The sequence below is a fragment of the Ascaphus truei genome, chromosome 3 (genome assembly GCF_040206685.1).
Source record: "Ascaphus truei isolate aAscTru1 chromosome 3, aAscTru1.hap1, whole genome shotgun sequence".
Taxonomy (NCBI): Eukaryota; Metazoa; Chordata; class Amphibia; order Anura; family Ascaphidae; genus Ascaphus; species Ascaphus truei.
The window spans coordinates 53,103,381-53,173,367 of NC_134485.1; the positions used below are offsets into that span (position 1 = coordinate 53,103,381).

The window sequence follows — 69,987 nt, forward strand, 5'->3', positions numbered from 1 at the left end:
TAGCAGCACCTGTCTGCTACTTAGCATCTTAATTCCTATGGAAGCAGTAAGGGTGTACAGTACTTACTTTTTCACACACAGCTTCTCCATTTTGGCTTTATTTTTGTTAAATAAATCATGATGGTTTAATATGTCATGTGTTGTTGTTCATCTGAGGTTGTATTTACCTAATTTTTAGACCTGCTAAGGAACAGATGATTGTTATTATGTGCTGATATGTAAAACCATAGATTTCAAAGAGGGTGTACTTTCTTTTTCACACAACTGTATGTTTGTTTGCTGCATTGTCTGTCTGTGCTCCACCTTTTTTTAATGTTATGGTTAATGGATCAAGCTTTACATTGACTTCACAGTGGCTCATTCCGTGATGTCTAGTCTCTGCAGACTCTTCATACTGTATACACTATTAAATGACATCCCCAAACCCCAACCCCCATCGCCATTCAGCCAAACCCCCCCCCATACCTGAAAGAACAGAATGCTTTTGAACACAACACACTTCGCACGCACGCATGCGCACTATAACTGCCATCCCGCTTCCTGCCCCCATCTCCAAGACAGGATTAGCTGCTGAAACAAGATAACAAATCAAAAATAATACAAAAAGTGTTCCCCACACGCCAAATAAATACAAAAGAATCAATGATACTTGAAATGCTGATATGTACAGCTGCAGCGGCCTCTATTATAAAATTTACCCGGGTACATTTTCGTGATCCCGCATGGTCGACCCAAGATGGACCCGAGATGTTCAGTTGCAGGCTACGAGACGCACCGGAGTAACACCGCAGGGCTCTCTGCAGTGTGAATGCTACCATAGTCTGCCTTTCTGTAATAGACTGAATCAGTCACTCTAACTGTGTGCCTCTCACAAGCGATCGCGGGGATTTTATTAACATTCTAACATTACACTAATGTAGCAGGGGGTCTCCGGAGCTGAACCGCATTGATTTAAGGTCTGGGGACCCCCTACTTCCCAAGTTACAAGCCCTGTTATGAGCTGCCGGTATCCCCATGTTAAAATCCTGTGGGTCACGTGACTGTGGGATCTAAACAATGCAAAAGGATACCGGCAACCCATAACGGGGCCTGTATCTCGGGAAGTAAGGGGTCCCCGAGGCTGAAATCAGCTTAGTTCAGCTCAAGAGACCCCCTGCTCCTGCACACTAATATCAAACCCCACCCCTCCAAACAAAAAAAATCATTACCTTAGCGGGTAGCTGCTAAGGTAATGAAGCTGCTTACATTTTATTTTTATTCATAGTGTGCATGAGCAGGGGGTCTCCTGAGCTCAACAAAGTTGATTTCAGCTTCGGGGACCCCCTACTTCCCGAGTTACAGACTCTGGTATGGGGTGCCAGTATCCCCATATTAAAATCCACATGGGATGTAAACAAAGGAGAGGGATACCGGCCCCCCAAAACGGGGCCTGTATCTCGGGAAGTAGGGGGTTCCCGAGGCTGAACTTTATTTAGCTCAGGAGACCCCTGTGACAGGGTGAATAAACATCACCAGCCCTATTTCTGGCAGACCTATGTTTAGCCAATCACTTGCAACTGCTTATTGAGCAGTTTGTGGCAGGCCAGCCCCTCCTCTTCTAGGTATATAATCTCCTAGCAAGGTCCCCTTATTTCACTTCACTTACATGTGAGTATCTGTACTGGTATATATACTAGTTTTTAATTGCACTAGGTTATATAAGTGTAGCCCCCTGTAAGTAAGAGCGGGCTACTTATCCTTCTCCTACTGGAGTAAGCCCTGGTAAGGGCAGGCGCCAGTAGTGACCATGGGTTTTCCCCCTTCAAGCCCTGCCTGGAATGATAGAGGAGGGGCCCCCTGACTCTGTGCAGGCCTAGACAGAGGGGAGGCCCTGCTGACATCATGAGGGGCAGGGCTGAACTCTATTTAGTGGGCTGTCCTGTGTGTGTCTGTGTCAGTTGGTTCTGTGAGTTCTGAAAGCTGCCTGGTTGGAGTGGAGTGTCTGGCTGGAGAGTCAGAGTCTGGAGAGCAGTGTGTCTGTTTTCTGCAGTGAAAGAACCGTCAGCCTGAGAGTGCTGAGAAAGAGAGAGAGAGATGACCCTGTGAAGGTTGAGCGTTCAGCCTGTCAGTCTGTGGAGTTATATCCTGCGAGCTGAGGAGTGACATGCTGGTCTGAAGCGGAGTAGGACCCAGCAGAGCTAATGAATGAACTGAGAGACCACGTGTAGAGTGAGAACGGTGCTTGGAGGAGATACTCAGAGCCCCTCTGAGTAGAGCGGACCAAACTATAGAGGTGGACCAATGCCCCTCACCCTGTTCAGGGGGTGAGGGGAAAGTCATCTAGCCTCACCCAGAGGGCCTACCCTGAGGGTATTGGAGGCAGGGGTATTGAGGCCCCATCCAGACCATCCTGCAGGGATACAGTATGGAGGAGAAGGAGAGGAGGGATTACATTTGGGAGCACTGCTTTAGTGGAACTGCTGAAGTGTATGAACTGCATTCCCAAAGGACCTAGCAAGGTCCCCTTATTTCACTTCACTTACATGCGAGTATCTGTACTGGTATATACCAGTTTTTAATTGCACTAGGTTATATAAGCATATGCTTTGATATTTTAACCCCTTCTGGGCTTATTTCACATAACACTAGTATGCATTTAGCGTAGGGACCTGCTAATGAGACTTACCTTGATGTGGTTAGCAGGCTTGGCATTATTTGATCAAAGGATGTATACCAAAAGTCTCCTTTTTTCTTATAGGTATTTACACCATACATATATTTATATTCCCCATTGATTGCTATCCCAAAGGGAGAAGCGCAGGGATTCACTTTCTGTTTTAGACCTATGTTTAGGTCTGCAGTGCAGAAGTGACCAGGTTAACATTCAGCTGGGAAGGTCTTGTCAATTAGTCTGGTCCCAGCTGCCTCATCAAGGAGCTTTAAAAAAACCCAGGCTGCACACACATGCAGCCTGTCTGACTCAGTGAGAGATACTGAAATGCTGAGGGAGAATTACTGCTATATGGTCTGTCTTCACTATACTATTTTGCTATACTGATACTCTGGACTCTGTTGGGAAAAGGGCAAAGCCCTGCTCAGGACTTATTTTCTAATTATTTAATATGCTGAAAAGAAGCTGTTTTATTTTGTATGCCATATTTTTGAGGCTCAATAAATAAGATATATCAAAAACCAATGTGTGGTTGCATGTACCCTGCAACAACCCCCTGCTCACGCACACAATAAATAAAAATAAAAATGTATGCAGCTTCATTACACAAAGCACCTACCCCCTGTGTCCCCCCCATAAAACCATGATTTATTATTTTACACACAGGATTAATACCCCAGGCTGACGGGACTCCCCGGTGGTCCCGGCAGGTGTCCGCATGCCCCACAGTGCACCAGTACCCCAGGGTCTGGAGGCCTCTGGGTGGTTCCCGCCAGGCGCTGTGGGCCTCCAGGTGGTCCCTGTGGGTCACTGTGGGCCCCAAATGGGGTCCACGTGTGGGCCCGCGGGTGTCTGGGGGTCCCCGGGTCATCCCCACAGATGTCTGAGGCCATCAGGTGATTCCCACAGGGTCTGGGGGCCCTCGGGTGGTCCCTGCAGGTCCGCGGGGCCCCCACAGCTATGGAGCCCCCGGTTCTTCCCCGCAGTTTTCCTCCGTGGGTCCGCAAGGTTGGACCTGTGGGCGTCCGTGGGTCCTCAGGTGGCCTCCAGAGGTCTCGCAGACCTAAGCTACCAACCCTGTATGTAAAATAATAAATATGTCATATACATTTAAATAAATCAATACCTTTCCCCCCACTCCCGCCACCAAACACCTACAGTACAGTAATGGGCAAAATGACTATTATCCAGATATGGATAATAGATTATTTCCCCATTATTAAACACAACATTAGCAAGCATAAATAAAGTAAATAAATACAGTTCTACTTACCCCAGCAATATGCAGTGCTTCCTCCTCTGATACAGCAGGTCACTCTGTCCTCTGTTGCCATAAAGCATACTGTGCATACATAATAAATACAATCTAATGTCGCCTAACCCCTGAATCACCTTAGCGGTTAATAACCGCTACAGTAATTAAGGGGTTAACCAACCCTGGCCCGCTACCCACCCTGTACCCATTGAGTATTATAGTGGTACATCATACCCATATAATAATATGGCCATGATAAGCCACTATAGCACACAATGGGCACCTAATCTAAACACATTAGTGCACAAAACACACAATAATAAAACATTCCAAAACACCAATCAAAGCAATTCATTAATGCAACAGCTATGAATTAATAAAGCCAGTAACCAATCAAAGCAATTAATTAATACAGCCTCTTTCTGCGCGTCTTTTACAGGCAGGCTGAGTACGGTAGCATTCAAAGCAGGGAGCCCTACGGTGTTACTCCGGGCGTCTCATTAGTCTGCCGCAAAACATTAGTGAGGATCACGAGGTATATACCGCAATTCCATTTCGTAATTTTTTATAATAACGGCCGCTGCAGCTGTATTAATGAGCAAAAGGGAAGAACATAAATTAATGTGCACAAAAACTCAAATCACACAAAATGAACAGGAGGGGGAGGGATGGTGAGGGAAGGGGAAAATGTGATATCACTAAAAAGTGAGGGATATGATAAAGGAATCCCTAACAGGGAAGGAAGTGGGTGCGGTGAGACGCGGGGGGCAAGGTTTTGGCACATTCTACAGGCCCATTTCCATAGTCACCACAAAGTGGAACTACGGTACTTCCTGACTCCCTCACAGCAAAATCCTCCTAGTGTTAAAACAAATGCAAAAAAAAGTGTCCAGGCAGATGCAAGCAGTATTAAATTCAATGAGTTATGTCATCTGAATGTAAGGGGGATAGTGAGACGGGGGTTGCTGTGTGAGAGGGAGGGGAGGGAGAGAGAGGGAGTAGATGGATAGAGAGGGAGGGGAAGAAGAGATAGCGAGAGAGATAGTGCTGTGTAAAGATGGACAAAAGGTTGTCCTTATCAGGTGCTGTGTTAGAGAGAGGTTGCTGTGTGGGAGAGAGGGTGCGTTGTGAAAGAAAGAAAGAAAGAAAGAAAGAAAGAAAGAGGGTGAGAGAGGTGGATGCTGTAAGAGAAAGAGAGGATACTTTGAGAGAGAGAGGCGAGTTGAGAGAGTAACAGGGGTACTGTGTGAAAGAGAGAGGGTGGGAGACAGGGTATGAGAGAGAGCGCGGTGTGAAAGAAAGGAGGAAGACAGGTGAGAGATTGAGGGGGTGAGAGGAAAAAGGAAGGGCCGAGAGAGGGAGAAGGTGGGGGAGAGAGAGGGGTGTGAAAAAGAGAAGTGAGCAAAAAAGAGAGGGGGTGAAAGAAAGAGGGAGGAACAGAGAGAGAGTGGGAGAAAGACAGAGCTGAGGATAGAGAGGGGATAGAGAAAGTTGTATGAGGGAGGAGAGATAGAGGGGGGTGACAGGAAGAGAGAAAGGGATGGAGAAAGAGAAAGGAGAAGGAGAGGGAAAGAGAACAGATGTTCACTATTATCAGTACCTGGCCAAATGTTTCATAGGCTGCACTGATAATGGTGAGTGTAGAAGAAGAAACGATGCACTCATGTGATTCCCCTCAGTCCCATGGACTTACTGTTATCAGAATGCTATAAGGTGTTCATCCAAGTATGATACAATAAAACAGCACTCCAGAGGTGCAGGCTTTTCTACAGTATGATATATGTAATAAAGAAGGTTTAAAACTTCAGAAAAGTTGAGTTTTAGTCGATTTTGATGTGCGTTTTCCCCCCGTGTATGGGACACATACTATTAGTCACCCAAAAATATCTTTATAATAGTAATTATACTGTTCAAATAATAATTAGACATAATGAATTACTTTCTTAGAATATACTCAGGATTGGATATAACAAAAACTGAATATTGCAACTTGAATAATGGAAATTACTTAGATTGGCATGATTCTTAGTATTTAGATGGTAAACCAAATTCTCACAAAAGATGGAGAAATAATTAGATATTTCATTAATTTAATGTTATTCAGAGATTACAAACCATGTGAAAGTACCAATTCCTCACATTAACCTTATTCTGATTAGATGTCATTAAATCTTTCGGTAAATCCCATTCTTTCTAATATTTTTCCATAATTGCTGTGATTTTTACATTAAGCACTTTCAAATCTTCATCATAACAAATCAGATTTTGATACCAGGTTGTATCAGCTTCTTAGATTAGCTATGCTTGTATTGCCCTTTTCACAGGGAGCTACTGTGGGACCGGAATCTAGTGATTGAGACAGGCAAGCAGGGAGTTAGCGAGGGTACGTGGATAGGTTGAAGACAGCTAACGTGACAGAGAATCAGAGTCGGTATCATAAGGGAATTTACAGGCAGGCGTCAAGTAGGAACGGTGGTCAGAAACAAGCAGAGGTTTCCTGTCTAAGGCACTGACCAGTCATGTAGCACGTAAATAATTCTCTGGCTCCCGGGACCACTCTCTGGAATGTAATCCACCCACTGGACCAGATACTGCTGCCTTTCTTGATGCAACCCAGAGTCCAGGATTTTCTCAATGATGAACTCCTCCTTGTCATCCATCAGGGCAGGGGCAGGGCAAATATTTTGGGCAGATTGTGATCCTCCATGGATCAGCCGGTTCCTTTGGTCCGCGGATTTCCGTGGATCAACTTCAAAACGGGCGATTCACCTGTTCCGGATGTTTTTTTTTTATCATTGACAATCCAATGCATGAATTCTGCAAACCAGTGGTGGCTTCTATAAATCCACCGGCCGACTGTAGAATCCACAGATTTAATTAGTATAATCCACCAGCGGATTGAATCCAATGGCAGTTTTTGATTAGTCCACATGGATTGAATCTGGAACAATCTTCTGACGGATTTTACACCGCAGGAGGGATTTTGAAAAGAAAGTTCGGGAAATTCCGCGGAACAGATTTTGACTGTTACGCCCATCTAAAGTCGAGGGAAGTTGAATGGGACATTTGGTCATAGCCATTTCATCGCAACCAAATGACAACTGACGTTCGGCCACTGATGGACCCCCCACCTAAGTCAATCTACCTGTGGAACCTCTGCCATGGGCTGCTTAGGGGGTTTAACTTTAGTGTCTAGTGTAGGGTGTTTACTTTATGGGTTTTAGTGGTTAGAGTAGGGGTTACATTTAAGGGGTTTTGTGGTTAGGGTAGGGCTTAACTCTAGGGGTTTTAGGGTAAGGGGTTAAGGTTTTTAGGGTAGAGGGTACTTAGTATTATGGTTAACATAAGGGGGTTTTAGGGTAAGGGTTAATGTTAGGTAATTACCTTAGTGGTGAAGCCGTGACAGGTCCCAGTGGCAAAGTGAGTTGCGGCCAAGGGCCGGCGGTAATTTGATCATGGCGAAAAAGCTGCAAAAATGTTTTTGACTGCAGGGAAGGGACTCTCCAGGAATAGCTTCTTTTTTTTTTTTTGCTTAACTTCTTGTTTTCTGCGTACTGGCACCAGTAATTCTAACCTTCGGATGACCCGCTATGGGGGGGAAAGGTGGTGACCTCTTGCTATTCCTTATCTGGGTCTACGTAACACATCACAGTCTATCATTTTTGGCGTAGGTCCGTGTATCGGACTTTTCGGGTCTTCTCTGTTGTAGCAGGATTTGCATAGACCTAAGATTTCTGGGGTGCCTTTGGATTTCCTCTATGTGGGGTGGCTCTTCTGCCCACTTCTTTCCAGACGGGTCTGACGGGAGGTGGTCTGCGTTCTTCTCTGGTCATGGAGTCTGGTGGTTGCAATCCCAATCTTTCTAGGAAGTCCACTCCCTCCTCTGGATCCCTCAGGTATGCTTGCATTCCATTTCTGGTGGCGATAAGGCGGAATGGAAACCCCCACTTGTATCGAATTTCGTTGTCTCTCAGGACTTTTGTGATATGTTTCAGGGCCAGCCTCTTAATCAGCGTTGTTGGTGCCATATCATTCTACACGTCTATTGTCACATCTCCCCATTTCAGCCCTCCTTTTTCCCGTGCCAGGGTAAGAATCGCTTCTTTGGTTTTAAAGTAGTGCAGCCTCACCACTACATCTCTTGCTCTATCTCTGGCTTGTGGTCTCGGTCTAAGCACTCTATGCGCCCTATCAAGGATCAGTGTTGCTGGGGGCATTTCCGGGAGGAGGGTCTGTAGCCATTCAGTTGTTGCTCTTTCTAGGTCTGTGACGTCTCTGGGATGTTTTTGAACCTGAGGTTGTTTCTTCTTGCCCTATTTTGTTGATCCTCCTGTTTCTCCTCCACGTCAGCCATTCTGGATCGTAGGGCTAGGAGCTCCGTATCCATAGTTGTCTGATTGTTAATGACTTCATCCACTTTATGTTCCAACTTGTCTGTGCGCTCTCCTATGGAGCTGACCTCTGATCTGAGATCTTTGAGTGCGCTTTGCAGTTCTTGGTGGAGCAAGGTTTTTAGGCTGCGTATAGATTCTCAATGTCTTTTTTAGTTGATGTTTGGTTACATACCTCAGGTTCAGATTCGGGTTCTGCATCTGACTGGGCGGGGGATGTCGCTCTGCTTTCTGATCGGCCCGATTTGCTTTTCTCTTTTGTCTTGGAGAAGTCCTGCAGAGTTGGCTTTTTCGGAGCCATTTTAGAGCGTTCTAGATCCAACGCCCCAATCTATGCGTTTCCTACTGCTATTATTTTGTTAGGTGCTTTTGAATGCCCGCCGCCTCATGGAGCCCGCTTCAGGCAGCCATTGTGGACTGCGCTACGTGCGAGCCCCCGAGGAACATATTCGTGTTAATTACTCTGGTTTTGGAATTTCTCTCTTATGTAGAGTGCACAGGGACGGACTCCGCCAGCTCTAGCAGAGCATGTGGGGTTTAGTTATTAACTTTGGTTTCTTTATCTGCCAAGGTTCGTGACATTGTTTAATAGCCCGGCCGGCTCGTGTGTAAGCTCATGTGTAGGCTCTGTGTAAGCTCTTGCTATGACTGGGGCTGTTCCTTTATTTTTTTTATTTTTTTTTTAAATCTTAAGTGACCATGCATTGGGGAGTTCCAGCATCAGAGAGGGCTTTCCTATACAGTGGCTGAATGATTCAAACAGCAGTTTGATGAGGTAAGGTGTTCTCTCCCCTTCTGCTCCCAACTGCAGCACTCAGTCCCTCTAGCCTGCCTCTCTTGATTTCAGGGATCTAATTTGTTGAAGTATACATTGTAGTGTCTTTTCTAGCCTCTGGGCACAAGATGGCCATCTCCCTTCTCAGCCTGGGCCCCTCGCTTGATTTAGGTAGGCTGAGGTTGGATTCTCCTGTCTTGGGGGTAGGGGGGGAATCCCCAGACACTCTTTCCCTGTCAGCGGACCTCAATTCGGTCGTCCCTGAGGACTCTCCCCTTCGGCGCAGCCGTCGTGTGTTATCTCCCGCGTGCGCGCCCAGCGGCCATCTTAGATGGCGCTCCGTTTCCCCACCGAGCTTAGCTTGGGGCTATGTGCAGCTCCCTGTCCCGTCTCTCCTAGCTGGGGTCTCCGATTTCTTCCTTGGGGTCCCCCCCCCCACACCCCTGGACCCCCCATCAAGCCACTCACCCTCAGGAGGAGGCCGCACACCTCTCGGCTCGCTCCTCCGTGACAGAGTCAAGATGGCTGCTCCTTCTTCCCCCCGTGGCTCCCGCTTGATCCTCCTTTCACTGTACCAGTGCCGGTGAGTCTCTTACCGGACTGTTTCCCACAGCTTTAGCCCTTTCAATCGTGTGTGCAGGGTAGGGGGTCCCCACAGCACCCCTCAGCGCCACGAGCGGACCCTGCTGCTGTCAGTTGCCTCTGTATGAGGAGCGTGGCCTTTACTTGCTTTTTTTTTTGTGTATCTTTGCTTTTGGGAACTAAATATACTCCAGATTTTTGCTTATTTTTTTTTCTCCCCAATGTCCCCCGTCTCCTACTCTCTTCAGGGGCACTCTATTTGGGGTAATTGGGCCAAATAATTGTTCGTTTTTTTATCCGATTGCAGCTTTGTCTGGAGGAGCTCCAAACACAAGCAGCCTTCTCTGTTAGGCTCCCTCCAGGAATAGCTTTAATTGAGATGTTGAACACTGTGTACTTCACATGGAGTCAGGGAGCCACAGACAGAAGGACACCATGTTGACGTATTAGAGGATCTCAAACGGACCCAGGCATTTTTGTCCCTGTTCTTTTAAAAGGGATCTTAAGTCAGAGATTCTTGGCTAAGCGCCTTAACTTGTCTCCCACCTGCAGTAGAGGGGATGCTCTGTGGTGCCGATCAACAGTAACCGTATACCGTGTATGAGCTTCCTGGAGGAAGACCTTGATATGATCATGAATTTCCTTCAAGGCAGAGAGTCTCTCTGATTAGTAGTGAAAAAGTGAATATAAAGGCGCGAACAACTTAAATATAAAATAATAAAGGTGTAGAACTAATATAAATTACCCACAGTGAGCATAATAGTGATTAAAAATAAAATAAAAATGTAAGTCTGATGACCCAGCTCAAACCCTCTGGTGGGACCTCTTTCACGGGTTCCAAAATGTGTGATAATTCTCAAACAATCCAGCGGGAGCATGTAGGGGAAGAAAAGACAAGAGAACACACAATATAAGTGTAGATGTAAGGTAAAAATGTAATAAGGCACGTGATGATTTCTTGGCTCATATGTCTTGCCTACTCACAAGATATCGGTGTATAAAAGGCAGTTTGCAAGAAGGGCTGCTACCCGTATGGAATGTAGGTAGTCAGGATCCCCCCTCAACGGCACAGTCAGCGATGAGATGAATTATGTGAAGGATGAGAAAAGGCTACATAGTGCGATCAGGCTGATATTAAATTCTTTATGTAAAAAAAGGTATAAAATGCGCACTCACAATGTGCAAGTCTGTTGAGAGACTCAATTGAGAGTCTCTCTGAGACAGCAGGAATGGGACAGGAGAACAGCAGGCCCAGAATGAAGGTTGGGTGGAAGCCATCATTACCGTAAAAGGAACTTCACTGGGTAGAGCTGTGCTGGTAATTATTATATGAGATCTCCTCAATGGGCAGAAATTCCATCCAATCATCCTGGAGGTAGCCGAGGTATCCAAGGTAACATCACAATTATTGTCCCAGGGTCTGATTGGTCCTCTTCATTTGACCATTGCACTGTGGATTGAAGGTGGAGGATAGATTAAACCAGATTCCCAAAGAGGTGCAGAAATGCTTCCAGAAATGCTTCAAGAACATGGAGATGAGTTGAAACTGCCTGTCCGATACTACTTCCTCTGGGACTCCATGGAAACGAATTTCCCGGATGACCAGAATGGCCATCTCATCAGCCATAGGGAGGCCGTTGATAGGGACAAAATTGCTCATCTTTGTGAGATGGTCCACTACTAACAGGGTCGTATTATTTCCGCTGAAAGTAGGTAACTCCACAATGAAATCCATGGAGCTTGATTCCCATGGACGTGTATGCATGGGAAGTGGCTGTAGCAAGCCCAGTGGGGAGGCACGAGGGATCTTGTTCCTGGCACGTCTCACAGGATAGCATGGACTTGTGAATATCCTGCTGGAATATGGTCCACCAGAAAGAGCGGGATAACAGTTCTTGTGTCTTATGCACTCTGAGATGATCCGCAGGTTTGAAGTCATGCATAAACTATAGAACCGTTTGCCCAACAGATTATAGGACAAGTGGATATCCCCAAAGGGAAAACCGGATCACAGCAAACCAAATGAATGGTAGAAGCAGGATTAAAAAATAAAAAATGTTTATTAATTTAAAAGCAGGTACATGGATAGGTACACGGCTTTGAAAAAGCCCCCTCTGCGTGAAACGCGTCAGAGTATCTGCCAAGACTATCCATGTACCTGCTTTTAAATTAATAAACATTTTTTTAATTTTGAATCCTGCTTCTACCATTCATTTGGTTTGCTGTGCTCCGGATTTCCCTTTGAGGATATCCACTTATCCTGAGCATGCGCACGGATGCACGCTATACTGGAGGTCATTTGACTGCCTTCAATCTCCTGCTGACGGCGCAGAGAGTTTATTCAGAGGCAAGGTGACACAACATCTATCTGAGTCCCCGGTGGTTCCAGTCACTACGATGTCGGCCACACAAGGCTACAGCTGACGCAGACGGTTCCTAGATCGGAGGGGCTCCCAGACATCTGCCAGCCCTATGTAGAGGGTATCAGCACAGACCAGTTCCCTCTTCAACAGCTCTGAATACAGCTTGGAGCTGCGTCGCTGACACGGCTTCCCCCCTTCTCCTCCCCCCTCCCCCCCCCCCCCAGTACTCACAAGCTGGTAACCGTGAGTACCACGCAGGCAAAACGTTGGTGCTATATGTGATTAGCCAGTTGCCCTTCTGATTCATCTGCAACCTTTATTCTATGGTGGATGTGAGGAGGTGGTTTATTATATTATATTACATTATTGGTATATATACCTAAGATCTCCAGTTACCGAATTTGCTCAACTATATGTACTCATTGAGCTCCGATACTTCTGAGGGTTAACAACAGCCCTGAGTGCTTACTCTAGATTATAGGACAAGCAGGTGGTCTTAAAATCCCCTGACTTGAGTCAGTGAAACGCGGGATTGCTTTTCAAAGTTGCTCTGTTGCGAATAGCAGAGCAGCCGGCTTCATTTCCGAAGCTAGGAAAGCCTGCCCAGCAGAGACTAAGTCAGATGCAAAGTCCAAGTTCTGAGAATAGAATGTAGTGGTCACGGCTAGGGTTTCTAGCTGAAAAGAAGACCAGGAACCTCTGGACTAAGTCCTGGTTTGGGTAAACCTTCTGAAGCAGGCGCCCTGCATATATTTGAGACTAGATTTCACCCCCAGAGCCCCAGTAAGTGTATATTTTACCTGCATCTTTGTACTTCATTGTGTGTACACGGTGTTAGCCGAATAAAACTACATTTTATTCCACTACTTTGTTTTGCCTATTGAATGATCCGGTTAAAAAGTGTTAAAAGTCCTGGTCTCTCATTACACTAGGCTTTAAGCATATATCATTCTGGGGTTAAGATACAGTACATTTTTATTTGAACAAAAAATGTGGATATTTTATTGGGAAAATTATATTTTTTCCCCTTTTATTTCCTTGATAACAAAAATGTGTATTAAAATGGAGATGATGGGTAACTGTCATTCTACAATGAGAAAGCAGCAGGGTTTGACCTTTGTTTTCACATCCATATTTCTCTGGGTTATCAAATGACAATGTGGTTAACTGTAAAGCTGAGAAATTATTACTTGTCTCACTATGTCTTATTTAGTAATAAAAATATATTGATTTATTTTAGCAGCCATTTGATTTTTTTCTCCATCTGTCAAGCTTCCAATCGATTCATTAAGTGCCCATTAGCTCAGAAAGTTTTAACATTGTAAAATTCTAGAATCACTGCTTCCAGTATGAAAGATATTGCATTCCATATCTCTTTTCTTCGTCCCGACACAGGGTTTCTATAATCTGTCTTTCAAGACAAATTTCCAACTGTGTTTTCCATTATTTTTCAGAAAACCTTTATTTCTCTTCAATCTCATTTCTTTAAACAAGGCAGAAGCATGTTCATTCTTGCATGGTCTGGTCAAGTATCAAGAGTGAAAATAAATTATTTAAAAAGGTATTGATTTGGATGCAATGCATCTGGCCATTTAACAGTATATGTCATGATCAGCATGGAATATTAGACTGCTTTTTCAGATTACTAAATATCTATAGTAATATTGTTTAATGCTAAATTCCTCTTTTTTTAGTTATTTGCTTATGCTACATTACATCATTACTGAGTTAACATAATCAATCATTTTTTTAATATAAAATCATGTTAGTATAAACTGCATATTAGGTGCAGCACATCAAACTTGAATGACATTTTACAAATGTTCTGTCACAATGGAGTGAAATTATCAGTGGATTGTCATTAACATAAATAATGGCATTTTGTACTATTATAATTAAACATAAAAATAACTTAAGAACATAATTAATAAGCGCATAGCAGCACTACATGTACTTTCCTTTTATCTCAAATATACTGTTAACTAAATGTTTTCTCTCAGAGCCAGAGCACAAGAGAGCAGAACTGTGAATGAGAGAAAAGGGGAGGAACACTAATGAGAGAACGAAGGAATATATAGTAATAAGCCGTGTTTTTTTGTGACAGTACGGCATAGCACACCGTACCAGTACCTTCTATTTCTTCACCTCCAGTTCCGCACCGGCTGATGTGGCAGCTGCTGACACTGCATTATTTAATGTTACTTACTTTGTAGCACAAATACGTAATAACAAAGCTCATTACAGTTAAAACAAAAAAACACAGAGGGGGCTATGCACTAAGCAGTGATAAGTCGTTTTAAGAGCGCAAAGTGATCTTAGAACGTGAAGTTCCGCCGAGCGCTATTCACTAAGCCGCGCAAACAGGCATTTTGCGCTCCAAAACGGACTTTTTCCTGGAAAGTTTTCAAAGTCCAACTTTGCTCGTACGATGAGCTGTTTGCGCTGAATCCTGCCCTTCTGCGGGATTCAGTAAGCAACGCAAACTTATCGTACGTGAAAGTTGCGCTGAATAAAGCTCACCAGCTAAAGGCTGGTGATAAAAAAAGCTGGACTTAGAAAAAAATCTTTGTTTACCTTTTTGCAGGTGCAAAACCCATACAACAGGCCGGTGGGTGTCCCCGGCTGACCCCGCGGGGGTCCCCGATGGAGGCCGGGGGTCGTGTGGGTGTCCCCGGCTGGCCCCGTGGCCGTCCCGGGGTCCCCGCGGGAATCCCGGGGTACCCGCGGGCCTGCAGTACCAATGTTGTGCCTACAAAAATACTAAACAATATTTCTAACTAAATACACCCCCCTAACACATACAGTACAATAATGTGCAAAATAACTATTATCCAAATATGGATAATAGATTATTTGCCCATTATTAAACACTGCATTAGCATACCTAAATAAAGTAAATAAATACAGTAGCCAGCTAATCCAATGAATACAAGCAGTAACAACATCAACAATGAATTAATTAAACCATTAACCAATGAAACCAATTAATTCCTAAACCAACTCAAAATGAATAGTAACACTAACCAATCAAACCAATGAATTACTACAACATTAATGAATGTAAACATTAAAAGACAAAGAAATACATTCAAACAATATCTGAAATAACCATAAAACGCATTAGTTAACATAATACAACATTAACTACAAACGAACACCAATCGCAAACATTGTATTACATTAAGCATGAAAAAAAAAAAACAATCACATGCACATTATTGTACTGTATGTGTTAAGGCGGAGGGGGGGGGGTCGTGTATTGATGTTTGTTAAATCTTTTTTCAATATACATGTGTTTCATAGTGTACATGAGTAGGGGGTCACCGGAGCTGAACAGCATTGGTTTCAGGTCCGAGGACCCCCTACTTCAGGAGATACAGGCCCCGTTATGGGGTGCCGGTATCCCCTGCACTTTCAAGCGTCCGCGTCACGTGACCGGGACATTGAAATTCTGCAGGGGATACCGGCACCCCATAATGGGGCCTGTATCTCCTGAAGTAGGGGGTCCTCGGACCTGAAACCAATGCTGTTCAGCTCCGGAGACCCCCTGCTCATGTACACTATTATTAAAATGTATTTATTTAGTGTACGATCGCCTGTAACAGCCTTGCATGGAGATGCAGAATCTCCATGCAAATGTCACAGGCGGCTTATTTTTTCTATCAGCTAGCGTACGGGAAGTTTCAGTGCGCTAGCATGGGGAAAAAACATTGCATGCACGATAAGCCAGTTTTGGGCACGTCCGATAGAAAATGGGCTGAGGGCCTTAGTGAATTCGCCGCCGGCTTCATTTTGTATCGGACGTGCTAATTTTTTTCAGGCCAGCGCGAAAGCTCAGAGCTTAGTGCATAGCCCCCAGATTGCGTTAATATATATCATGATATTACTGTATGTATCATCATAGTCATTACTGATTACCTTCAATTAAAATTATATACTTTTATCAATTGAATACGTTTTATCTGTGGAATGAAATCTCAAACTGTCTAATAATGGTATTATACATAATCATAGTTACATTAAAAAGAATAAGATTATTTTCTGTGTATGACCCTACCCAATTATAATTTCACACAAGCTTTGATAGTAGAAAGTAACTTTTTGTTCCTCCAGATAAAGTAGAAATGATCCAACATGATCATGTTTCATTCTAAGACATTTAAAGCACATGATATGTATAGGTATCACCATAAAATATCCTTGTTTGTGTTATTTATTTATAAAATGTTTTATAAGGAAGTAATACATTGAGAGTTATCTCTCGTTTTCAAGTGTTAGTTACTGATAACCAAAGTTATCAGTTCTCATTATCATTTGCCTTTATTAGAAGGCAAGTTGGGGTTAGAGGGGAAGGGGGGAGTTCTTTTTTATCTTTTTGGTCCACGTCTTTGATCTTTTGTAATTTTCTTGTAGCCATCTTGTGCCTTATCCTCTCCTGTGCGGTCTTGAACACCTATTATTGTCACTAGGGTCGGGTTTTGACCCCCTAAATTTCAATGTCTTTTTAAACTATGATTCCCTCAGTCAGAGGAGAACGCATCTATTTCTATAAAAGCATAACTGTGGCACCGTTCACCCATGGAATATCTGTTTGGGCCAGCAATGGTAGCCAATCTTTTAGAAATTTTGCGCCAGGATCATTAACTAAACTGGTTAGTTTTTCCATCTGGCAGACAACCCAAATTCTATTTCGAATTGAAGTAATAGATGGCATTTCATTTTGCTTCCGTAATGCTGTGATCTCGCATCTCGTTGCTGTTGCAAAATGAGCAACTAATTTCTTTTCGACCCTGGTTAAACGATGGAGAACAGCAGGTGCACAAATTTCATCAGGACATGGAAGATATGATAACACCAAATAATGCAATATTGACTAATTCAGCAATAAAGAATCAGTATTGTAGACTCTACAGATTTTGCACACACGTGTTAAACGTGATAATCAGGCAGTGTGGTTGTTAGAAGTAACCGACTTTGATTGTATCCAGACAGGTATTCCGGATCAACACAGGCAATATTCCATAGTAGGGGAGGGAAAATCCATATACAGGAGAAAAGCAAAAAATAGTATAATATTGCTTTATTATTAAAAAACACTTACATAAGTGTCTTTGTGGTAAGCATTCAGACCACTCTGGTTCAATTGGACGGATAGCACTCCAAACAGCAACAGCTTCTGCTCCACGGCCGATACAGCATCCACTGGGGTGAACGATGCAGTCCTCCGGTTTGAATGTCCCCAACAAAGTGTCCATTAGTAGTGCACGACTCCACCCTGTGAGTAGCCATTTTTACTTTGTTTTCAATAAAACCCATTTTTGTTTGATCTGTGATAGGGAACTTGCACTCTCCTCTTTTGTTTTTTAGGTTAATAAGGAGGTGGTTGTATTCAGTGGAGAGCTGCACAGAGTTCCGGCACATCTATTTCTATTTTTGGGATTTTTAATTCGTTTTAGCATTTTTTAGCTCTATTCTTGGCATTTTTTGTTCCCATTGTGTTTTCCTCTGTATTCCCCCCCCCCCTTCCCTTCTCTTTCCGTCCCTGTTTTTTCCCTTTGTGGCTATCCTTGTTTGTCACCCATACCTTGTCCACAGCGCCGTTTTTGCTCCTACATCACCAGTGGTTATTTTCCGTTATTTTATCTTTTAACGTAGCACAGCACCACTCTTATGTGTTTCGTGGAGGTATCCATTTCGCCACTCTCTTACAAAAGCGGAAGTGACAGCTCTAGAAAGCGGTTACCCAAACATCTCTATATGTCCTGAGGCATATCCCACCCACAAGAGGGATGGCAAGGTACTCTATAGGAGGCCCTCAGTAAGGGCCATAGAGTATCACGCCAGATTTGCTCTGTTAGGGTGAAAGGGTGCAAATGCTCATGCAAGAGGGCACTCTGTCAATGGGTCTCAGTGGAGATGGGAACAGGCAGCAGCTAGGCAATGGATTGCCACATGCAGTGACTGCAAAGTGAAATAAATGTGCCTCTTTGGGGGTTGCTGCCTTAGTACCCCAAAGAAGAAGTTTGTATATTGTTCCTATGAATAAAACTAAAGAAAATATCCTAATCCCCTTCTATCATTTGCTTACCATAACAGTCTGCACAAATGCCAGCACCCTGGGAGAAAGGAAACCCAGACACCAAGCACCACCTGAACAGACATTAGACACTCTTCTGTTGGCCAGGGGAAGAGGTGTTTGTTTGTTAATACTTTCACAGACTTCTTTGATATTCTAAGATCTTTCACATATATGTTTGAAGATCAGGGAAAAAAATAGGAGTGAGCGGAGCACAGCAGCAAGAAAACGCAGCCAGACTGGACAAAAAATAAGTGACAAAATAACTTTATTCGGCCACGGCCAAATGTAGAAGAGAACAAAACCTTGGACGCATTGTTTACAGCAGGGAAGCATTCCCTATGTCAAAGAGCTTTAAAGGAAAAGGTATTAAAGGTGACACATTGTGAGGGGCCATATTGTTAGAGCGACTCTCCAATAATATATTCATGGTAAATCCAATATTTGTTCTGTGCCTAGTGTACAGTTCATGTTTTCACTTTTTTGGTTCTGCTCATATTTTGAAATGATAACCATTTTTGCAATTTGTTTATGATAAAACATGTGCATTATCTGCACTTATGAATTTACTTACTGTATGCATTATTAGAAATCTATTTACTTACAGCTAAGTAAGTACCTTTTGTCGGATATGAATGCTTTCCTATTAGCAAATGTCAATCAATTGTTAATCTGAGTGCCGACACACTCAGAATCCAAGGGGTTAATCCAGGAGAAAAGAAATCCAAAAGCAGTGTAACCTAAAGGCTCGTCAGTAATGGACCAGAGCCGGATCTCTCAGTTTAGAACTTTATTTCTGTACTAAAAGAACAGGGATGAAGAGCAGGATAAAAAACTGTTATCAAATAAAAGATCAAAAACAATCCCCTTTATACACTTGATTCATTAATATTCATTACTACATAATTTCAGTCGTATTAATACCAACCATCTATTAAATTGTCACCGTTTTAGAAGTTCATTCTTTAAACACTTGTAGCACTGTTTCTGGACCCCCCCCCCCCCCCTCTGGGAGATTACACATCCTATGCTACAGTACCTAGTGTGTGGTGCAATACCTGTTTGTAGCAGGAGAGCAAAGCTGATCTGTGGTAGTATGGCGATCAGGAGAGGCTTAGGATCTTTCTCTGGTTATTTCTCCTTGGTGTTCAGCGCTTCCAGCCGTAGTGTGTCCCAGGGTATCCAGAAATCAGCCCCCACTATTGCACTTTTTTCCCCTCAGCTAAAGGACTGATACTCAGGGCCTCATGCAGTAAGCGTTGATAAGGGAAATATGGCCATGTTATAGCCAAAATTGGGTTTGAGATTCAGTAAGCGCCGATAAGTGCTTCATATCGCCAGGTTTCGGAGCCGATAATTTGGTTATGGCCAGTCGCCTGCCGATAAGCCTGTTTTCGACACTGATCGCCACTTTTTTAAATCGGCTGGATTCAACAAAAAAAAACAGCTTATCGGGGCTGATCGGCACTACGAAATTGAGATGTTATGGCCGATTTCTCCCGCCAACTAAAGTTGGCATTTTGGACGGGAGAACGATCGCTAAGGCTGCCGGAACGGCACTTAGAAAAAAAAAATCTTCTGTACATCAATGGAAGTCAATGGAGCGGGGACGTATAACAGTATAGTACTGTTTACGTTTCATTGCTCACAATACAAGGGGGATTTGCATTACAGTGTGGGGGCATTCCCTGCATTGTGTCACAGCTGACGTGTCTTATTTGCATAACATTCGACTTTTACATGTTTTCAGCATTTGCGGGTCACATTACTCATCATGTGATGATGTGGCAAGGGAAAATACTATACTACACTCTTAAAGGAGAACCTCACATCATATCACACATTTTACTCAACTCAGCGACAATTATTTACATGATGTCACACATGTCACACATGTCACACATACACAGTATATTCATCTTCCTTTACATTACACAATGCTTGTAATGTGACACGCATCTTTAAACGTTCATGTACATCTGTATTCTCATGTTTACATATACTTTTGGGTCCTCCCTATTTTCATGACGTCACTTATTGGACGCTCAATCACATTGCATGTTTACATTGTAACCGTTGCATTACAAGCACTTCAACCTAACTTATACACACATGTACAGTAATTCATCATTGGGACACCTTGTAAACTCATTCTATACCAACTATCCTCCTTACACAAATGCATGCATATGCACACGACTATTCATTGTTGCCAACATGTCACAATAACATGGATAATTACACATGTTACACAAAACTTTTCCCACGTCAATCTCAGCCTTTTTGTCTCATTACATGACTGACTCTTGCGTTCACAAGTGTTACATGCATTGCACATGCAACTATTTATTTGCAAGCAATCTTTGTACAAAGCTTCACGTCACATCATTGCCAAATATCATCATTCCCTGCAGAATACACACAACAAATACTTAGAACAACAAGTGCACACAGCTTGCCACAGAAGTACTTTATTATGTTAATGTAACACCTTGCATTTTACTATGTCACCTGACATCATCACATACCTATTTAAAGGACGCACATTACCTGCTCATTCACAGCTACTCATTTCAAAATGTTGCGAATGTTTAGGAGACGCAGGAACATTCTTTTCTATGACATGCTTGATGATCAAGAGAATCATATAGGGCAAGGTAGGGACACACCGAGGGACAGTGACAGTGACGCGGATACGACAGGGACAGGGAGAGGGACAGGCCGAGGGACAGGTAGAGGGACAGGAGATCAGAGGAGAAGACAGAGGAGACAAGTTGTGCCTCGTCCGCGTCTGTACAGGGAGAGAACCCTGTTAGATGGGATGAGTGAGGAGGAGATTGTAAGTCGCTATCGTTTGAGTTCAGCAGCAATCTTAGCTCTTTATGAGGAGATAAGGGGGGATTTAGATTTTTTCACAGCCAGAGGTCGTGCAGTCCCTGGGCTTGTTAAAATGCTGTGCTCATTACATTATCTTGCTTCCGCGTCATACCAGACAACTGTGGGCATAGTGGGCGGGGTCTCGCAATCTACATTCTCGCGGGCCTTGACCCAGTTTCTCTATGCACTCAATAGACGCGCTAGGAATTATATTCATTTTCCTACAGAGGCGACAGAGTGGCTGGAAGTCAGGACTGGCTTTTATAATATAGCAGGGATACCATCTGTGCTGGGTGCAATCGATTGCACACATGTTGCTTTGATTGCACCTAGTCAGAGTGAGCATGTGTACCGCAATCGGAAGCACTACCATTCACTCAATGTACAGGTGGTATGTGATGCCACGATGCATGTGGTACCCAAGTTCCCTGGTTCCAGTCACGATTCCTCTATCCTGAGGAACTCTTCAGTCTTCCATGCGTTCGAAGAGGGACATTTTGAACCTGGTTGGCTGCTGGGTGAGTACATATTTACATGTTCTAACACAAAACACATGTTGATTTAGGAATGTTGGCATTGTACAATTTGATCACTAATGTCAGCTTATGTGTGCTCCATTCATTATAGGTGACTCAGGATACGGAATTAGGCCGTGGCTCTTGACTCCGGTGCTAAACCCTCAAACTGAAGCAGAGGACAGGTACAATGCAGCCCATATATCTACAAGATCTGTTATAGAGAGGACATTTGGCCTACTCAAGACCAGGTTTAGGTGTCTGGACAGAACTGGTGGGGCTCTTCTATACAAGCCTCAAAAAGTGTCTGATATTATCCTTGCCTGTTGCATTTTGCACAATGTTGCACTCAGGCACAATGTACAGTCAGACCTAGCTGAGGCTTTGGTAGACGAGCATCCCACCCATGTAGCTGCTGAAAATGAACAAACAGCCAGTGGTGGCCAGACACGACAGAATCTCATCAATTCATTTTTTTCTTGTAAGTACAAACTCATATGTTCCTAGTACTACTTTTATAGTTTAATTATGTTATATTAACAATAATGTTTCTTTATATAACCTTCTGTTAGGACACAGATGAATATGGGTTGCACACCTTTCTTTTCTCTGCTGTGTGCACAAAGGGATGTGGCACCGGTATGTTATTGTTGCACAGGTTATATAATCCCTCTTCAATTGTACTTTAGTTGTGTGTATGTGAATACAACTTGGGTAACAAAGCAATAATATTTTAGCATTGTGTTATTCCTTATGCTAAGACAAAACACATATTATGCCCATAATCATTCATGCTTCTAGTATGCTTACATACAATGTTATTGGTGCAGTGTAACATGTACATCCATATGATGTGTACACCAGGCTGATTTACATTTTGAATGTCATGAAATATACATGGTGTTGTACATTTAACACCAAATACACACTTTGCTGTGTTGTTTACGGTACTGAAGATGGCATGTCAATGTTTGCAATTTATATATTGTTCCTTTGCATTATAGGTATATCTCCAGTATGACTGATCATGGTATGTATATTTGCTGACATCTCTCATAAGATGTGGCTACCTCAATCTTCCTATAATTATTGGAACTAAAAACCCAACATATTGGTTTAAACACAAATGTTACATATATGTACTTTCTGTATCATGTATATGCATTTAGCTACTCTTGAGCTTTCATGTGCATTGTATTACAAAATGATTACTCACATTTCATCACATTTTATGTATGTTTCCTTATAATTTCCATTAATGTAATATAGAGGTGGTTGGAGAAAAGGGGATAACTGTACTTATTTGTTTACTTACGGGAGCACATTCATCACTAGCATAGACACACTTTTTAAGACAACTGTTTGTGTCTCTATCAATTGGTGTAGGATCCATGTATAACACCGACAAATGATAACACCAGCTTTATTATGGTAGCTTATATCATCATATTTACTATACTATGTATTTCTAAACGATTAATAAACACAGTAAACTATAGTTAGTTAGGTTAATGAAATATACACAGAAACGTACTTCATAACATGATGGTGATGTCATATTCAGAACATCATGCATTGGAGGGGACCATAACATCTGGCCAGTAACATTATTTGCTACAGTCCCAAACCATTTTATCTACATACCCATGTAACAAGAGATTTTAAAAATAAATGGCTACTTGGTTGTAAGTGTCCTTTACATTGGGAGAAGGAGTGGCTCAGTGAGTAAAGACACACACTGGCACTGATAGTTTGAAGCAGGGGAGTCTGGTTCAATTCCCGGTGTGGGCTCCTTGTGACCTTGGCCAAGTCACTTTATCTCCCTGTGCCTCATGCGGCAAAAAAACATTTGTACGTTCCACGGGCCAGGGACCTCAGGCTGAAACATGTGTCTGTAAATCGCTGCGTACAACTAGCAGCCCTATACATGAACATGCTCATATTATTATTATTATTGTTACATAGTTTCGACAGTCATACGTTCCATTACATATTATAATACACAAATGTGTTAGCAGAGTGGGAATGGTTGTTATATATAAAACACACCATGTCATAAAATGTTAGTAGTCATTAAAGAACACTCAATAAAAATTCATGAGGCACTCTTTTGCAACATCATTATGTTAATTAAGTGCTTATGCAATATAGGCATAAGGGTATCACATTTTTAATTGTTTGTTAATAAGCGCTGCAAGCAATATAAAATTAGTTCCATATGTAGTATAGTAGTCGGTGGCTCCTCCTCACAATCATCTCATATAAAGGTAGACTCTTCTGAAATCATACATTGATCCGATTGTATCTTCCCCGACATCTCTGAAATACAGCAAACACATGATGGTCAAAGATGGCACCTTACTAGATATGCATCCGTGACAACGCGTTACGCAGCTCTATATGATTGTGTAGATACACACGTCAGTCACTTATATGTTAGAAGTAAAACTGTTCATCAGTATGTAATGTTTCTTTAAATTTGTAGCAGGCATAACTATGTATAAGAAGTGAACGTTGCCTGTATACTGAAAGATGTGCGCGCACATCTTTGTGTGCGCACGCACTTCACGCTTGGCTCCACTAACTGTTAGCGCATGCGCAAAACAAAGCGTACGTTGTGCGTTCAATACATGTTGAAAATACCAGTAAACATAACATCTTTATTTCAAATACAATGAAGACGAAACTACATTCGTTCTAAACGAGTACATCAGTATTCTTTTTAAACAGACGTGTTTGAACAGAAAGCACGGCCGATAACACAATGCGCAAATGCAATACGTGTGACGTCATGTTAAGCCAGCGTGAAACGCACGCTAACACTCCTCCCACTCAATTAACATTCGGCTAACGCCCAGGGTACGCCTACAAACACTGAGCCGCCCGCATCACACACTGCAGTTACCGTTACTATAACAAAACATGACAGCCAATAGGCTTTGAGGCGCGCACGTCGCTTGGGGGCGGGACTTACATCACTAATCCTTTTTAAGGACGCCTTGGCCCATGACAAGGGTCCCACGTCATACGTGGTGGACCCGGTTTTCAATGTTGTAGATGTTGCATGATAACAAAACAGGTATGTGTTAGAGTAATGGTAAAATGTTGCTAATATGTTTAAAGGGATAGGAAAGTACGTATATTTATTCCGTCAGCAATGTGTACTACTCTTTCAGGTCCTACTATATTGTATTAGGAAACAATTTGTTTGTGATCGCTACATGTTATGCAGTCTGCAATGTTACGCTGTATCCACGCATTGAAAGTGAAAATGGTGGTTACAAAAAAAAAAAAAATTTAAACGCAGAGTCAACGCATAACGATTGTTATATTTACCATTCTTCTAGAATTAACTCTTCGCCTGGCTGCAACTGGTCGCTCCAGAAATGCAAGCCATTTTCATCCACGCTTAACCCAACCGCTGAATCCAGTATGGCACATATCTCCTCCAGGATGCGCTCATAGGAATCGCCACTGCTTTCTTCAAATAATTGGTCGGGAGGTAGGTTCATTTCTTCCGGTTCCCATTCCAATGCAATTTCAGCTGAAAGGCTTGGTACATAATCATAGTACTTTTGTTCTTGTACAATGTGGGTTTCAGGAATGGAGGCTGCAGATATTGCAGCACGTATCGATTCAAACGGATCAGTAGTAGCGGATACATTGCTATTGCCATTAGGAATAAATATGCCTTTCACGACAATATAAGTGCCGTCTTTCAGGATAAATTGTTTTTCCGGGGCAATCTTCCAGAAACCATAGGTGTGTTGTAGCTTATCCTGGTCACGTTCAAAAAAGTCATTACTTGATAAAGTGAATCTTATTGAGGAATTAAAATTCCGTGCATGCTTACGGTCTTGGTAATAAGGATATTTTGCTCGAATGAAATCATCGATTTGGCGTGTGCTTGCTTTCTGTCCGCGACTGTTCAAGATGGCTTCACAGATCATGTACTTATACCCTAAAAGGGGATTAATATTGTTAACGAATTCATCAGCCATGTCTGAGTAGCACAAAAGCTGTGTGCAGGTCTGTGTTATTTGCTCATCAAAATGAATGTGCTGAATGGCTAACAAACTCCTGTTTTTCCTTGTCAAGGTCAACAAAAGTAACTACTTTGACTCCTTATTTCAAACGCCAATTGGATTTGTTTGTCTAATTGGGTTAACAGTTGTGGTTCGTGATATGGGACTGTGGGAGAAACATTTCTCCTTCTTTTATCTCGTTTGTGAAAAACATCCCTAGACTGTGAATGCGTTCACATAGTGTTTTTTTGAAAACTAACAAAGACCAGTGTGTGAAAATATTTCTTAGCCAGGCATATCAGTAAAAACACACCTGCAAAAAGAAATGTTTTTTCCCCGCTTACATTTCTGTGTGTATGTGAAAGTCTGGTTAACTCCCTGTCTGCATGAGTTTAAATACGTGTGTATATATATATATATATATATATATATATATATATATATATATATATATATATATATATAAATATATCTCTTATAAAAATATATATATATTTATATGTAATATTTTATTTTTTTTTATATTGCAGGAGTACACACAACATTGATGGCATTAAGTATACCTTGTATGAAACCTATTTAAATGGTGAGAAACATGATTGAATTAAGTAATAAACATTTGTTTAAGCACAATACTGTTAGAGTCTCATACTTAGGATATTTCTCAAACATTAGGCCTGTATTATTAAAATAGTGTTTTCACAAGGAAGCATGAAGTGTATTAGTTTGTGTATACCAGTTTATATAGTACTATATATATATATATATATATATATATATATATATATATATATATATATATATACACATATATACATATATATATACACATATATACATATATATATATACACATATATACATATATATATACACATATATACATATATATATACACATATATACATATATATATACACATATATACATATATATATACACATATACATATATATATATACACACTCTCACACTCACACTCACACTCACTCAGTGTGTGTGTGTGTGTGTGTGTGTGTGTGTGTGTATATATATATTATTATACATTCTGAGATGTTATAGAAACGAACACACAACTGATTAAAGGACAAAATTACAATGGCCAAGCAAGGCAAAGGTAAGTAATAATTTACACATAATCCTGCTGTACACGTACAGTACAAGAAAGATGTTTGCACTTACTTAGGTGTTTTAATAATTGCATGTGACTAATATGCATATGCAATTCTTACATCAATTAACACACCCAAATGCAATGTTTTGCTGCAAAGTCAATGGCAGCTTCTCTAAACTTAGCAACTGGCTCCTGGTGGACCATTACTGAACAGACGATTACAACATAAATATTTATAACACAATTAATTATGAGTGTTAACATTTCCAAAACTTCACGTGTACAAGAACATAGTTGAAAGTTTGGAAACAACACAGTCTTCAGCATACATACAATAGTAATTAGATAATCTGAAGTCAACAAAACAAGGCCAAATACATATTTTCTGAATTATAACATTTATTTTTTTTGTTCCTTTTGCGAGCGAGTAACAGGCCTGCTTGTTGTCTCTTGAATTTTCCTTTTTCTTTTGCCACCAACTTTAGGCACAACAGAGCCACTTTGAGTGGCCTCTGGCACTTCACGGGCAGGGCTTGTGGCCAGTGACTGTTCACCTACGGGGCTTGTGGCCAGTGACTCACCTACAGGGCTTGTGGCCAGTGACTCACCTACAGGGCTTTTGGGCAGTGATTCACCTACAGGGCTTTTGGGCAGTGATTCACCTACAGGGCTTTTGGGCAGCGATTCACCTACAGGGCTTTTGGGCAGCGATTCACCTACAGGGCTTTTGGGCAGCGACTCACCTACAGGGCTTTTGGGTAGTGACTGTTCACGGACAGGGCTTGTGCCCAGTGACACATGTGAGCAAGTTGGTAGACACTGCACAAGTGATGGTTGGTCTGTTTCATGTGTGTCTTGTTTTGTTTTTGTCGCCTCCTTTGTAGGTGTCTGCTGCTGAATTTGTACAGATGGCAGCAGTAGGATGTCATCAGGAACCTGCACAGCAATGTCTGCTACTTGACCGGTAACATTTGGGCCTGGTGAATGAATATCAGATGAATGTGGTGAAAACTGACCTGCATGAACAGATCCTGGCTGGGAGGTGTTGAATTGTGGTACATTAGTCATTCTCCAGTAATTAGCTTGTGTTTGCTGAACAACTAATGCTTCGAATGAGGTGTTGATTTTTTGCAACTGTTTAGGCACTTCAATGAAGACTCTGTGGAGATGTGCCAATTGTGATACTGTTTCTTCCTGCAGTCCAATCATCCTTTCCAGCACTGTCATCATGTCTGAATGGCGACGATTTTCTGCGTCCACTATTTTTCCCTCTGAAGCTACAATTGCATCGTATGTGGAAGTTGATGGACGATTTGGCGGTACAACAGTTTCTATTGGCACCTCTTCATGGTCACATGATTGTATTTCAGTCTCTTCTGTGGCGTCATCCTCATCATACTCATCATCCTCATCACCATGATGTTCTAAAAAGAAATGTACACATTATTAAATGGCATGTTAATGTATGCTGTGTTACTATGTAATTGTACTGTGTCCTAAGTAACACCTAACATGTTAGCATACGTTTTATAACCTCATTAAAAACTACCTTGACTTACGAATAATGTTTGGACTCAGTATGAAATATGAATGAATGAAAAGTTGCTCTAAACTCAGAAGTCCTACATGATAATTAACATCACTAACACAATACATGTTGCCTTACACTTAATTTTCACTGACACTAAGTAATCCTATTTAAAGAAGATGTGCAAAACAAATAATGCACATGACAACATAACATATAGAAGAGCACATATTATATGGCCAGCAAATGATACACTCACCTTCTAGTAGTGTTGAGCTGGCTGACCCAGGTGAAGACACTTGTTCCATCTCAGGTGACACATGTCCTCCAGGGGCAACTATATATAACAATAACATAAGTTTTACATTTACATGTGTAAATATTGAACAAACACTTATTGTATGTTCTGTATTTATGATTAACTAACAACATCAGTTCCTTAACCGAAAATGTGTGTGAAAGTGAACATAAATAGTTGTAATAACACTGTACATGCCTGTGTACTTAGAATTTTTGAGTTCCCTAACATACAACATACTATGTTTCTGCAGTAATGCGTGAGGATAAATAGATTAAATGAGTACATAAAAATCATATGTTGTGTAGTGATATCAGTATCATAATGTACATAACTATCATGAGATGACCATTCACAATGGTTATCATGAAGGTGGTCATATTGCAAAAAGTGTTGTTTTTGGTAGAGGATATGTGTGGTACATTAATCGAAGATGTGGCACACCTGAATGTGGCTGTGACTCAACAAGACAACACATGCAGTGTGTGATAATGTGTCTTTCATAGTAGTTCAACTATAGATATGAGTGAACTAATGTGTGACGTACGCTTTGATAAGTAATGAGTTGTTGGGGCATTTAGTAGCTAGAGTTAAGCTTTCAAATGAGTGTGATTAACTTCAGTTGTGCTATTCATGTTGTAAGAAAGGTATTCCCTTCCCCAAAAAGCCTAATCAGCCACACCTTTCAATGACTTGAAACAGGTGCAAATGGTGTGAACTAAGTTGACCGTGAAATGAGGCTGTAATTAGTGTGTGTGCTGAACCCCACCCCCTCTGTTGAAGTGTATGCTGTGATGAGATATTAATTGCAGCTGCTTTAACACAATGGTAGATGAGCTAAGTAGTCATCTGCAGTGTTTAAGTTATGAAAACAATGACATAACATATGATACGTGTGCCTCATTATGCTGTCTGTATATGACATAAAGCAAAAATGGACCTTTTCATAAGCAACTATAGATGTGTTAGTGCCAGTGATGTTTGTAGGCCGTTACATGCAATTTCTTTGATGCATGCTTAAAATAGGCAGTAATGTCATGTTTGTCGGAGTAAAATCAATAAAATACACAATAATATGATACATATTTCTGTTCTGTACCTGTAGCTACTAATAATTTCTCATGAACATGTGTTACACATGTGTACTACCCTGTTGTTCCCCATCTTCGCCCACCATCAATTGCTTCCACTGCAGCTATGCATTTTGGGAATTCACATGTAAATGAGCACGCAATGGCACGTGCTATATTAGTTACTGCTTTTAGTAGGACTACTACATATATGTCTATTTTGAGATATATATATATACAGAATCAGACATATACATATATAGATGCAGGTATGCTTATATTGTGAAGACAGTATAAAAAGCAGTGTAACTATGCAAAATAACTGTAAGCAACGACACGCCTAGTACAGTAATATTTATCACCTGCTGGAAATTGTGACGGATAAATTCCAATGTCACGGTCACCAGCCAAGCCTTCCACGACGACGGTAAGTAATTTTGGCCGAAGCAGCTCCTCCAATGGAGTCAATATGAGACGTTGTGGTGTGGGCCCACCTCCAGTGCCAGTAGCATGCACGCGTTGGTCTTGTATTTTCTTTTTCAATTTGGACCTAATATCATCAAATCTTTTCCGACAATGATACTTGTCCCTGACACTATTCCCACAGGCATTGACACCAATGACTATTGTGTCCCACATTTCTTTTTTGCTTGCTGCACTTGTCCGCCCTTGAAAAACATATAAAAGATATGAGGTAAATTAATAATAATATAAGCACCAGTTTCCTACACTGCTAGCTGTTCCAAGAGATAGCAAACATGCTGTTTTATGTGTAATATGTGCAGCACATGAGCATTCACTACTAAACCTATACATGTAAGCAAGGTTGCATTCATATTGTATGCAGTTCTGGCAAATTGACCGCCTGTGTTTATTTGTCCTTGTAAGGCATGATAAAAAGCTGTGTTTCCACACTAATGAACATAGAAAGATATTGTGTACCCATATTTGCATATGAACAAAACTCAGATGACCTAGGATCACATGTATTTGAATAATAAATGTAAAGTTACACTTACCTACTAAATGTCCATAGAGACTGTCATAGTGCTCCAGAATGCCAGTGACAAGAGCCCTATTTTCCTGGTCATTGAAGCGAGGATTACATGGCTTCTACACACGTTTTTTCCGAGCAGGTTTAGGGTCAGAGCTTGGCTGGTGCTGACTGGACTCTCCTTCTTCCAATGGAAGAGCCTCCAAAAGCTGGCCACCAGCAAGCACGCCACCACCAGACACCCCATCAGCAACTGCGCCACCAGCAGCACTCCCAGCACCAGCACTCCCACTCCTAGCACCAGCACTCACACTCCTAGCACCAGCACTCACACTCCTAGCACCAGCACTCACACTCCTAGCACCAGCACTCACACTCCTAGCACCAGCACTCCCACTCCCAGCAACAGCACTCCCACTCCCAGCAACAGCACTCCCACTCCCAGCAACAGCACTCCCACTCCCAGCAACAGCACTCCCACTCCCAGCAACACCACTCCCACTCCCAGCAACAGCACTCCCACTCCCAGCAACACCACTCCCACTCCCAGCAACAGCACTCCCACTCCCAGCAACAGCACTCCCACTCCCAGCAACAGCACTCCCACTCCCAGCAACACCACTCGGTGCACCAGCAACATCACTCCCCTGAACAGTACGTTCACTCCGACGCGTACTCCCACGAGTAGCACTCCCACTCCCACCAGCATCACTCTTCCCACGCTTTGCGGGCATACTTCCAGCACTCACAAAAAACAGACAAGAAATGTACAGGCAATCACACGACCCACTTCCACATATAAAACAAGACAAAGATGTAAACAAAACAACAAAGGACAAAGCTCACCCAATACACAACAAGTCTCTCAGTCAATATGCAAATCTTCAATCGTCCAGCTCTGTGCGTCTCTCTCTCTCTCTCACTCCCAACAACACAGAGAATGATTAGCAGTACACGTTGCCTTTAAATATGGCGCGCAATCAAAAACATGCTTGTTTCGCCTGATTCAGCAAGATTTGTGATTGTGCAACCTAACAGCACCCCGCCACGCACGCCGATACACCTGTGTGTGATCGGCTCATCATCGTGAGAGTGGGCGGATTTGTTTTCTGGTTGATTTTGAATGTATTCGGCACTTACTGCATACGGAGAGGGAAAAACGCCAATAACATGACTAATCGATAAGCTTGCCGATTTCACATAATCGTCGCTTACTGCATGAGGCCCTCAGTCTGAGGGATATTTTCACAAGGTCTTTATTGCGTGGCACTCACTGCAGTTCTTCCTCACAGTGGTGCATGGTCTCAGAGGTTCCATTCCTCTAGATGGTGAAGGCCCTGATTTTACAGGCCTCTTGTGGCTGAGCCTGATGTTCCCCCAGCACAGAGCCTGGAGTTGAGCACGCTCATCCTGCCATAGGAGAGACTCACAGCTCTTTCTTCCTCTCTTGACTGGAGCAGGAAACAGACTAACATACTAAATCTGGCATTCCCCTAATTAAGACAGGAGGGACGGGTTCATGGACTACACCTATTCCTAGTCCTGATAGGCTTACACAGGCCATGAGTCACCACCTTACTCTTCTCCCTCATAGAGGAACAAGGGTGGGGCACAACCCCATAGGATTAACCTGTTACTGCCTGCAGATAACAGGACTTACATAACAGGGATAACAGGGGGCAAGAAAGGTATAATAGGACATACCCCGTTACACACTGCTTTATTTTTTATAGCAACTTCACTGCCTAACTTGTTACTTCTCTCTCATCTGCATTTCTTAGTTCTAATAAAATACATTGATATCAGCTAAACCAGGAAACCCACTACAAAGTCTAAGGAGAACAATAGCAGCATAGATATACTAATATGATCTCATTATAACACTCTCCTAGCAATATATGGCAATTTTTTTTCATCATGTGGCAATGAAAGTTTTTCAAGTTATTAATTTTCACACACACATCCCTTATACACTTAAATTTCAATATATTTCAATCACCTAAACAGTGCTCAGCCTCAGTCCTTTGTGTATTAATCTATATGTGCGGTGTTCCATTTCCCTTCTCTCGATTTGCCTTCAAAGTTCCGAGATCGCTGCTAGGGTGATGGAGGTGATGTTCAGAAGCTGATTCCACTCATTGCCATACACAAGTTCTTGCCATGAAAGAATCCAGCTGCCCCTCTAGATGCCTAGGCGAGGGTCCACCATGACCACGGGGCAAGGTTCCTCCTCACCGCTGAGGGTCCCTGGCCGCTCTCCATCCCGCAGGTGCGAGCCAGGTATGACGCAGCCAGGGGGATGGGCAGTGGGAAGGAGGGGATTTAAAGCACAGCCGGGAGCAAGCGTGCTCATTCTGCTCCCGGCTGGCACATTTTCCCACCCACCTGTCCATTGTTAAGGAGAAAGTTTAGCAGGGAATCAGTGTTTGACTACTCGTTCGGTCGACGAGTACAGTTAACAGTCATCAATCTTTGATACTAAGTATATTGCCTGGGAATATTGTTAATTTGTATTGTTATTTTACAGTGTGAAATCGAAGTAGTTTTGCAAAAGAAAACGAAAAGGACTGAAAGTTCCTAAAGGAGGGGTCAGATTGAACAGGTTGCCTCTGTCGCGGCAGCAGTAGGGGGTAAGTGCTTGTCCTTGTCAGACGGGGCTTGGGGCTGATAAAGCCTGGGGGGAGTGGCAAGTGGGTGGGATTACCTGGACGTGACTTCAGGGCGCCCACTCGCGACTGTGGCCGGGTTACTCTGGCAGGGACTGGCTGTTACTCAATTATTTTTTAAACAAAGCTGCTGCCTTTTATACCTCCAGATCGAGTCTGTCATTATTTGTATGTGTTTATGTGGGTACCGGGTAATGAGGGTAGGGGGAGCTCACTCGCAGCCTCCCTGGTCTTTGGAGTTTCTAATTTTGGAGTTGGGAAGTGTCTGTTTATTTACAGATCACACTATTTTTTTATCTTTTTTTTCTTTTTCCTCTGCGCAATAGGGTAATAACTTTCTATTGGGCTATTTTCTTCTGTCTGAGTTATAGAGTAACCTGAGCTGCAGGGAAAGTTAGGATTTCTTTCAGTATTTACTGTCACTTATTTCTCACGTTTAGTCAATTCTGTATTTTTTTTCACTGCAATTCTACACTACAGTAAAGTGTTGATTTGCACATTCACAAATCAGCTTATGATTTACATTTCTGTAAGGAGAAACTACGGTATAATCACTTCATAAGAGTTCCAATTTTTCATTCTTAGCATTTTAACTGCTCTTAATACTTTATGATATATTCATTTCATTAAAAAACTGAATTAAAGTAAATTCATTTATATTATATGCAATTTCTTTCAAAGTATTATTATAGGATGGTCATAAGGAACATACCACTGAAAAAATGTTTGTGAATCGCACAGATGCGTGGATACAATACATAGGTGCGAGGGGGGGGTGGTGCTGCTGTGGGCATATCGGGACAGAGAGCTGTGCTCTGTGATTCAATATAATCGCTCTCTAGTTCAGCATCAACCCAAAATGAATCTCTCTCATCATCACTTTCCTCAAAATCCTTTACACACAAATTCAGTGTGCAAATTGGCAACCTATATCCATGTCTTGATGATTTTTAAGGAACTATGGGCCTCATGCACTAAGCACCGAAAAAGCACTCTCGGCAGGGGTTCAATATCGGCATGATTTTGGCGCTTTGCCCTCGCAGTATTCAGGAAGGGCGGAATCCCTGGTGAATCACTGCGAAAGCAACACGCCGAGTAGCCGGTGGCGAGACAGCCTGTCTGCCGATAACCTGGCGAGACACCGTCCCCTGCCGATATGTGTTTGCAGCAGAGAGAGATCCGTGACTCTCTCTGTGCAAACATTGGCAAAATAAAAAATATTTCAAATCAATTTTTATTCATAGTGTAGATGTGCAGGGGGTCTCCGGAGCTGAACCGTATTGGTTTCAGGTGCGGGGACCCCCTGCTTCCCGAGATACAGGCCCCTTTATGAGGTGCCGGTATCCCTCTGCATTTAAATGTCCCGATCACGTGACCGCGGAATGTAAACAAAGTAGAGGGATACCGGCACCCCATAAAGGGGCCTGTATCTCGAGAAGCAGGGGGTCCCCGGACCTAAAACCAAAGCGGTTCAGCTCCGGAGACCCTCTGCACATCTACACTATGAGTAAAACACACATATAAATAAACAATCATTCCTTACCTTTGTGGCTATCTGCTATGGTAATGAAGCAGCATTAATGTATTTTAATAATAGTGTACGGGGGCAGGATTGATTTGTGGATCAGGGACCCCCTGCTTGCCGAGTTATAGGCCCCGGTATGGGTCATCGGGTGCCAGTGTCGCCGCCATCTTTATAGCATCCCATACGCGACGTGCCCGCTATAAAGATGGCATTTACACTGGCACCGATGACCCATACCGGGGCCTGTAACTTGAGAAGCAGGGGGTCCCTGAGCCACAAATCAATGTGGTTCAGCTCAGGGATCCCCCTGCTCCCGCACAATATTATTAAAATACATTAATGCTGCTTCATTACAATAGCGGATAGCCGCTAAGGCAATGACGCGGTTAAGGCATAATAGCATGTTTATTGGGGACAATTGCCCCCAATAAACATTGCAATAAACAACATACACCCCCTGTGCCCCCAACAACCCCTATGCTCCCATTACATATATCACATTTTTGGGATGCACAGCAATGATACTATAGGCCGGCTGTGGCCCTCGGGTGTTCCCCACAGGACTGCAGTACCAATTCAGTGCACCCCCAAAAAAATAACAACACATAAATACATCACCCTTAACACATACAGTATAGTAATGTGCAAAATTAATATTATCCACATATGGATAATAGTGAATTTGCCCATTTAAAATACATAAAGAACAATAAATACATATAGCACTCACCCATGTCCGGCTGGCACGATGAAGGCCATCCTCATCTTCATCACCATCCATGCCCCCTCTGATGCTGCAAAACATAAACAAGAATAAAAACAGCCAATGTAATGTCCCCTAACCCATTAATCACCATAGCGGTAATTAACCGCTACAGTCATTAAGGGGTTAACCCACCCTCACCCACCACTCGGGAGGCCTAAATACCCTCCCCAACTACCCCCCCACCTCGTGAGGCCTAACCACCCTCACCCAATACCCAGCCGGGAGGCCTACCCACATACCCTTGGAGCCAATACCCCCTTCCCCCATCCCCAGTACCCACAATAAAACAATACACAGCCCCACAATAAACATCATTATATTTATTAAATACATAACCCACCTCCTGTGCTCCCCCATAAATACATGATTTATTATTTTACATACAGGGTTAATACCAAAGGCACACGGGAGTCCCGGTGGGCCTGACGGGTCACCTCACAGACCTCACAGTAGCCCAGCACCATGTTTCAAACAGGGTCTGGAGGCTTACAGGTGGTCCCCACAGGCACCGTGGTCCGCTAAGGTCATGAAGGGGTTATGTCCACCCGCACCCCCCCCCCCCCCCCCGCAAGCCCTAAACAGCCACCAAGGGCCAAATATCCCCTTCACCCAACCCCGCTACCCACAATAAACCTGGCACGGCTAGTTAACCCCTTCATTGCCTTAGCGGTTAGCCGCAAAGGTAATGAAGTGAGCTTTAAGTGCATTTTTCCTGCCTCGGATGCATGCCGGGGGGCTCCGGTGCTGGTATTAATGGGTATCAGCTCCGGAGACACCCGGCATCAATCCCATGCAGGAAAAAGGCCTGATTTTGTCTAAGTGTCGACCTTGCCGATGCTTCTCCCCCAGCAACTTGCCAACTTTAGTTGGCGGGCTGGAGTGCCGTACAAATCTCAATTCTAGAGTGCCGATCAGCAGCGAAAACCTGATCGGGGCTACTAGAATTCAGCGTGTTTCAGAAAGTGTCGATAAGTGGCGAAAAGTGGCTTATCGGCACCCGGCTGCGAAAACGTTTTTTTTGGGGCTAAAAAAAATGTCGATTTTTTTGGAGCTTATTGGCGCTTACTGAATCGGAGAGGCAAAATTGGCGTGAAAATTGCGAAAAACGGCTTATTGGCACTTACTGCATGAGGCCCTATAATACTTATTTTACCTCTTTTAGTACTTTCCAATTTGACATAAGATTTTCTTTGTGGTCTCTCTTCTGAAGAGTTACCACTGCTTTTTGTAAACTCTGAATCTTTAATTCACTCTTATTCATCTTGTCCTGGAAGGTAAATGTTGTATGAGTGTCTCTCTGAGCCAACACTCTATTCTCAACAAGGCTATTCTGTTTCTCAGCCAAGTCTTCAGTTAACTCTTCAAGTCTCCCAACTATTTATTTAACATCTTTGGACTAAATGGTTCCTGCCTGAAACAAAAACATAGATGCCCTTTCCTATGTTTCTTTTATTTCTATTGTGGTCTCCACTAACAGTTGGATACCTCTACCTATCCAGTGTTTCACACCTTTAATAACTTTTACAGTTATAGTCATAGCAGACACCTCATCTGTGGTATCATCATCTACATTACTCCATGCAAATGGCACTCTGACTCAAAACCAGGTCATGTATCGTATTTACAAACTTAATAGAACATCACTCAATTTTATCCAGGTTGGCAGTATCTCTAGGTTGCGATCCTTGATCAACTTCCTTCGAAAATAGTTTCAAAACATTCATATTTACTAATTCTTCATAATCCCGCGATGCAGACAGAAATATCGTTTTCAAGAAATCCTCCACTACTTTGATCAATTACCACCTCTGAACGACCCTTATCATAGCCACACAGCAACTGTAACTCTCTGGCATTCAGGAAAGCTGGCTGGAATCTGGTAGAATCTCTCCTCCTAATCCAGTACATGTTTTTTTCTTTAGCAGCCGCAGGATCAGCCGGAAACTATCCCCCAATATGTCGGAGATTAATGCTTTCCTATTAGCCATAGTCAATCAATTACTAATCTGAGTGCCGACACTCAGGATCCTAGGTGTGAATCCAGCAGAAGAGAAGTCCAAAGCAGTGTACCATATCTAAAAGCTCAGCAGTAACGGACCAGAGCAGGATCTCTCAGTTTAGTACTATATTTTTATACTGAAAGCACCGTTACAGCAGGATGAAGAACTGTTAAACAAATTATCAAAAACAATCCCCTTTATAAAAATTGATTCATATTCCTTACTATGTAATTTGTCATATTAGAACCAACCTTCTTAAACAATATTACATTGTCACCAGTTTATATAAATGTATTCTTTAAGCATTGCTTTGTTTGTTATTATAACGTTACTACCTATGGTATCTTGTCCTTGGGTGTTGTTATTGTAACTTCACTGCCTATCTTGTCCTTGGGTTACTGCTCTCCCATCCGCATTTCATTCTAATGAAATACATTGTTATCAGCTAAACCATGGGACCTACTAAAGTGAAAATCTAAGAACAATAGCAGCATAGATATACTAATATGGTCTTATGTTAACACTCTCCTATCCGCACCTTTGTTTTGTATTAATTTGATTAATCCTCTTTCTTAAAAACAGGGTCTGATTATATTTCTAGTGTACACAAATAGCGTCCAGAAGAGCATTAAAGCTGTTACCAGCTTCTTGTTGGAGTAGTTTTATCTGTTGTTCCCCACCTCAACTCTAATTGCCAAACTTAAAGAAGAACAGTAAAAAAAAGTATTGTTGTTTAACTCCCTTTGTGGAATTGAATGGGCCTGCAGCATTGCTGGATGAATTCATATAAATACATATCAGAAAGCACCTTTCAACCACCAAAGTGGCGCACTTTAAAAAAATCTTTATTGCTGTTAAACTCCTTAAAGCGTAATGATTATGTGGATTAGTGGTGGTATAGAATGTAGAGCTGAATGCAATAGTTCTTGCTGTTCCAACATATACACAACATAAGTGATTGCTTTTATACAGATATAGCATGATTCAACTGCACCCTGCGCATCACTTGGAGCAGGTGGACCATGGCCCAAGTGGAACCATGATCGCGGTCAAGCGCATCACATCCCTGTGAAGGGTGCATTTCCCATAAGGATTAACACAACGGGGAGTCCCTGCTTCTAAATGTGTGTTAATCCTACCGGCCGCCAGCAGTCTGGAAGAGCTGCGCAGAGAGCAGAGAGAAGCAGTCGCTCTCTCTGTGTTTCCCTGCACAGCTCTTACAGACGATTGCGCTGTTTTTATTATTAGTAGTAGTATATAGGATTGAAGCAAGAGGTCTCTGGAGCTGAACCGCATTCATTTCAGGTCCGGGAACAAGCTGCTTCCTGAAGTACAGGCCCCCGTATGAGGTGCCGGTATCTCCTGCAAGTTGAAATGCCCCACGTCACATGACCAAGATGTTTCAATTTTTCGGAAGATACCTCATATTGTGGCCTGCACCTCTGGAAGCAGGGGGTTCCCGGACCTAAAAGTAATGTGCTTCAATCCGGAGACCCCCTGCTTCGATCCTATGTACTAAAAATGAACCCTCCCACTAACTCAAACGCCTCCACCCCGCCCCCCGGGGAGCCTAACCACCATTTCCAGGGGCAAATACTGCCTTCACCCACCCTGTCAACCCCCAGCCGAATAGCACTTTTGCCCATTCAAATATACAGTACAATAAAATACAAATTACATTAATAAATGTTTTACTTACCCCTGCTAGATTGAAGGCCATCATCCATTTCTTCCTCCTCCTCTTCGTCCTGACCGGCACCAACATTCCAGAATGGGCTGATGCCCAACCATTAAAACACCAGTATCCAGTTTATTGGAGTAGAGGCGTGGGTGAAGGGTGTAGTTGCCCCTGGGTGGTTGGTTAGTCCTCCTGGTGTATAACACCTTAATTACCTTAGCGGTAGTACCAGAAGCAGGGGTCCTCGGACCTGAAAGTAATGCGGTTCAGCCCTGGAGACCCCCTGCTTCAATCCTACTGTATTTATTACAAATAAATTTAAATTTTAAGTTTTAAAGAGCTGTGCGGGGAGACACAGAGAGAGGGGCTGCTTCTATCTGCTCTTTATGCATAACTTTTCCAGGCTCTCCAGACTGGTGTGGCCCGGTAGGATTAACGCAGAGGGAGTCGCATTCAGAAGCAGAGATACCCGCTACATTAATCCTTATGTGCAATTAGTGTACTGGGCTTTAAGTGGGGAAGCTGCCATCGGGTCACCGACAGAATCTGCTCAGCTGCAGTTTCTTTCTGCACAAAATAAACGTAAATGATACTCCATTTGCACTTGGGAGGTAACAAAAATAAATTGTTAGTAACTACTCCACAAAATGTAGGTTAAACTTACTTTTCCTCTGAGCAGAGGCCTTCAATGACCTCTTCCTACTGACTTATTTTTTCACATATAGAACAAATGATGTAAATGTTATTGTTTACATGATCATTTAAATGCATGCCAAGTACTTAATATTACATTTGGTATCATACTTTGCTTCTGGAAGGGGGTTGTATCTGCATCTAAAAAGTAAATCAATTTCTTGTAAATGTCTTTTTTCTTTTTTTTAATCTGCTGCCAATTTAGTTAGCACTACCATTCTCAATGTCTTTGCAGTATGCAATAGGAATGTGAAATGTTATAACTGACTAAGTTCATTATATCTACTTCTTAGAAAAGTCACAAGAGGATTTGCTATGAATACAGATGTGTGTAGTATGCGTACATAGAAGTTCCCAGAAGTCCAATTCGTCACAAGAAAAAAAAATCAAAAAAGGATGTAGAAAAAAAGGATATTTTACTTTTCAAATGCATACAAATAAAGATATCTACAGTGAAAAGTGAATACGTCTTATAGACATATATACATACAGTACTGTATACAGTGCAAACACAGGTAAACACTGAGTTTGACAAAAGAAGAAAAAACGGCTATAGTTATCCCCTAATCACAATGATGTGGAATCTACCTGACAGACCATTGTGACTGGTGGATGAGTATTGCCCATTTTGCATCTTTTGACACACCCTGTGATAATATATATATATATATAATCAATATTTAAGGGAGAAGTCGGCGCAACAGCTGACGAAACGGTTTGCGTCATCAATCTCCGATAGCTGACTGTGTGAGGAGTGCCTAATTGCATGTGAGGAGTGAGAGCAACTATTTCAGTTATATTGGCGGAACAAAGTGGAAGGCTGTATTTGTCTATCTGTCTGGCTGAGTCTGAGTCTGACATCAAGCAGAGACACGAGTGAATATTCAATTTGAACGAATACAGCTGTCTTGTGTGAGGGGGTAATCCAGGAAGTGGAAGTGGAACAGCGTCTCCAGTGTTACCCGGATCAGCATCACATGTTCATCTCCAGCGTGATTTCGTTGGTGTGCTGACAGAGGGACGCGAAGACCCCTGTGGTCATCGCGGTTACATCCTTTGGTTGGACCATTCCTTAATCCCTTGCCTATGCTATTTGCTTACCCCCCATCTCCATCTATAGAGGTCAATATCAGCCTGATTTTTCCACATTTGCATCCGCATTCTATCATCTGACGGGTCAATTACCTCTCCCAATGTGTTGGTCCAGTCATTTGCTACCTATCGAGTGACAATTCCTCCCACATCTCACTGCCTCCTACATTTGTGCTATTGGACATTTTTTGGACACATTTCCCTTCTTTTTTATTTTCAAGAGTACTCTTGTTTTTTAGTGTCATATATTGTGTTTATTGTGTCTATTGGCATCATTGTGTTTGTTTTAATCTGTTCAGTCACCTAGCCTTCCTTGCTTAATTAATTGTCATGGGAGACTCCTGTGGCGGGTAGGATCTCGGTGGCCGGAACAGCAGGAAGCGAAGTAGGGGTCACAAGCAGGGGTCCGAGGCAGGCGGCAGGTAGCGAAGTCAGGTAACAAGCAGGTGTCCGAGGCAGGCGGCAGGTAGGGAAGTCTGGTAACAAGCAGAGGTCGGCAACGAGGAGACTGGAACAGGACAGGCGGGGCAGGACAGGTCCAGGAGCAGGGACTGAGAACAAGGAGCAGGGACTGAGACCGGGGAGCAGGGACTGAGACAGGGGAGCAGGGACTGAGACCGAGGAGCAGGGACTGAGAACGGGGAGCAGGGACTGAGACCGGGGAGCAGGGACTGAGACCGGGGAGCAAGGAACAAACAGGGACAAGCCAGATTACTAGCAAGGGCCTTTACTGTGAACAGACTATAATACAGGTACAGGTACATAAACAGATCAGGATCAAAGACAGGCATGTGCATAGGAGTCTGACTAGAAGCAAAGGCAAAAGCAACAGACAGGAAGCAGAGCTATAAAGGACAGAGACAGGAGCAACAAGAAGACAGACAGGCAGACAGAGGAACCCAGAGGAAACAGAAGACAGCAGCACACCAAGTGGACAAAGAAGAACTATGGCTAGGCAGGAGGTCTAGGAGACCCTGACATTACTCCCCCCTCTCAAGAGCGTTCTCCGGACGATCCTCCAGTCTCTTCAGGGAAACCTTGATGGAAGGCCAACTTAATGTGTACGTCAAATTCTGATGGGAAATCTGTGAGAGGTGTATTTATCCTCATCACAAGAGTGTTGGCATCAGCATCAAGAACATTAGGCATAGCAAGGAACTTCACCCGGGATCCGTCTAACGTCATAGCAGGGGCATCGGGAACAGATACATCAGGCTCTTCACATGCGGCAGAGGGGACATATTCACTTTCCGTGGTCTCTTTTTGTGACCAATATATCTCTTTTAGTTTTGGAATCTGGAACTTCCCAATGGATACATTCAACTCCATTGCAGAGACATGGACATCAGGAATGTGGGCATCAAGGACGGGTGCAGACTTCTCACATGGGTAAGTGGGAACATAGAATTCACGCTCCATGGTCTCCTCTAGTGACTGCCGTTTCGTGTTATCACCTAAATTCTAATTAAGACCAGCTATTTGATTTTTCAGCTCTTGAAGCTGTCCTTCTGCACTTCTTTTCCCACTCAATGCAGTTGTCAGTTCGGCTTCTTTGGAGTTGAGTCGCGACTCCATATCTCCCAGCTGACTCAGAGTAAAGCTTAAATATGTTTCATCTTCTTCATTTCTGATCTGCAGCTGCCGGTACTCCTCCCGGGCATTGTCCAGCTCCAGCTGCAGCCGGACCTTATCACGGGCAGTGTGGTCCAAGAATTTGCAGGCATCGGCCATTTTGACCTCATAGCGCTGTGTCAGGCCAGCCACTTGACAGACGGACACCTTCTCTCTCTCCTCCTTTTTGGCAAGCTGTGTCTTGAGCTCAGCGATCTGCGCCTGCAGCGCTGTGAGTTGCTGAGATGTGTGTTCAGCTGCTAGCTTTAGCTCTTCCTCCAGCGAGGCTCTGGTTATGCTCAGTGTGGCCTTCAGCTCCTCATGCTGTTCTTTGGGGACACACTGGGTACTCAAATAATCTTGCAGCATCTTTATTTTGTAGGCAGTCTGGAAACTTTCTTCCTGCAGAACTCGCTGCTTTTCTTCAGCATTCACCCATTTCTCCTTGGTGTCCTGCAGATGTGTACGCAGTTCTCGCAGCTGACTCTGCAGCATATTTTCTGCTTGTGTGCGCCGCTCCAGGGAGACACGTTCTTCTTGCAGCACTCTCTCTGCATTCTGCAGTGCTGTCTGCACATCTAACTTTTCCTGGGCCAACTGTTTCTTCTCCTCTCCTAATTTATGGAGTTTCTTATCTCCTTCACTGACTTGGACATAGAGATTCTTGCACTCTTGGGTTACAGTTTCAAAACTGATATTTAACCCTTTGAAGATTTCTCTCAATGAAAATAGTTATGTGTTGAAGTGGCAACTCTTCTCCTTAGAGGCTTCCAGCTCTGTAGTAAGCCTGTGAACCTCTTTCTGAGATGCTTCCAGTGCTGCGTCAACTAGAGCCATGAAAGTCTGGTACTGGGCAGAATCAGCGTAGGCCTTCTCCAGCTTACTTGACAAGATCAACCTGTCATTCTCCAACTGATATTTTTCTTTTTCCCAGTCACCCTCTGCTTTTTCCAGCGCTAATTGCATCCTTGACTTTTCTTCTATCAATAGTCTCTTCTCCTCTTCTGATTCATGGAGTCTTTTATCTCCTTTACTGGCTTGGACAGAGAAGTTCTTACTCACTTGGTTTATAATTTCAAACCTACTATTTAACTCTTCGGAGGCGTCTCTCATAGAACGTATCTCTGTTTTCAAGTAGCATCTCTCCTCCCGAACGACTTCCATCTCTTTTTTGAAGTAGCAAATCTCCTCCTGGGAGACTTTAAGCTCTGTATTAAGCCTGTCAATTTCCTTCATAGAGATTTCCAGGAATTCGTTACTTTAGAAGCGAGGCGCCGATTCTCAGCAGCATCAGTATATGCCTTCTCCAGCTCACCTGAAATGACATCCAGGTCACTCTCCAACTGCTCTTTTTCTTTCTCCTGGAGAACACACTTAGCAATTGCTGATGATAGACAGCTTTGTAGTGCAGAATTAGATTCTTGATCCTTATCTAAACGTCCATAAAGACAATCAATCGCTTTCTGTGCAGCTTGAAGCGTCTGAGTAGGGGCATCTTTCTTCTCTTCCACTATTCTTGGGATACGTCTGTGAGTTGCCTTAAGCTGCAGCATATCTCTTTCATCAAATGCAGACTCTGAGGTTAAATTTTCATTCTTAATTCCTTCTGCAACTTCCACAGTAATGCCTCCCTTCTTTTTCTTCTTCTTCCTTGCTTTGAGAAGTTCTGAAGAATCAGTGGTACTGTGTTCACATTTACTGCTCAAGACTGTTTGAGTGGGAGCCATATTTTTAGACATGGGGAAACCACACTTCCCAAGAAACCAGTAAAGAGGAAATGTGGTTTTAAAACAGAAGCATTAGAATGAACATCAGGAATATTAGACACAGAGAGACACAAGATAGGAGAGCAGACCTTTTGAGACTTTAGCATCAGTCACAGAGATTTATAAATGCAAGGAAAAAACATAGACAGAGAAACCTGTAGTTATATCTGAAACTTTAGAAATCAGGCGTAGGGATATCATACAGACAGAGAGAACCTGCAGTTACATCTGAATATTTAGACATCAGGCGTAGGGATATCATATAGACAAAGAAAACCTGCAGTTGAATCTGAAACTTTAGAAATCAGGCATAGAAATATCATAGACAGCAGGAAACTACTACAGAGAAAATTTGCAGTTAGATCTGAAACTTTTGACATCAGACATAGGAATATCAGACAGAACCTTGCAGTTAAATCTGAAACTTTAGATATCAGGCGTAGGGATATCATACAGAGAAATCTGCAGTTAAATCTGAAACTTTAGATATCAGGCATAGAAATATCATAGACAGCAGGAAACTAATACAGAGAAAACTTGCCGTTAGATCTGAAACTTTTGACATCGGACATAGGAATATCAGACAGAGAACCTTGCAGTTAAATCTGAAACTTTTGATATCAGGCGTAGGGATATCACAGGTTACAGAGAAACACACTTTAGGGGAACTTGCAGGTAAACCTGAAACCATAGAACCAATCATAGGAAGAACTACAGATTGCAAGAAAAATCACAGCATGCAGTAACAAAATAATAGAAGCACTCTTGTCTTTTGAAATGGGAACCCTGGGAACAGCAGTGGTCCAACCAGGGAAGCAGAGACAAGCCTTGTCCAGGGAATGAAAAGTCAGAGTCTAAAAAGGTGGCAACAGGTACTGCAAGGGTTAACCCAGGCACTGCACAAAAGAAAAATCTCAAAGAAAGGTGCACTAGTCTCTGCAGCAACAGTTCTAGTCTCAGCAAAAAAATTTTTTCGTTATGAACGCAATAATTCTTGCAGAACACTAAGCAGCAATAAAAACCTTCCCAACTGGGATTTCCAAAAAAGAAACGAAAGTACTTATCTTCAACCATGCGGATGTGGTCTGCTGCAGCAGGCAGGAAAGGGTGCAGGCAGAAGAAGAATCTGTTCCAGCGAGATCCAGAAGTGGCCTTTGCTTTCTGTCGCAGGAGACTCCTGTGGCGGGTAGGATCTCGGTGGCCGGAACAGCAGGAAGCGAAGTAGGGTCACAAGCAGGGGTCCGAGGCAGGCGGCAGGTAGCAAAGTCAGGTAACAAGCAGGGGTCCGAGGCAGGCGGCAGGTAGCGAAGTCTGGTAACAAGCAGAGGTCGGCAACGAGGAGACTGGAACAGGACAGGCGGGGCAGGACAGGTACGGGAGCAGGGACTGAGAACGGGGAGCAGGGACTGAGACCGGGGAGCAGGGACTGAGACCGGGGAGCAAGGAACAAACAGGGACAAGCCAGATTACTAGCAAGGGCCTTTACTGTGAACAGACTATAATACAGGTACAGGTACATAACAGATCAGGATCAAAGACAGAGGCATGTGATAGGAGTCTGACTTGAAGCAAAGGCAAAAGCAACAGACAGGAAGCAAAGCTATAAAGGACAGAGACAGGAGCAACAAGAAGACAGACAGGCAGGCAGACAGAGGAACACAGAGGAAACAGAAGACAGCAGCACACCCAGTGGACAAAGAAGAACTATGGCTAGGCAGGAGGTCTAGGAGACCCTGACATTAATAAATGTTCCTGTTTATTATTGCTATACAGGATTGCACCTTTTTCCTTTCATATATATATATATATAAAAAGCAACTGTAAATATTCTGTAAATCATCTATTTATTTTTTGATTATTGAAGCTCGGCTAACACGGTACTGATACCTTTACATGTATATATAGATATAGATATAGATCACACGTACAGTATATGCATACTGTACAAGCACATTAATTTTCACTGTAGATATATTAATATATGCTGAACCTCCGCTGCTGGGAGCCTGGGGTGTACCTGATCTGTCTGGTGACAACGTCTCCACCTGTGTGGGATCCTAACTATGTTGGATAACCCAGTCACAGGACATAAATGCAATAATACACACACTGATATAGATAACAGTTTACTGCAAGCATATGAAAAAAGAATAACAATATAACACCCACACCAAATAAGCAACGCATGGCCGTAACCCCACAGTGCCCTACAACACAGTGTCCACACCCTGATGGGATATTCCCCAAAATACTGAGGTGCCCCATGGCACCCAACCACCCTGGTATCCACATGAGTCATCACACCCTATGTGTGCGACAGCGCTGCCCACAACTAAAGTGTGATCTGTTGGTGCACTTGAAGATACCTTCCGGTTGCTCCAGCACCCGGAAGCACCAACTGAAAACAAGGGCCGTGTTCGTCAGCGACGAGTCCGCATCCACGTGGAGTGGTATCAAGCTGGAGGGTCCCATTGTAATAGTCTCTCTCTTGGTGTGGTGATCTGGTCCCATACCACCAGATGCCAGGTCGCTGCTGCATCCTGGCTGTGTCCCTCACGCTTGGTATTACAAGGGCAGTGTCCCTATCTTCTGGGCCTGTCCCTGCAGCAACCACAAACTCAAAGAGGGAGTCAGGGTATAGCTGGGGCCTAAGGGGGTCTCTGGCCTAGTGCAGGGGTCACAGACACCCTACAAACACACCCAGTTCCGACTGGGGTGCTCCTCAGTGCGCAAAATGTTTATATATGTGGCAGGGGACTTCCTTGCAGCCCTATTGGCTGTGCTCCAGCACCTGACTAGCTTCCCCTATGCATTGTGGGGTTTGTAGTCCCCGTGGAGCCCCTTTGTCTGTAATGGCCGCCAGGCTGTCAGTACCCTTCTGCGCATGCACAAGGTGTCACTGCACATGCACGAGCATAAATAACATGGCGGCATCCTGCAAAGGGTGCCGCCGAGAGCCTCCGTCTATCCGCTCGCCATCCTGAATACCGGTACTGCTTCAGCCTCCTCCCCGGACTCACCGGAGGTGTGCGCACTCTGCCACCAGCACCCGCGTGCCCCTGCAACACTTGGGGAGGTAAAGGGACATGGGGAGCCCAGAAGGAGAACCTGGCCACATATGTATGCATTTGAAAAGTTACATCTACTTTTTTCTACATCTTCTTTGGATGTTTTCAGGTGAGAAATTGGACTTCTGTGAACTTCTGCAGTATGCACACAGATTATTTCTTTGCAGGAGGAGGATCCACTTTAGTTTCCTTGACACCTACACATTATCTATTTAACTACAATGACCTCATGGTGCTGCTGTCTGCCCCATTTTTTGTTACTGATGTGTACTGTTTATGCTTTGTTTAGTTTTCAACTCAATCACCCTTCTTTGACTGATGTTAAATAAAATCCCCAAGATTAGCAGAATCCGGTGATATGTTAAAGCTTTCCAATGCTAATCAGAGAATTATTTAGCAGACATTTTTGTTTCAGACTATTAAACAGCTTATTATATTAAAATTGTGTAGAAAAATGAGAAGGTCAATAAATAACAAAATGCTATTTTGTGCAGAAAAACCATGAATATATAATATATGATTGTAGCAATTGAAGGTGAATAATACCGTACATCACATTTGCTTTATAATAGTTAGATACAACAATGAAGCAATGTACTGAAATAATCACACACTAAAAAGCAGATTACTATGAAAACCAATACATACTGTATAAAGAAATAACATGTATCTTTAGTCATATTTAATTATTTAACAGAAAATATATAGAATAGACACTGCTAATGCCACCCTGAACCAGGTGATAATAATTTGCGGTGTTAAGGCAAACATTTTACTTATTGCCGCTCATCACATTTTGATGTCTCCCATGTCTATTGTACATCCTTTTCTAGAGCTAATATCGTACCATAATAAGTCTGCTACATTTTACACTTCCATATGACTGTTAAAAACATACACTATTGTTGCGGTAACATATAGATGTCTTACACCATATAAACAATGAAATTTTTGAATGGGATATTACCTCAACAAGAAAATACACTTGCATCCTGAGTTCTTTTATTAGGAGAGGGAATATATTGAGCTTTTGACATCCAATTTGTCAAATATCCATGGAACTTATTTTGGTTCTCAGACTCATGCACATACAACACACATCGAACAATAAGAATAAATAATGTGGCGTTCTGGTCCATGCCGTCGAATCGGTGGTATTGGAGCTTACAGAATAGGGACCTATATATGCATTGGATGCTTATATTTTGGGTTTCAGATAGGGGTGTACCGAGTAGGAGTAGGAGCGTTCCTATTGGACAGATGGCTGTCCAATAGGAACTCTCCTGCTCCGGTCACATGGTTCCCCGGCGGCTCACACAAACACACTGCTTACCTGCTACGGTGCTGTGTAATGGATTCCTTCTGTCTCACATCGGCTGAAGACACTTTCGATGCTGCCACCACCACAGGACCACTGCTGCTATTCCTAGATGTCGCCGCCACCCTGCAGGTATGTGCCAAACTGGGTAACCGGGTACCCGGCCGGGTAGAACTAATGATTTTGGCTGGGTACCGTTACCCTTTTTTTTTTTCAAAATCACTACCTGGTACAACACTAGTTTCAGATATACAAAAAAAGTCAAGAAAACATCAAATTAGTTCAAGAATAGGGACAGAGGGATCAGCACTGGTATTTCAGAAAAAAAGATCAAGAAATACACTATATACAAAAGGTATGTGGTTCCCAACTGACCTATACATGTCTTTTAGGAGTAGAATTTTAAATAAGGTTTTTAATAAAGGTGAAACAAGAAAGCCAAAAAGTACCTGTCGGTGCACATTACAGTATGCTAGCACTGAATATTCAGCCGAATGTAGCATAGCTGTTCAGCTGTCTCAAAAAATATCTTCACTCATTTTTGAGGAGATTGATACATACTAGTAATAATTAATGAGTTTTTTTTGGTCATTGTAGTGAAGTAAAATCTTTGACTAATCCACATCTGTACACTTAGAGCACAAGAGAAATAAATAAATTATGACTTTCATTTTCAACTCACATTAAAAATGTAAACCAGAATACTGACGGTATGTGGTTAAAACAACAAAACCTTGTTGCATGCAGGATGACCAGGCAACATCTAAGTTTAACAAAGCTCGTAATTCTTTTTACATTTTTACAGTGAAAATGGGGATGTTAAAATACTTTCAGAACAATCAATTTTTTTGCTTGATGCCTTGAGCTTGATAGCTCTTGTACTTTTAACTGGATTTATTTTATGTTTTTACTTTATGATCAACTGGGGATTTATTGCCAAGTACAACAAAAAAATCTAGAAGATGTGGATTTAAAAATAACCAGTAAGAAGTACCAATGACTACCGCAGCCGACGTTGGCTTTTGGGACGCGAACTCGGAAGGCCTGCGTTTCTCCCGGCCCACAACCTTGTGACTGTAGTGGTCCATTTCTCGCCTGGAGAGGGCGCTACTCACCGGAGCGGTCACAGCACAGTCCCGGTCCTATCCGGCGGTCGACACGGAAGTGATGTCATCGGCAGGGTATGGTTCTGGAAGGTCGGCACGGTTCTCCACTCGGAAGTAGGCGCAGGGCAGGGCTCTTTTCCTGATTCCTCAGTCACAGCCTGCAGGGAGTAAGGGGTTGGTACCTCACCACTCTGCTGGCTCGAGATGGGCGTCGGATCATCTGGAACTGAAGTAGATACTGCTTCCGCTGCATTGGGCACCGCCATGGCCGTGAGACTTTTCAGTGGTTCTGGGTGCATCAGCGCTTGCCGTGTGGTGGTATCTGGACTCTGCCGCTCCACTTTGAAGGTAGGTGGCTCTTTTTCTTCCAGGTCTCGGGGGTGGTCTGCCGGTTGGCACATCACCACGGGTCGTCAGCTATGTCGTCGGTAGAAGATGGTGAGAGTAGGGACACCTCCGCAGGGGAACAGCGTCGGGTCACTTCGCATTCACGGGTGGCTATCGGCAGAAAGCGATCCCGCCTCTGCGCCACTAGGGAAGCACTCCCAACTCTCCCTGAGTAGTCACCTTACCCGGTGGTTCTGACATCTGGAGTTCTGCCTCTGGAACCGAGTCTAGAACCGCGGTTCTCGGACCCCCTGGAACGTCTGTGATAGTTGATGATGACTTCACAGTCTGCATATAGTAAGCTCCGCACCGTGGGCAAATAACTTCCCAGACAAGGTCTCCGCCTGGGAAGTAACACCGTACGCAAAGGTACTCTAGACATCAGACTCCTGCTATTTTCACTGGCAGGAGATTTCCTGACAGACTGTAATTGGGGAAGTCACAGTAGGTCATCTTGGGTGTGCATAATGTGCATGTAGGGAGCAGGACAGGTAAGGTGAGTCCTCTCTCTTGGTTAACTCTGAGGGTGCGGCAGCTCGCATCCAGCTCCTCCCTCAGTGTGGACAGAAGTCACTGATTGAGGCTCACTGTGCCTCTGTGAGGATTCGGGGATCGCGGCGCTCACAGCGCGACCCCTCCTCACCTCCATTGCCTCTTACTGCTGCTACTGTGGTGCATGCACCTCGCCGGCGCCGGTCATCTCCCGCTACCCTGAGTGTTCCCTGCCGTCTCCGGCGGTCCGCCTCTGCTCCGAGGCCACCCCTCTCTCATGCGGCTGCCATTTGTCCCGGGCGTGCGCGCGTGGACAACGCGCGCCGGGTGAAGATGATTTATTCACTGCACTAGCAGTGAAACCATGCCCCCAACTGACATACAGGCTATTTCCCCAGACCAAACTTACTCACCTGCCTGCCAATCAAGGGTACCTATCCAAGACAGCTCCACGCACTCCTCCAGGTCTGCCCCCGATTCTGATTGGTCAGCCGCACTGTATATTGCCTGTCCTGCCACTCACTCATTGCTCGACATAGTCTCCACTTGCGGATGTCTACTCTGGCACTTTCTCTCTTTATTTACACAGGACATGGTTTGGCTTGGCGACTTCAACCCCTGGCTCTCGACCCCTGCTTGGACACCGACCTTCCGGAATTTTCCAATCCTCGACCTTGGCTAATGGCAACGACTACGGAACTTCTTTACCGGTACCGGCAAGTATTGCTAAAGCTAACACCACCTGGCCTGGCAACGCCTAAAGCACCACACTCCGGACACGCTCCTTTTGCTGCGGGTGCGTGTTCATATACCTCCCCACCTCAGTATAAGGGACGGGTCTGGTCTGCGGGCAGCACCGGCGTAACAGCCCCCTCCCTCTGGTGGTGTTTAAAGGAGTGGCACACAGTAGCAATGAGTGGCTCTGGCTCAGCGCCGAGCCACTCACAGAGTAGGTGGGCGCGGCTCCTGCTTTCGTGCCGAGCCCCATAAAGGTTTTGCAGAAAAAAGCATGCAACTTTCTGCAAACTGTCCATGCGGTCTCCCAGTTCGGCGGGAACCACCATTTTAGATCACACAGGCCACACGGTGCACTTCCCTGCCAGGCAGCCACCATCTTGAATGGAATAAAGTGATTTTGTGAAGCATGACCCCCACGATTTTGTAGGTAGCCCGCTCTCCTGGTACAAAACACAAAAAAAAGGGCGCAAAAGGGGTTACAAAACAAAAAGCAAAATCAATTATATTGCAAAAATATTTAATAAAAGTCACATTGACATTTAGACATAAAAGTGAGAAAAGGGAAAGATAAATCTATACATTCACTCCTCAGTAGCACCCATCACCAGCCCGCTCTCCTGGTACATCTGCAGCACAAGTGGGACATCAATATACCCCAGGCTAAGCAAAACTCTTCCTGCAGTACACTGCACATAATAACAGTCAAGTTTGAGTACCCTTTGACTCCCTGTGCATCCATGGCTAGTAGCACTGCGGGGGATCCTCCAGAAGAGGTTCAGACACCTGATTACTTCCAGGCACCCCTCCTAAGACCCCACTTAACAGTATCAGCCGTTGCCTCCTCTTGGTTGCCAGGATTGCAGACCCTCTCCAGAAGCCCCTGGGACAAAGTTAACCAAATCACCCCCTTCAGGCATCCTGACTACCCGCCTCAGGGTGACTAGAACAGCAATAGCCTTTTGCTTCAGCACAATTTTCCCATTAGATCAGCGTAGGCTGTAGTTCCCTGGTGAGGAAGTTGAGCCCCGGTTATGGTATGCCAGAGTTTCCTGGGCACTACACCTAGCCTCCCTCCTTCTTTGGTACTCTCGCTGGAAGCATACCTTATATCTTCCAGTTTTGCTTCGCTGAAAGCCTGTCTTGATGACCTCTCAGCAGCGCCTCCAAATGTAGCACATGTTCCTCCAATCTCTGGGAGATTTCACTAATACAAGGTTTGGTGTGGTGCATACGCCCTTTCCTCTGTTGCTTGACTGCTAAAACTTTGACTCAGGTCCTCATTCTCTCCTGCCTCGATTACTGTAACCTGCTGTCCGGCCTTCCTGCCTCTCACCTGTCTCCCCTACAATCTATCCTAAATGCTGCTGCCAGATTCACTCTACTATTTCCGAAATCTGTCTCAGCGTCTCCCCTGCTGAAATCACTCTCCTGGCTTCCAATCAAATCACGCATCTCTCACTCAATTCTCCTCCTCACTTTTAAAGCTTTACACTCTTCTGCTCCTACTTACATGTAAGCCCTAATTTCTCACTATGCACCATCCCGACTCTTGTGTTCTGCTCAAGGATGTCTTCTCTCTACCCCCTTTGTATCTAAAGCCCTTTCCCGCCTTAAACCTTTCTGACTTTCTGCCCCACTCCTCTGGAATGCCCTTCCCCTCAATACCCGACGAGCACCCTCTCTTTCCACATTTAAGACCCACCTTAAGGCTAAGGCCCCGCTCCCTCAGTCAGCGCGCCCGAACTGCAGACAGGCGGCGCGCTGACAGGCACAGACCGCGATATGCGGTCTGTAGGGAGCAGGGAGCCGGGGCGGGAGGGGGGCGGGAGTGGAAGTGGGGGCGTGGTTTGAGCGGAGGGACCCGCTACTCCCCCCCCCTCCCTCCACGGGCTCGGTCTCGGTCTCCCAGGCTGCAGGAGGGAGCTGCTGTGGGCTGCTGGAAGGTAAGCAGCTCCCGCTCCCTCCCCGTTCCCCCACAAATGACACACACACACCACCCCCTACCTTGTGGAGGAAGCTGTCTGACAGCTCCCGCTCCCGCTCCCGCCCCCGCCGCTGATAGGTTCATCAGCGCACCACGTGACGCGTCGCCGCTTGGGATCACAATTTTCTTGCATCCCCTGTGGCTGACGTGTCACAGCACGTTGTGAGCCATGCAGAGAGGGGGGACTGGGACCGGCTAGGAAAGGATACCCCTGCTGGTGAGGAACGCGCATGCGGCCGCGCGCGCCACCGGACGCAGTGGGACCAAAGCCTAAGACACACTTGCTTAAAGAAGCATATGAGTAACACCGTGTCTAATACTATACACGATACATAAAGCTTGGCCCCCTGCAGATGCACTTACCTGAATGCCCTCCTACTGTCTCTGTACGTTCTCCCCACCAATTATATTGTAAGCTCCCCAGAGCAGGGACTCCTCTTCCGAAATTTTACTTTTATGTCTGAAGCACTTATTCCCATGATCTGTTATTTGTATTATTTGTTATTTATATGATTGTCACATGTAGTACTGATGTGAAGTGCTATGTACACTAATGGCGCAACATACATACATACATACATACATACCTGCTGGCTCACAGTTGATCTGAGTCTCCTGCGGTGTTGTGGTGGAGAACAGAACAGGCTTCTGGGGTAGTAACAGATTCGTACTCACGGTGACAGTGCCTCCATCTCTTGCAGGCCCAAGGGATGTGGAGACAATCCCTGCAGGAGAACTTACTTCCTCTCCCCCCTGATAGATTGCAGTCTCAGGCAGGAAGGTATATTGTAACAGGAACACATTTTATTCTTATACACTGTAGATGGTCAGCATACACAGCTCACACAGTGGTTACAGCAGTCCTTGGGACTTCACCATCAGGATGTACCCTGGACCTTCACTGTGGGTACAGGGCCCCCACAGCGGTCCTTGCTCTTCCCTGACTCCCTATTAGAGCCAGGGGTATGGTCTCACTCCTAACTCCCCCATGGGAGAAAGCAGTAAGTGCACAGCCAATCCGCACTTCTAGGTGAGAACCTGTCTCTCTCAAGGGTAGAGACAACTGACTAACTTTGGTAGTGCAGCCCCTTAAGTACAGGAAAAGCAGGAACCAGGTCTGAGTCCCTGATTGACACACACAGGCCTAGACGCACTGTCTACCCTGTGACTCACTGAAGCTGCTGGGGGAGGAGAAAACCCAGGATTAGTCCTGGCAGGCCTCTCTTACCTAGGGTAGAAGGGCAGACTGGTAGCCAGAAACCAGTCCTGGCTGCATGTATAATCCATTTCAAAAGATAGAGATACTAGAGACTTCAAATATGACACGTTTAAAAGTAAATTAGCAATGAATTCATAAGGTTTACTCAAATTGAATGAGTTTTAACTATTATTAACAATGTATTCACTATTTCATTGCTTATAAAGCAAATAGGCCTTATACACCAAATGTACTGTTATTATAATAATACTGTAAGTTACTGCATAGGTTTGAAAAGTTACTCAACATAGAAAAGTTACTCAACATAAAAAAAATCTAAAATACTCATAAATATGTCAAGCTAGTAAGGGGTTCACTTTTTATATGCATATTTACAAAGCAATGTAGAAATCATCTTACGTTCTGAACTGTATACTGTACAGTATGTTCCTTTTAAAGGCCCATAAGAACAGTACAGTAACCTACTGTACATCCAGAAGTGTATACAATCTTGCAAATCTCAGGGATAAAGCCAGTGTGGATTTAAAGATGTAGGACACTCTAAGAGTTATTTTTATCAGCAAATTATATCTCACTAAAGCATGAGGAGAATATATGGAAGAAGAAAATATACTGTGAATAGGATGATTTATGTGGGTGAACTGTGAGGTCAGTGAAACACTGGGATAGTGGTAAAACAGAGAAGCAATTAACACCACTCACATAACTCTCAAAGCTTTCATTGTAGGTCAAAGGTTCTGTCTGCTCTGGGTCTCAAATGTTGACCTTTTTGAAGATTTTAAAGTTATACAAGTGCCCTTTGCATCTCAATTCTTCAGTTAGCATAATACTGCCTGTGACAGGGTAAAGTCAGGTACTGATAATTATGCCTGGGATACATACATCTGAGTCCTTCATCCAGCAGTCAGAAGGCTAGCCCAGTAAGAATACTTGGACAATCAGGAAGTAAGTTGAGACAGCGGACATCCAGTTTTATAAGGAGGCTACTGCTTGTATTAGATGGCTGACTCAGACTACAGGGCTGTCCTGTGCAAGCTCCTATCCAGAAGAATTGCCTAAACGCTCTCTAGGGACAGAGATTCCCAAACAAAGATACAGTAAGGACTTTAATATTGTTCCATAACTATTGTGGTATATGTTTAGTGGTTCAGAACTGGCCAAACCCGCCAGCCCGATAGATAGGGCCTGGAATGTTTGGCAAGATCTCCCTACCCTCTTCGGAGCCCGAATTTAAGGAGCCCTTCATAATTTAGATGGATGTCTCCGACATAGGACTGGGAGCAGTTCTGTCCCAACAATTTGAAGGCATTGAACACCCATATTGTTCATCAGCCACAATCTGTTCACAAGGGAAGTGACGTATTCCATCATTGAGATGAAGTCCCTAGCCATAAAATTGGCAATTGAGGCCTTGAGGCATTATGTTGTGGGGGCGCACTTCACCCTGGTCACTGACTACGCACCCTTGAAATGGTTAAATACCATGAAGGACACAAACTTCTCTTGATTTCCAGGATATGCCTGGGAAGGAGCATGGAATTGATGATTTTTTTGTGACGAGAAGGATTGGAGGGTCGGGCTTCAGCCGGTGGGGCTCTAGCCACATACAAACAGGGGAGATATGTGACAGGGTGAAGTCAGGTACTGATAATTATGTATGGTAAACATACATCTGAGCCCTTCATCCAGCATTCAGATGGTTAACCCAGCAAGAATAATTGGACAATCAGGAAGTAAGCTGAGACAGCTGACAACCAGCTTGATAAGGAGGCTACTGTTTGTAGTAAGTGGCTGACTCAGACTACATAGCTGTCCTGTGCTAGCTTCTATCCAGAAGGATTGCCTTAACTCTCTCTAGGGACAGAGATTCCCAAGCAAAGATACAGTAAGGACTTTAATATTGTTCCATAGTTATTGTGGTATATGTTTAGGTGTTGGGAACTGGACAAAGCCAGGCAGTCCGATTGATAGGGCCTGGAATGTTTAGCAAGATCTCCCTATGGGGAGTAGGCGTTCTTTTTTGTTTTTGTTTTGCCTTAAAGGGAAAGTGTGCCCAAATGTTTATTTGTGTTGTGGAGAAATAAAGCCACTGAACATTTGGTTTACCCTGAAAATGCATGTGTGGACTCTTGTCTGACCTCGCCTATAGGCCGTACTGCCACACTACCCTACATAAAAGCTTAAAGCCAACTCATATAGTCTGATTCAGTTGCTATCCAACCTTACTGTACACATCTCTACATATTCCACTTTGTAAGCCTTTCAGTTATTAATATGACTTAGTGACCTTATATCATTTACATTCCTACCATCAAAACTTTGGTATTTTCACTCAGCTGTCTGTTGAGCAACTTGTCTCTAGAGTGATGTTCTATATTTCCAATGAATAGCTTTTCTATCTCTAACGGTGTTTCACCCCCCCTCCCCCCCCATCCCCAAAATCACAGATAGGGGCCATTAGAGGGTGTGTGTGATGCATACCTGCTGGTAACAAGAGAGCTGAGTCATCCGCGATGATTTTGGGACACAGGATCAGGCTTCTGGGGTCCATACCCCAGATAATACCTAGCAGTGCAGCGCCTCCATCTGCCGTAGGCTCCAGGGATGTATGGAGATGATCTCCCACGGTAGAACTTGTACTCTCCCCCCAGTTAGATCACACACCAGGCTGGAGGTGTATTACAAACAGGAACGATTTATTACTACACACTTTGCAGCAACCAACAGCTACGTAGCAGTCGTCTGCTGGATACAGTCTCCTTAGATCAGCTCCCACTGGAGATGGTCCCTGGACCGTCACTACAGGCCAAGGGCACCCACAGCCATCCTAACTCTTCCCCACCTCCCTAGCGGAGGCAGAGGTATAATCACATTCACTCCTCCCCGCAGGGAAGAGCACATGGGTAGGTCCCAATCTCAGGCTCCCAGATGTGTGACCTGCCTTCCTCCGAGGGAAGAAACAACCTCTACATTTAGGGCGGTCTTGCCCTTAAGTACAGCCAGAAGGCGGGCACCCCGTTGTCCCAGCTAGAACAGGATGAACCAGCTCCTGCTGTCACTCAAGTGCAGTACCAAAAGTGAAGGGAAAACCCCATACCAACTACTGGCAAGCCTGTAAATACCAGGGTTTACTGCCAGCCCATTGGGTAGAATAGTAGCCAGGGGGTAATAATTACCCTACCTGTATACAGTAAGTTTGTGTAATTGAAGTCACGGAACAGAAATCGTTTTTTACAGGGCCAGCCCTTGGATGTGCAGGGCCCAAGGCGACATGTTGGCAGCAGGGCCCCTCCGGTGGAAGTGGTGGGGGTACTTACCTTGAAGAGCGCCCCTCCTCCTGCTGCATTGCAGCATCATGACACGTGACATTGCGTTGTCATGGAAATGCGTCGCTGCAAAAGAAGGGCTGCTCCAAGAAGGTAAGACTCCCCTAACCACGCACACACACATACACTTTGGAGTGAAGAGCACTCTTTTAACTCGGGTGAAAGGTGCTCCTACCATTCCAGAGGGCCTCACGCTCCCTCCTCCAGCTCCCTCCTACGGTCGGGCGTAATTTGGAGGAGGGAGGTCGCACGCCTTCCTCTAAGGCCAGCCTAACCTTTAACCCCTAGATTGTATCAAAGTTTTGTTCCTACTCAATTTGAATTGGGACCTCCAATGAATTTTGTATTGAGTAATATGTGTCAGATTAAACTGTTAGTGCATTTGAATTCATATTAGAAAATACTATAGTTCTCACCTAAAATAATCCATCCTCTTTTGTAAAATAGCCTATGCTAATTCTGACTCACCATGTACATTTGTTACTAGGGTTACTCAGTCGACCGGTATTTTGAATTTGGTTTTGCCTCTCAATTTTATTTAGAGTTTTTGCTCTAGTTTTTCCTAAATTGTTGGTTTTGGATTTCGGGGAAAATGGGATTTTAGAGATATGAGAATTTTGGCATTTTCTTTGCAGCAAAAAAAATGAGAGAGAGAAGACTTTTCAATAAAGGGACAATTTACTTAAATACCTCTAAATTGAGTGATTCATATTACACATGAAGAGATTCCTGTGAACACACCTGGTATATCTAGGAAATATGCTAATTTAAGTCATTTGACTATATAAAGTATATATATTTTTATTAATTAGTTTAAGTTCCAAGTATCTTATGTGTGATTCTTTATACACAATAAACAATATAAATGACACTATTTGGAGGTATATCAGTAAATAGATTCTGCTAAATATCACTTTCTCTTCTTCCCTCCTTTTTTGAGAGTTAAAAGAATAAATAAACATTGGCAAAGCGAATTCTGGCAAGTCTATAGAATTCAACCACTGATGAAGCTCAATGAGTGAAACATGCCTGGTGAGTGTGCAGAGCAAACTATAAACCTCCAAGGTGTATGGTGAACTATTCTGAGGATCCTGGGCCAATTTTATCGGGTTCTCTCCCTTACCTGGACTTGTACATCGTTTGCTGTGGGTGGCCACCACAGGTGTTTACACAAGGAAGGAGTGTTGCAGTCCTCTATTCCCATTTGACCCTGGGTGGTCTAATTTCCTGTACCTACAGCATTTTTTTAAGTGTATTACCTTTATTTTTCTATATAAAAAAACAAACTTCAATATTTGTGTCCTCTCTTTTCTGTTCCTCTACATATGGGAATCTATTCCTTCTTCTCAGGGATGTAACTTAGGGGCTTATGCAGAGAGGATAGATAAGGGAAATAGCGCCATCTTTTGGCGAAAATACGCACCAGAGAAGCTTGTCCTGCAGAGAACATGGAGAGATTCATAAAATTCGCCACAGCAGGTTTCTTTACTTTAAAAATTGCCAAACACGTGGCGAGATTGGTAAATTCGCCATGTTAAAATAGGGTGGTATGCAGGTAGCATAGATGCACTGCAACTCGCCATTCTGCCCTATATTATAGCGAGTTCAATGTAGCCAGAAAAACTTGGCAATTTTGAATCTCATCAGAAAAAAGAGGTAACGCAGCTTTCAGCATACGCCCATAACTTACTCCAATTCTGTGGCTTTTTCCTGCCGTTTTCACATTAAGTAACGTTCTTCTCTGCAAAAGCCCCTTAGGGGCTTATGCAGAGAGGATCGGAAAGGGAATTGCGCCATCTTCTGGCCAAAAAACTTGCCAGAAAACCTTTTAGTCAGGAGAAAATGGCGCGATTTTTAAAATCCGCCAGAACAGTTTTGTAGTGTGTAAAAGTCGCAACACTCGTGGCGAGAACCTGGAACTCGCCATGCTATTTTAGCGTGCAATGCCAGAAGGACCGAAGCGCTGGAACGCGCCATTCTGCCCTTTACTATGGCGTGTTCCAGGTAGCCAGGAAAACTTGGCTATTTTACTACCATCTGCTAAAAGAAGGTAAAGGCGCTTTCTGCATACGGCCATAATTTATCCCAAATTTGTGGATATTTCATTGCCGTTTTCCCTGTTAATCTCTATCCTCTCTGCATAAGCCCCTTAGTCTGTTTGAAGAATCCTATCCTGAGTTGGTGACTCAGAACAACCACACCGCCTGAATTTATCTTCACAATTGTGAGTGAGATACAGAAGTGTCTCTGTACTGATTAATTAGCTGTACAATATTGCACCATTTTTTCACATTTTTGGGGGGAGTATTTGCACTCTTGATTTCCTGCTTCATTTCCCAGGAACTGTGTCAGTCTTATTGATTCTTTACCTCTGGACCCCTCCTCACATCTAGACCACTCCTCGCTCTTCGATCCCCTTCTTTCTGGTACATTTGCTCTCGGGTATCTGCGGTGGGCCTTTGTCTGCTCCTTTGTGCCCTGCTGTCAGTGTGGTTCCATTTACAAGAAGTAGATCAGTGATTAGGATAGATGCAATTATTGTGCCATTTATTCAGTGGAGCATGCAGAGTTACAACCTTTTTCAGACCCCCGTGTGCCTTTTATCAAGTAGGTAAGTCATCTACCCACAGTGGGTGTTACCAAGAGTGCTGTCTTCATGCTTTCTTTTGTACTTTTCTACAGTCCTGCTAATTTGCTTTGGCTATTAGAGCTGTAAATCATTCTTACGTTGGGGGTTGTTATGTGTGTTAGGGTGAAGTAGAGGAAGTAAGCAACAAGGGTGGTGATGAGTCCCCACAAAGGGGGCGAGATTTGTGGCTTTATCCCATTTTTTGTCAAGCAATACCTAACTTCCCTCCTTGTAATGCAATAGATAATTAGGTAGAATGTTAGGATTATTAACCCATTTGTTACCATAGCAGACATAAAGGCATACGTGATGCATGCCTTTACGACCACCATGGTTACTAAACTGTTAATAATATAATGATTTTACATATATATATATATAATCAAAAAATAAATAGATGATACCGTTCTGTGGCTAACGAAATGCTTTTATTTGTGCGAGCTTTCGAGATACACTGATCTCTTCATCCGGTGAAGTTACAATGTTACGATGTTACAAAAAAATATATATATGTTTTGCTAGCCCAGGGTTTACAATGAAGTTTTTTTTATATGGTGAACAGCATATCTGGTTTTTTTTTTAAATTAAGAAAACCCTTTCTAAACTCTGATAAATATCTCGATGAATTCATTGCACATATTTGCGTGGGTGACATTTGTGAAGCACCTACATGAAAAGGAAGGATGTTGGTGGACTTCATGTTTGGATTCTCTTGATGGGCTTTGTTTGGTGGATCTGTCATTTTAACAACTGTTACTTCAATGCCTCCACTTGTCAGAAATTGTAATAATAACATGTAACGGTGTTTCCCTCTGGGCCCTTCTGATCCTGACCCCATGTGTGAGAAACTATCACAATTACATGTATGTAGTGTGGTGCACCTGCTGGCAACAGGACTCCTGAGTCTCCCGCTTGATGTTGTGGGGATATCACCATGACAGACGTCTGAGGTAGTGTGCTGAGTCCTACTCACATTTGGTACAGCGCCTCCACCCCATCAGGATCCCTACGGTAGCAGGGAGGAGTTTCTGACGGGGAACTCCTAGGTGCACCTTCTCCCTGAGTAACTCCACTCACAGGCAAGAAGGGTCTTTCCATAGGCATCTTTATTGACATGTCTTTTGGCAGACTGCCCATCACAGAAGCCGACACTTAGCCGCACATCTTGTAGAGGCACTCCCTTCAGAAGGTTCCTCCTGTCTCTTTAATTAAGTTGTCCTTCCACCTCTCCCCTAAGGGAGACCAACAGCTGTGCCAGGTCCCTGGACACAGGGTGTATTCAGCTTGTCACTCTGACAGACAGACTTGAACTGCTGCAGACCTTGAACTCCAGAGATCAACCTTGAACCACTAACTTTTGGCAGTGTTGTGCAATATATAGTGGTGGAAATATAGGTGAACAATAGCGCTCATGCAAACAATGATATTAGAAACCTGTGATATATAGTCCAAAAGGTAGTCCTGGAGCTGCCCAAAGAAGTGGATCTGGTATCTCCTAACCAGACTTGGTAACGTAGAAGAAAAACACCTCCTGTGGCGCTGAGGCAAGGGTAAGGATGAGATTGTAGACAAAGTTCTTCTTTTGATGGATTACCTCAAGAAAAAAGATAAAACATGCAGACACACTGCAATAGTGCATTACCCAGGGACAACAAGGGTTTTTAAATAAAGAGAGCAATTTAATACATTATATAAAAACACATTATAAAACACAATGATTCCAATGAAAAACTTTCTGCGCCTCTGCACTAGAACAATGATTCTTGAAACTTGCTCCGCCTTGGTAAAATTGGAAACCTACTCACCAGAAGTGGCTAGGACATACGCATTTGTATAAGGGTCTTGTCAGCAGGTAAACCGCTTGCCGTGGGGTGAATTACGCCAATCAATGAAGGAGGATCCCCTTCTATACTCGGAGTCTGCTTGCTGCTTGCTGCCAGAGTCTGGTCGATAAACTCCTCCTCTGACGTCACCACTTGGATTTCACAGCTACGGTGTCCCTGCGATGCCAAAAGACCTCCTTTGCCTGACGAAGAAACACACTATTTGGAGTTTCGAAACGCATAGGAGGTCTTTATTTCAATTTATTGAAATTCCTGCCCTCTGATTGGTTAAAATTCCGGGCATTATCCAATCAGTAATGCCCGGAATTTTAGCTGCTTGCAAAGTGTTGATTTCAATGTGATTATTTCCAGCCAATCAGCTTTCAGAACAGCTGAGACAGGGTAGGGGATTGGTTAAGAAGTTTGAGCCACGGGTTGACTCCTCCCCCTTGCTCCGTGAACTGAACATATTCAGTTGAATTGGTGGGGTGGGGGAGTGAGGGAGTCCGCAAAGCAAGTGAGTGTGTGTGTGTGTGTGTGTGTGTGTGTGTGTGTGTATCAGTCCGCAGCAGCAGCAGCAGCAGCAGCAGCAGCAGCAGCAGCAGTGTTTATGAGTGTAGCAGCAGCTGTTTGTGTGTGTGTGTGTGTGTGTGTGTGTGTGTGTGTGTTTGCTGTGCTGTTGTGTTGTATGTGGATGTAGCAGCAGTTTGTGTGTGTAGAAGTGCTGTGTTGTGTGTAGAGGTGTTGTGTGTAGAGGTGCTGTGTTGTGTGTGTGTATAGAGGTGTTAGGTGCTGTGGTGTGTGTGTGTGTGTGTGTGTGTGTGTGTGTGTGTGTGTGTGTGTGTGTGTGTGTGTGTGTGTGTGTGTGTGTGTGTGTGTGTGTGTGTGTGTGTGTGTGTGTGTGTGTGTGTGTACACACAGAGGGGGCGGCAGTGTGTGGATATAGATATCTGCAGTGTAAGCGTATATAGAGGTGGTTTCATGTATTTACCATTTTATTTTAATTAAAAAATCTATATAACTATACAACTGTGTCTATTATTTATGAAAAAAGCCTACATTTAGCCTATAATAGTAATAAAATAATCCGCTCAGAACAGGGTATTACTGGCCAATAATGCCCTGTTCTGAGGGGATTATTACTTAAATATCACTTCATTTCAGAGCACATTCACCTGTCTCAGACCCTGCCTTTAACTATTATCTCTTAGCATACACGGTATACACTATAGAAAGGCTTCATGTAAGGAAATCACATCATGAATTCAGTCATTAAACAACAAAGTAACATTGCTCTCTAGTGGATAACAAATGTACTGTAACACAACCAGAAACTTGATTGTACAAAGCAAGAATATTGTCCCATGTAACAATTTAAATATGATCTATTTATAATGATGAAAAATTAGGTCATTGTACTGTAGAAAAATGTGAATGTGAGTTGATGATGATATAGGAGATCTGGTAATGGAATATGCAAAGTATATTTCAATGACTCCTATTAGTGTACCTCAGGTCTCTCTCACTATAGTAACGCAAGGCCTCGTTATAGCTGAAAACAGCACTCAACGTAAAGCTTGGCGAGCTTTAAAGATACCTGTTAGCACTTAATGAGGCATTAAATTCAGTTAATGTCTCGTTAAATCAATAACGGAGCTTTGAGCATCTGGGCCCGAAACTTGTTTACGGATGTCCGCAAGCTTGTATTGACTTTAACCCTTTCCTGTCGAATGTCGGAGTATATCCGACAAAATAGTTTTGTACTTACGGTCCAATGTCGGATCGGGAGGAGGGAGGGGAAGATGTGGAGTGAGGCGCCATCAGCACATCCCCCGTAATTCCCTTGCACCGCACTGATGCTCCCCTTTCCTGCTCCAACCCCTGCGCCGATCCACCCACCCCCAAAGCCCTGCATCGATCCGCCCACCCCCAAAGCCCTGAGCCGATCTGCCCCCCCCCCCAATGGCTTGCGCCTGTCCGCCCACCCCCGAGCCCTGCGCTGATCCAACCACCCCCCAGCCCTGCACCGATCCGACCACCCCCCAAGCCCTGCGCCAATCCGATCACCCCTCCAGTCCTGCGCCGATCCGACCACCTCTCCAGCCCTGCACCGATCCGCCCCACCCCCAGCCCTGCACCGATCCGACCACCCCCCCGCAGCCCTGCACCGATCCGCCCCCCCCCCCCCAGCCCTGCACCAATCCGCCCACCCCCCCAGCCCTGCACCGATCTGCCCACCCCCCAAGCCCTGCAACAATCCGCCCACCCCCCAGCCCTGCGCCAATCCGCCCACCTCCCCAGCACTGCACCGATCCGTCCTCCCCCTTTCCCCCCACCAGCCCTGCACCGATCCGCCCCCCCCCCCACCTAGCCCTGCACCGATCACCGCCAGTAGCCCTGCACCGATCTCCGCAGGCAGCCCCACGATGACTCCCAGCAGCTGACACCAGAGGTAAGGGGGTAGGGAGGGGGGGGTGTGGTGTCAGTGTGCAGTGAGTGTGTGTGTGTGCATGCAGTGAGAGTGTGAGTGCATGTGTATGTGCAGTGAGTAGTGAGTGAGTGCGTGCGTGCAGTGAGTGCGTGTGTGTAGTGAGGCGTGAGTGCGTGTGTGTGTGTTCAGTGAGTAGTGAGTGAGTGCTTGTGTGTGTGCAGTGAGTAGTGAGTGTGTGTGCAGTGTGTGTGTGTGTGAAGTGAGTAGTGAATGTGTGCAGTGAGTGCGTGTGTGCAGTGAGTGCGTGCATGCAGTGAGTGCGTGTGTTTGTGCAGTGAGTAGTGAGTGCGTGCATGTGGGCAGTGAGCAGTGAGTAGTGAGTGCGTGTGTGCAGTGAGTGCGTGCGTGTGTGCAGTGAGTGTCTGCATGTGTGCAGTGTGTCTGCATGTGTGCAGTGAGTAGTGAGTGAGTGTGTGTCAGTAGTGAGTGTGTGTGTGCAGTGAGTGCGTGTGTGCAGTGAGTAGTGAGTGCGTGCGTGCGTGTGTGCAGTGAGTGTGTGCATGTGAGTGTGTGAGTGTGTGTAGTGAGTTCGTGTAGTGAGTAGTGAGTGCGTGCAGTGAGTGTGAGTGTGTGCATGTGCAGTGAGTAGTGAGTGCGTGCGTGTGCAGTGAGTAATGAGTGAGTGCGTGCATATGTGCAGTGAGTAGTGAGTGCATGCGTGTGCAGTGAGTGTGTGCATGTGTGCTGTGAGTAGTGAGTGTGTGCAGTGAGTAGTGAGTAGTGCATGCAGTGAGTGTGTGCTGTGTGGAGTGAGTGCATTCATGTGTGCAGTGAGTGCGTGCGTGTGTGCACTGTGTACATGCGTGTGTGCAGTGTGTGTGCAGTGAGTAGTGAGTGAGTGTGCGCAGTGAGTAGTGAGTGTACACTGTGAGTAGTGAGTGTGTGCTGTGAGTAGTGAGTGTGTGCTGTGAGTAGTGAGTGTGTGCTGTGAGTTTGCGCACAAAAAAAATTAAGCTGTTTGTGGGTTTTTTTCCCGAAAATTAAATTAGACCTACTGGCGCACTTAATGAAAATTTAATTGGAACACAAAGGGTTAAAGTACATATAAGTATCTTATAAAGCATCTATACTAGCAATGAAACTTAATAAATAAACCTTTATTTATGAAATTGATCTACCACTGATTGTATAAGCTTCCAAATCTGTGCCACATTTTCTGTATGGGCAGCTTTGTAACATGTCCAGAAAACCGTTGAGGGACTGACTAAAGTCTATAAAAGTTTTGAGGTAGTGAAGTAACGTTATGGGGATGAAATTAAACTTCCAGCTAAATAATACATCTGGATACATTATTAAACCTACAGATGTTGCACCCGTTATTGCTCTCACTGGCGTATTGCTGTTGGACACGCCCAACTGAAATAGCGTTACCGTGCACAAAAAAGGGGCAGGGCTTCCACGCTATTGCACCCGCTGGCGCACATCTGTACAACAGATTTTTATGATTGATTTCAATATATAGGATACATGCTGCAAGAAAGCATAATTTATTACAATTAAATGTAATATTTATTTAATGAAGCAATACACTTTGGGAGACCGAGAGTACTTTTTTTATATTGCAGAAATATTTTGTCATTTAAATGCTTCTGAGGAAAATTTGAGACTTAGGGCTCTTCAATACTGCATTCGCGCTACATCATTCGCGCTACATAATTCGCGCTACATCATGCGCGCTACATCATTCGCGCTACATCATGCGCGCTACATCATGCGCGCTACATCATTCGCTCTACATCATGCGCGCTACATCATTCGCGCTACATCATGCGCGCTACATCATGCGCGCTACATCATTCGCGCTACATCATTCGCGCTACATCATTCGCGCTACATCATGCGCGCTACATCATGCGCGCTACATCATTCGCGCTACATCATTCGCGCTACATCATGCGCGCTACATCATTCGCGCTACATCATTCGCGCTACATCATTCGCGCTACATCATGCGCGCTACATCATTCGCGCTACATCATTCGCGCTACATCATTCGCGCTACATCATGCGTTCGTGCGGCAGTTTTAGTTGGCTCAGGTGAGTCAGCCATTCTATAATGGTGCCGCGCGCACGGCAGGGAGCGTGGAACCAGCCGACAGGTGACAAGATGAGGAAAATAAAGAATATTGCGCCACTACCGCTGCTGAAATGTATGTATATGTGTGTGTGTATGTATGTATGTTTATGTGTGTATGTGTATATGTGACAAGTTGAATAAATAAAATAAAAATTGTGCTACATTTTTTTTAATTTGAAAAATATTATGTAATACATTATTAACTCATACACACACACACATACATACACACATACACATACTGTATACACACACAAACACACAGACCACTTGCCTGTCCCTCACCATATAGACACAAAAAGCGTGCGGCACGTGCACGTGCGTTCGCACAGGGATTGAGACACACAGGTCAAAAGAATGATCCACCCAGGATTGATAGGTGATTTTTTTTTATCTCCCCTTGGGTTTAGTGGAATGACTTTGCTGCTGATTTTCCTATGCACATGTCAGTAACAAAAATGGAAGGGGAATCCCTGCTCCTGACCTTGGCTCCGGACTCTGTTCTTCTGTAATCCTGACCTCGGCTACCAACGACGATCCGCTCCTCTCCAATACTGACCTCGGAAAAGTACCACGATGATCCACTCCTCTCCAATCCAGACCACAGCTAAGTACCTCCTACCATCCGCTACTCTCCAACACCGACGTCGGCAAGTATTACTGACCACCCAGATGTCTCCTAACTCGACCTGGATACCTCGACCAATCTAGACTCCAGACACGCCCACGCGGCTGTGGGTTGGTGTTATGTCCCCACCTCAGCCTTGCAGTCACAACTTGTTTGTGGTGAGCACTCTGTTACACCAATGATTAGAAAGAGGGGTGTCCCCTATTTGGCTCTCGCAGTGGGTATCCTTATATTCTTGGGATGCAGGTGACCTCAGTAAAATTAGAGCACTTCTGGTGTGGAGATCTGATGGAGATATAAGTCTCCTCTCAGGCTCAGAGAGATCGCCTACAGGAGGTCTTTAAATGGCAATAGGTATCATAGAAATTAGAAAATGCCGACAATAGTATATACAGTCTTAACTTTTATAAAATTAAACATGACAACATCAATATGTACACTCACATTGTGCACAAAGGATTTGTTCATATAATGATTACAGATGAAAATCATTTGTATGTAGCGGACAGCAGTCTCAACGGTGATGATGCTGGTTCCGGCGCCCCTCGTGATCTCTCACCATCACGGAAATGGATGCACAGTCGCGTTCACCGCTCAGTCTCTGGATATAAACTTCTTCAGGAGTATGTCTACCTTGCAGTATTTTCCTGCCATTTATACCCTCCATTACATTTCTCCAATCATCGATTATATATTTATTCAATCAGGCTAAATGCAAACAGTATGTCTTCTAGTGCTTTAAAATACTTATTGTAACAGCCTGCTGCCTGTCCTTACCGGAATCTAGTGACTGTGGAAGTCTAACCGGAGGGGGTAACTTGTAGACACCCAGGACTGTACATCTTACGGCGCATGCCAAGGAGACCCACAACTCCCGCTTACTCACGGAGGAAGTGAGTCCCAACAGTGTATGCGCCCGATCCAGCCCTGAAGCAGGAACTATCTGATGTTAACCCCAGAGAGGAAGGACTTCGCAGGAACTGACAGCCAACAGCTGCAATCCAGACAGCATCCACCCAAACAGGCAATATCTCTGTCCTTTTACACACTACTATCAGTTCATTTCTTGAACTGATCATTATAGCAATTTCATTTTTATCAGAACTACATTTAATCTATGTGGTTGTTTAGTTTGTGTCTATGCACTAGTGTAATTTATGTGCAGTTTTCATGTTTATATGGTCTTCATAGGTTAATATAAAGTTGAATTTACTTGTTACTGCGCCTCCACTTCATTTCTTTCCTTTTCCCTTGAGGTTTCTCTATAAGAGGAGTGGTATCCTCTTGTGTGGGCAGGCAGTAGTATACACCTACAAGGATTCTCTTTCCCCAATTTTTGGAGGATTTTGTTTTTATCTTTTAAATGTGATGTGTACATGATAGTTATTATTATGTGTTCTATGATAGATGTTTAGAGGTATAAACAGTTAACTTTTGTGTTACACACAGAACACAGTCACTTCAATTAGTGCGTGTTAGATTCATTGGCTCCGGCTTTTCATTTAAACTCCAGGGACAGCGTCATCACGTGATCCCTCCTGATGAAGCACTACGTGCGAAACGCATAGAGGTCACATGTGACTGTTCCTGTGGAGTTTTGCAGTCGGAGTTTGCGGGTCTCTACACTTCACTTCCACCCTTACAGCAGGGTATCTACTCAGATCGGTCCGGACCCCTTCTGTAGTGCTATTGTGAACCAGTAGTGACCTGTGTTACTCCTCTGCTTGTACTGGTGTCTAACCAGTCATTCTAACACTGTTTACCTTCATTTTTTATTTTATACCCAATCAGTAGAATTTGGCTGTCTACTGTCCTATCACCCTTTTTATTAATAAAGTGTTTATTGTCCCTCAGTGCGCCTGATTGTCACTTGTTTTTCTTGCTTGTGAGCTCCCTTGTGGGAGCTCACCTTTACAGGGGATGTGTGGAGTGCCCCTGACTGACGGCTGCAAGAGGGACTACTTACAGTGATATCCCTAGCGCGGAACGACACTCCTGCCTTTTGTAATACTACTCTATACTAAATATATAGTTAGTATAGAGTAGTATTACAAAAGGCAGGAGTGTCGTTCCGCGCTAGGGATATCACTGTAAGTAGTCCCTCTTGCAGCCGTCAGTCAGGGGCACTCCACAGTGCGCCTGATTGTCACTTGTTTTTCTTGCTTGTGAGCTCCCTTGTGGGAGCTCACCTTTACAGGGGATGTGTGGAGTGCCCCTGACTGACGGCTGCAAGAGGGACTACTTACAGTGATATCCCTAGCGCGGAACGACACTCCTGCCTTTTGTAATACTACTCTATACTAACTATATATTTTTCTCTTACTGATTTTTTACATATTATGTATCCCGCTCCCATATCATGTTCGACACCTATCCATAAGAAAAAAAGAA

General features: G+C 43.9%; 1 protein-coding gene across 1 annotated transcript; it reads right to left on the bottom strand.

Moving 5' to 3' along the window:
* Positions 1-27,022: 27,022 nt before the first annotated feature.
* LOC142490636 (uncharacterized) lies at positions 27,023-50,203 on the bottom strand. Its single transcript, XM_075593055.1, has 4 exons — positions 49,990-50,203; positions 29,882-30,187; positions 28,411-28,488; positions 27,023-28,047 (listed from the first exon to the last, which is right to left on the bottom strand). Exons 1-4 carry the CDS (start codon positions 50,201-50,203, stop codon positions 27,023-27,025), a joined length of 1,623 nt encoding a protein of 540 aa, XP_075449170.1.
* Between the last annotated feature and the right edge of the window lie 19,784 nt (positions 50,204-69,987).

Bases quoted from the DNA above. Each gene is read 5' to 3' on its own strand.
- LOC142490636 (XM_075593055.1), bottom strand. From the start codon at position 50,203: ATGTGCCAACCGGCAGACCACCCCCGAGACCTGGAAGAAAAAGAGCCA. The intron at 28,489-29,881 runs GTGATAAATATT...TGTTATATATAG, and splicing joins TCCGTCACAATTTCCAGCAG to TTGCCCCTGGAGGACATGTG. The intron at 28,048-28,410 runs GTGAGTGTATCA...ATTTCTTTTTAG, and splicing joins CAGCTCAACACTACTAGAAG to AACATCATGGTGATGAGGAT.